The sequence below is a fragment of the Nelumbo nucifera genome, chromosome 3 (genome assembly GCF_055504915.1).
Source record: "Nelumbo nucifera cultivar China Antique chromosome 3, China Antique-T2T, whole genome shotgun sequence".
NCBI classification, from domain to species: Eukaryota; Viridiplantae; Streptophyta; class Magnoliopsida; order Proteales; family Nelumbonaceae; genus Nelumbo; species Nelumbo nucifera.
Genome location: NC_142651.1, coordinates 107,806,819 through 107,867,766, shown reverse-complemented (window position 1 = coordinate 107,867,766; position 60,948 = coordinate 107,806,819). Strand labels below are relative to the sequence as shown.

The 60,948-nt window shown below is 37.2% G+C and overlaps 3 protein-coding genes, 1 non-coding gene and 1 pseudogene across 8 annotated transcripts; 1 reads left to right on the top strand and 4 right to left on the bottom strand.

Moving 5' to 3' along the window:
* Nucleotides 1-11,268: 11,268 nt before the first annotated feature.
* LOC148801828 (3'-5' exonuclease-like) lies at nt 11,269-11,784 on the bottom strand. Its single transcript, XM_088900433.1, has one exon. It carries the CDS (start codon nt 11,782-11,784, stop codon nt 11,269-11,271), a length of 516 nt encoding a protein of 171 aa, XP_088756559.1.
* A 2,990-nt stretch (nt 11,785-14,774) lies between these two features.
* LOC104598735 (GPN-loop GTPase QQT2-like) lies at nt 14,775-38,860 on the bottom strand. Of its 3 annotated transcripts, none has more exons than XM_088901596.1 (7): nt 38,448-38,860; nt 37,376-37,499; nt 37,112-37,248; nt 36,766-36,988; nt 36,070-36,360; nt 15,323-15,528; nt 14,775-15,176 (listed from the first exon to the last, which is right to left on the bottom strand). In XM_088901596.1, exons 2-7 carry the CDS (start codon nt 37,469-37,471, stop codon nt 14,897-14,899), a joined length of 1,233 nt encoding a protein of 410 aa, XP_088757722.1. In that variant the 5' UTR covers nt 37,472-37,499; nt 38,448-38,860; the 3' UTR covers nt 14,775-14,896. The 3 variants fall into 3 exon arrangements, with proteins under 3 accessions (XP_088757722.1, XP_088757723.1, XP_088757724.1); XM_088901597.1 differs by having other exon boundaries at nt 38,597-38,860; XM_088901598.1 differs by lacking the exon at nt 38,448-38,860 and adding an exon at nt 37,748-38,437.
* Nucleotides 38,861-38,945: 85 nt separating this feature from the next.
* TRNAD-GUC (transfer RNA aspartic acid (anticodon GUC)) lies at nt 38,946-39,017 on the bottom strand. The gene has a single exon. It is a non-coding gene; the product is annotated as a tRNA-Asp (tRNA).
* Nucleotides 39,018-43,227: 4,210 nt separating this feature from the next.
* On the bottom strand, nt 43,228-52,597 carry LOC104598736 (uncharacterized; annotated as a pseudogene). The gene is made up of 7 exons (XR_016083572.1): nt 52,052-52,597; nt 51,463-51,796; nt 50,012-50,455; nt 49,845-49,850; nt 49,324-49,624; nt 43,925-44,291; nt 43,228-43,540 (listed from the first exon to the last, which is right to left on the bottom strand). The product of XR_016083572.1 is annotated as an uncharacterized LOC104598736 (transcript).
* Nucleotides 52,598-56,265: 3,668 nt separating this feature from the next.
* On the top strand, nt 56,266-58,488 carry LOC104598737 (GDSL esterase/lipase At4g16230-like). 2 transcript variants are annotated; one of them, XM_010260921.3, is made up of 5 exons: nt 56,266-57,037; nt 57,143-57,273; nt 57,416-57,661; nt 57,745-58,000; nt 58,091-58,488. In XM_010260921.3, exons 1-5 carry the CDS (start codon nt 56,782-56,784, stop codon nt 58,321-58,323), a joined length of 1,122 nt encoding a protein of 373 aa, XP_010259223.1. In that variant the 5' UTR covers nt 56,266-56,781; the 3' UTR covers nt 58,324-58,488. The 2 variants fall into 2 exon arrangements, with proteins under 2 accessions (XP_010259223.1, XP_010259224.1); XM_010260922.3 differs by having other exon boundaries at nt 56,281-57,037; nt 57,416-57,604.
* Nucleotides 58,489-60,948: the final 2,460 nt, after the last annotated feature.

Genomic DNA, 60,948 nt, shown 5'->3' with positions numbered 1-60,948 from the left:
TTTAAAAACCCAAGTCTAAGTTCAATAATTTTCCAATGTAGGACAATACTTAAAAGAAGAAAAACAAGTCAAAACAATGAGTTTTGGTGAGAACTTTGAAACCATTTTTCAAAGTGCATGTGTAGGTGCCTTTTATTATTATGTAATTAATCAATCAAACACCCAATGGATTTAATCTTTAATGAGACTAAAATCCAACATCCCTCACTTTGAATGGCATCCAAAGAGGCAGGATCAAGCCCACATGCAACCTTTGACAAGGGGACCCCTTGTCCCTATTCCTTTTCATTATCGTAGCCCAAGTTCACTCATCCTTCATCCATGAGGTGATTGAGGAAGGGACCTATAAATCATGAAAATTTGGAGGAAGACCCTAGCCCTCCCCATTTTTATTTTCAATAATGATAATTTACTCTTGTTAAATATGTCCATCTTCAAAAGCTCCTTCAACTTTTCTAAATCCAAAGTGCTCTTCAATATCAACTCCCCTTGTCGCTTTAAATGTTTAATGACTAGAATTTTGAGCGTCCCTGAAGCCAGAAGCCCTTCAAATCGCTTGATCTCAAACACTATCAAACAAAACAAAAGTAAGACTTTTGTAGCTATGGTCAAGAGAACCCTAGCTCAAATGGAAGGATAGAAGAGAGCCCTCATCTCTATGTGGAACGGGAAATCCTAATCAAAGTGGTAGTCGTTGAGATTCCTTCCTATCTCATGATCCATTTTAAGATTCCCAATTGAATCTATGAAAAAAAATCATAATAGAGTGACCACCTTTTTATGGGATTAAAAAGCGGAAGAAAGCATTATGCATTGGGTGAGATATCTTAGGTGATATTTAGCAATGATGATGATTCCTCTTTGTCAATTATATAGAGAATTGGTGAAAAAAATCACTAAAAATTTTTGTTTGGTATCATCTATGCCATATAAGTAGTTTGTTTGGTATTGATTCTTTTCTTAGAGACATGTCAGATGCCATGTCATCCTCTAAAGATAAGAATCACCTAAAAATCAAGGAATCACAAAAAATGGTGATCCCTTAAGATGGGACAATTTTAGGAATCATTTTTAGTTGATTTCCCAAAAATCATGAAAATCAACCAATCAAACAAATTGAAAATCACCAATTCTTCTTTATCCCATGTAGCTCCGATGTGGCCCCAATTTTTGGGACATTGGCATTGATGCCAAATATCACCTTAATATCTATGGAGCATGCTTAAGGGGATGTCTTTATGATCTTCTTCAACCAAGCCTTACTAGTTAAGTTGGCTTAGCTATTTTCCTTGTCAGCTCCATTTGGACTCAATTCCTCAACTCCATCTATTTTCCTTGTTGGCACTTCCTTCACTCCTCCTATGCAATGGAACCCATGCCAAGCTCCCCCTCCTCTTCATACCTCATGAAATTCAAGCTACTGATTCTATCCATCAAGTTGAGGTACCACCTAGATTAGGTGGAGCAAGCCAATGTTATTGCTAGAACACCAGATTCAATTGACCCTAACATATGAAAAAGCATTAAGTCCATCAAAGTGCGCCCAAAAGTCAAATTCTTCATTTTGGATATTATGCAGAGAACTTGTAGCTGCTAGGCAATTGTTGAGCAAGCACAACATAATTTCTTACTCTTTCAGATCTCACCCCTAACCCTCACCCATAGTGGGTTGGTGGGCCAATATGGGTAGGTCATATGTTGAACTGCTACTATGCTCACACCACCAAGCTTTATAACCCATGCAGATTGCAACCAGGAGACCCAATTTCAACATCTTTGCAAACTAGCTTATTGCTTGACTAGTGTGGACACTAGGAAAATACTCGACAATTCACTTCATGGCTGATTATATGGAGTTGCCACCCATCATAATAGACAACTGGGAGTAATGGGCCTCTTGAAATTGAATTTTGTAGAATATTTAGAGTTAATAATGACTTCACACCATCCAACTAGGACAAGGCAGACCAATCTGAGTAGGTAAAGAGGGAGAGGGGGAAGGGGTTAGGCACCCCTCTCTCTGGTTAGTGTGAATGCCGAAATTCCCTCTTTGTTTACATTTGAATTGGAGCTAAGAACCCATGTTTTCTGACAACAAGGAGGGATATGAAGAGCGCTCCCTTCTCCTCCAGTCCAGTCCCCTTTTGGACGTAGGGGCTTGAGCAAAAGGGTAGGAAACCTCTCCCCTTTTCTATCAAAACCCCCACCTTCAGACTCAATTGGCTGGTCTAAAGGGGCGAAGGAGTATATCAATCCCCGCAAATGCCCGAAAACACCATTGTTCTCGTACTTGTAGGAACAAGATCAGAAATAAAGGAAAGAACAAAAAGAAAAGAAGCTAACAAAATAAATTAAACTAAATCAATAGCTATTAAACAAGTATGTGATGCTCGAATCTAGATGATTGAATCAATAGCTATTGAGCCACCCCTTATGGTTAGGATAAGTGTGTTGCACTTTGATGGCATTAACATCATGATATGTTTGGCAACCAAAAAACAACAAGGTCTTCAAAGTCCTTTAGGAAAACCCCATGCAAATCACCTACCAAAGTCTTAGCCTTCTTTTCGAGCTTTTCCTTCACGCCCCACCCCCCATCTAATCATCTACTCTGCTCCTTGGAGTTGGACAATCATAAATAGTTAGAGATCTTCTATTCAAATGGCCCAAATCACAAGTTCATCCGAATCCAAATCCCATACATACATACATACATACATACATACATACATACATACATACATACATACATACATACATACATACATACATACATACATACATACATACATACATACGTACGTACGTACGTACGTACGTACGTACGTACATACACGTTATTTATTTAAAAATATATTTATATTGCATTTTTTGTATTTTTTATAAAAAGACATATATGTATTAATATATATGACGAAAATAGTTGAAAAATACTTGTATTTTTGTTTTTATTTATAGAAACTTTTATGTTCTTTCTGTCTTTTAATATTTGTTAATTTTTAGAAATTAAATATGATCATATCAAATTCAAAATTTAACATCCTTAACAGATGAAGATTCAAATTTCCATTTGTGAGATTTGACCGAATCTTCGTATTAGATTGGATCTATGATATGTATTATCATATTGGATTTGGATATACCTTGTTTTGAATATGATGTTGTGCTTCAAGCCATCTAACATAGCCTTAGCGAAGCCATCCACTTGAACATCTAGTTACGTCTATCACATAAATGTAATTTGAATAATAAATGTGTCCTCATTCAAATCCTTCTCATTAAATATTATATTTAATGTAATAACTCTTATTATCATTCATTGAGTCTTACTCTTGACTAGAATACCCCTAATTTTGAATTTGCTCCTCTAATTGTAAAGAAACAAAATGTAATTTGAAGTAGTACATTTCTCCTCATTCAATTCCCTCTCATTAAGTTTTATATTTAGGTATTAACTCCCATTATTCTCTCATTGAATCATATGTTTAAGTTATTTTTTTTCACCAATAAATTCTATTAGTTAAAACTATATCCAATATTTTTAATGATAAAAAGATACACTTTATAAAATTGACCCAAAAATGGAACCATTCTTCCATTCTTATGGAAAGTAATTAATTCAACCATTCGGGTCAAACAAGTCAATGTTATAACAAAATAAAAAAGGTTTAAAAATATAAATAAATACATAAATAAAAAAAATCAAAAAATTGGGCACATCTCTAATGTTTTATATTAATCATATTAAAGAAAAATAAGTGTGATAAATAATAATAATTATTATTGATGCTGGAATGAAATATAAATTTAAAACCAATTCTTGGTGGTAGGTCAACAATTTAACATTTTGAGTCAAATTAATGTTTCAACCATTGATATCATAATTAAAAAGATAAAAGGCACAAAAATATTATGTAATAATATATAAATTTGTAAAAAATATTTAGGCACTTATCTAATATTTTATATTGATCATATCAAATAAAAATAAGTGTGATAAATAATAGATGTTTCTATGTTGAAAAAACATACAATTTAGAACTGACCCAAAAATGAAATTGTTTTCTTGTTTGTTGATAGATGAACAATTCAACTTTTTAGGTCAAATGTGTCAAATCGTGACGTCATAATCAAATAATAAAATTAAAAAACATAAAAGCACAAAAATATATAAATTATGTAAAAAAACATTCAGGCATATCTCTAATATTTTATATTAACTAACGACATTAAAGAAAATATGTATGACAAAGAATTATTGTTTTTATTGATGATGAAAACAAAATATAAATATAAAACCAACCAAAAAATGGAGTTATTTTCTTATTTGGTGGTGATGTTCAACCTTTTAGGTCAAATGCGTTAATCCTTAATGTCATAATTAAACAATGAAAATTAAAAAAAAAAAGATGAAAACACACAAGTATTAAAAATACAAAAAAGTGTTAGAAAACATTTGGGCACATATTGAATATCATATCTTGATCACATTAAACAAAAATAAGGGTGACAAATAAGAATGATTTTTATTTGCATAAAAATATAAAACAATTATAAAAAATTTTAGAAACATATTATTTACTATCATCAGCATTATAAAAAATTACCATATACAAAACGCGTACACACTCAACGGAAAGGGAAAAAAAGAGAATGTATTTAAATTTTTTTCAATATTACCCAAAAAATGGCCCCTAAAAGAGTCATTTAATTAAAAAATTACCAACTTGATTAACTTACTGAAACCATCCAATTAGGATTTAATAAGATGAGACGAGTGAATGCGATTAGTGGTAAAGGAGGCTCTATGCATTTTGCCTGTAGGTTTGACGATTTGTTGTCTTCGATGGATCTGGGATTCTGGGCCCAATTTTGTGAAAACGGGGTATTCAGCTGAAACCCTAGACAAAACAATCACTTTATATTCTTTACACAAACAGATAAATTAATAAGATCGATAATATGAAGCCATGAAACGGACAGGTGTTATTGAATGGTGAGTCAGATAACAAGTTCCTTCATAAAGGACAGAACACTCTTTTGACAATGAACCCTGTCGATTGTCGAATGTGTAAAAGCGCGTGGAGCCAAAAAAAAAAAAAAAAAAATTATTGGATTTTATTTGTTGTTTTTTGTTGGACACTATTGCTTTTCATTAAGATTCCGTTCGATAAGAGAACAAAAATATAGATGTTGTCATTTTCGTGAAACTTGTACATTTGTATTTATGCTGGAGATATTTGTATATTTGTCATTTTCGTTGATTTGGATGGTCAAATCGTTTGGCCCGAGAACTGTTCAAATAATTGGTTTTATTTTATTTTCAACCCGGTCCTTAGTAAAAAATTGTTGATTTGTTTAGCATCCTATTGACCCGGGTGATTGAACTGTCGATTTGTTTAATGGTTTTGGCCATTTTTTTATTTTTTCAGTTGCAATAGATCATTCGTTCGAATCGGATGATCAAACCATCAATCCGTAAACTAATGGCTAGAACGGTTCCAGTTTTGAGTTGGTTTTTAAAACCTTGTTTTAGCTTAGGAATAGCTAAATCAAATGACTTATTACTTTGTTTTTAAATTTAAAAAACAATTAAATAATAATATTCAAGCATATAGTAGTATATCCAACTTGGTTTTCAGCCATATATTGAAGAATTTATAGCATCCTTAATAACTTATTCACTAAGGTTGTATTTGGTTGCAATGCAAAAAAATTTGCACTATTGCAAAACCATGTCAGTGCAAATGGTTTGAGCGTAAATTCTGACCTATTTTTATTTTAAAATTTAGCTTACTTTGTTTGATTGCAGTATAAATGAAATAAATTAAGACATGAAAATCTAAGATAAAATTAAACAAGAATTTGTATTTTTATATTTGCACTCCCATGCATTTGTACTAGTGCAAATAAATTTGCACTGCAACCAAACACAGCCAAAATGACAATAAGTCATTCAATTTAGGCGTCAGGGAAAATTCGTGGCCACACCGTTTCAGCCGCCTTTCTCCCAACCTTGTATTGGAAATATCTTCCCCATGAAATAAAGCACATAAACAAAGAGATATTTTCAATGCAAAGCTGTAAAGACTGTTTGAATGGGTTTTGCCCTGATTGGAACCCAATGACTCATTATTTAGCAAGATCATTTTCAATAAATCAACATTTTGCCAAATAAATGCCAATAGTTGCTTTGGTCTCAATGTCAATAGGACGATCATTCCAAAATTTTAGTCCTATCTCTCCCTCTCCCTCTTTTTATTCTTTTTTATTTTTCTCTCGCTTCATGGTGTTTGGTGGCAGCTGGATTTGATCTATTATTATTCAATTATCCTCATCCCCATCCTCTCTCCCCTCTTCTTGCATATATGATATATCATTCAATTAGTTTGTAAATAAATGCAATTTATGTAGTCCATTATTTGCTAATTTTGTCCAAATACTAGGCTTAGTTTGGCAGCATAGCTAATAGATAGCAATATATCCATATGGACACAAAAAAGGTTTTGCATCTTATGGCTCAATTTGGGAATAGTGCAAATATAAATATGTAATCATGTAGCGTAAATATAAGGTTTAGAAATATTATATTCAAGGTTTTGCTTTGAAGCTTGCTGACAAAAAAAAAAAAAGGTTTTCATTGTACATATTTGTATTTGCACTCTTCCCAAACGTAGCCATTTGGGAATAGTGTAATATGGGGAGTCCATTCCGATCCAGGAAAATGCAAAGTTAGTTTGTTTTTGCATCCATAAATTTAGTTTTGGCTGTGTTTGGAAATGATGCAAATATGTAGAGTATAAAACAGTTCATATAAATTACAAAGTTGTGTTAGTTTTGCATTGATAAATTTACCTTCTTACCAAACAGACTTTTAGCTATAATGAATGCAAATATGAATTGCATAAGCATATGTTTTTTTTTTTATCAAAAGCCCATTTAAATGCAAATCTACTTCTTTTTTATTGTTGTATAATTCTTATTATCAATGTAAATATGCATTGGTCTGTCATTTGTTAATGCAAAAATGTAGTGTTGTCAAACACAGCAAAAGTGAATTAGAGTGCAAATTTACCTTGAACTGGGATTTGCACTCCATTTGCATTGCTTCCAAACGCAGCCTTCTTGGCACACAATTTTTAATTGTAATGGGAGCAAATATGAATTACTAGATTGAAATCTAGTTTTTTTTTTTTTTTTTCATTTACCAACTTTGAGTGCAAAGTTTGCATCCAGTTTTTGATACAAACTTTGCTCTTATTTTGGATGAAAACATGCATTGAAATTTGTGAAAATGGTCACTTTTTGTACATAAATTCATTCTTACCAAACACAAGCAAAAGTACACTAAACCGGTACTTGCACTCTTCCCAAATGAGGCCATCGGAAAAAGATGATTATAGGTGGTCCATCTCACCTGTGTTCACATGGATAATCATAGTGTTTGTTTATTGGTTCTTTGGAAAAGTCAAAAAGATACTTTGTTCATTTCAAAGTTGTCAGATGATGGTTAATGTGTCTTACAATAATTTATAATAATCTGTGTACATAGTGCAAAACCTTTTATTTACACTGCACATATATATTTGTGCTTTGTATTTGTGCCCTTTTCAAATTGAACCTAGTTTTTTTTTGTACTATTTACAAGGGTTTTAATGGTTATAAAAATTTCATTTATATTATGACTGAATGGTACAATGGGGTTTTTTTTTTTTTTTTTTTTGAATTTTATTAAAGTTTGAATTCATGCACATTGGAAATGAGTTTTAATGGGAGATTGAAAATGATAGTTGATATCTCCATTTTAACTTGTATGATAAAAAAAAAATTCTTACCCATCTATTTAGATAAAGAATTTTATAATTGGACCGTTATTTCTTTTCCTACAAAGCCTTTGTTTACCACAACACAATGCTCACATCAAGGTGTTCCTACTTTAAAAAGACTGGGTAATCGTTGTTTCTTCTAAGGAAAAAAACATGTAAGATGCTTATGTGGCACCGTTTTATCAGAAAACAGTATCCATGCCAAACATCACCTAAGGTTGCATTTGGCATTCGTTATTTTAAAATATCTCAACTGCACTTATACTTTAGATATATAGTATTTGACAAATAATGAAATAGGAGGCAGCCCATATTGGTGACAGCATTAATTGCTTAAGCCGAATTTTTAAGTTTGAAATCCTTTCTACATTTTGTTTTCAGCATTTCAGCCCGAGCAAACAAAGCCAAACCATTAGGTAAGGTTCTTTTGTGCAGGATATATACCTCATACACGTAAACATGTGATGTCACGTGATTTTATCCACGTCTATAAAATGGTATAAGCACAGAGCATGTACGAGTACAACTTATCTCCATGCCAATGACAGAGAAGTCAGTATGGCGAGTTTTAAGAATAAAATAAATAAACATCTATCAGATATGGCGAGTTGGCCTCATGTTCGCCCTACTTCGTCTCCACCACTTTATGGCTAATAATGAATGGTCGTAGCTAACTCAGTTGTCATCAAATGGTTTATATATATATATATATATATATATATTGTTAATACTTATTTGCACACATGCATAATACATACTCTTATATTAGTAATTAATAACATCAAACTAATTTTGCATCAGTAATTTGTAGCCAATCTTGTAGGAAGCATAAGCATCAATGCAAGCATACTCAATCTGCGCATCGCTGAGGACCCTCACCTCCCAATTACTCATGCACACATGCATGTAGAGACCTGCAATTTCCCTAGCGAGATCCTTCAGAGTTCAGACCAGGCCTCCGGAAACGCCCAGGCCAACGTTGCTTGGCCAATGCACGAATGTCCGCAGAACTAGTGCAATTAAGCCCGGAGCTTTGCCACGTCGTCACTGACCTCCACCCCTAGAAAGGTTACGTTTGGATCTTCAAGGATTGGGGAATGTAGTCCACGTAAAAAAGCTGTAGGATGAGACACTTGTTGTCAATGCATAGCTGCAAGGTGGCAGTTTTGTTGCTCAATGATCTGATCGGGTGAGGCCTCCATTCGATGTCCAAGCCCACGAGGATGCGTCCTTCATTGTGTATAGAACGTATGCCGTTCACCCAATCTTCGGCGACAGAACCCTTGTCGGTGACCGAGGTCTCTATGTTCTTGCCGTCGAAGTAGACATTCTGTGTAGACATGACTTGCTAATGGCTTTTCTTCTTTGCCAATGGGTTGCTGCTGTGTGTTAGGTGTTAACCCACTATTTATAGACTCTTTCGAGTTCTAAAACCCTTCTTCGTGAATTAGAAATACAAAGCGTCTGAATTGAAAGATCGCCGCTCGATCGTCGGGTGTTTTGTATTCCAGTCGGTTGAAGGTATCTAGGTATTGAAACGGAACCACGCCCACAGAAACGGGTCGTTTCGTATACGATAGGCTGGATGGACTATGGGGTCTGGACCCACCTTCTCAGCCCAGGTCCATAATGCATCTATCTTTCCTTGGGTTGTTGGGTATGGGCCTACGGCCCTCGTATATCATGTTAGTCCAAATGCCCATTTTAAGCTGACAATAGATCGGCATATCTCAATATGAGCATAATGGACTAATGGAGCATATGAGTGAATCTCAATATGTATTTATTTTCATTCCAGTCCTTTGAACCGTGTGAATTTCCAAACCGACTGTTTAGGCATAGATCGGCAAATCCCCTTGTCTAGTTGTCTAACCCTGTACCAATGTCTTAAAACTTTTAACCCGGATGGTTGGATCGTTTGGCCCCAGAAATTGGTCAGGGTAGGGGTTGAATCCAGATCTCCTATCCACACCTCTCTACAGGACACTATACCTGTGCATTAAGAATAGTAACATGTACATATCCAAGATATTCTCAATGTATAGCTGTGGTGTCCTGTGGGTAGGTCTGGGTAGGATCCTTGTGGGCAGGAGATTTGAATTCGTTAGTAGAGCACTAAAGCCGATCTAGCCCCATGAAGCAAAGAAAAAACAGTTAAATTGGTTAGTGACCCACTGAAACAGGCGATCGAACTGTCAATCCATTCAATCAAAATAATGGTTTTTCGGCCATGTTTTTATCTTAATTACTTTAATTTTTCATTTTTTTTAATGTCACAGGCTGATCTACTCGGACAATGGTCAAACCGCAAACTCAGAAACTGGTGGTAAAGCAGTTTCAATTCCGGATTGATTTTTAAAACATTAACCTGTACAATTTATGGTCAAGGCCCATAAATATAAGTGTAATTTGTCAAGTCTTTTTTCAAAGATCTTTTGAAAGATCTAACAGTTAAAAGTCAATGTGAGTTTTTGCATAAAGATCTTGGTAGTCCACAGACCATTTGGTGAAGGCACGTCTTTCCGTGTGAAGACGAGGCAAAAAAAAAAAAAAAAAAAAAAAAAAACAAAAAACAAAAAAAAAAACAAAAAACTTCATTTGGGTCTTCTTGAAACGGGCTTTCCACTAATTTTCAGGACTGCATCTTTCAACGGCTAGATCTTTTTCCAACTAAACAAGAAAAACTGAAAAGACAAGTTGCCGGGCTTCTAAAAAGTCGACAACCCACACAAAAAGACGCCAAATGGAGCCATAGTATCAATTTTATCATTATATTGACCTATCAGGCCAGCTTGGATCTCATACCCATAAGTTCTTGAGATTGGATTCAATCCTCACAAGTAGGGCAGTAATTGGATCAGATTCAAGATCAGATGCAGTAAAAATCCGCATCCTCTCTGAATTCTAAGAAGCTACAGCCAAATCCAATCCAAAATTCAATCGGATTTAAATATTTGGATTCGAACTCGAACCCTAACAAACTCGGATTGGATTCGGATTTAATCTGACTCTATTTTAAATTCTCTAGTATGCCAGAAAATTTAAAAATTTATTTATTGTTTAACTTTTATATATAATAAATTAATATAAATATAATATACTAAATTTTACATATATAATTATATAAAATTTACATATTAAAATTAATAAATATTATAATATAATCGGATTCGGATTTTAATAAGATCGGGTGGGGCCAAATCCGATCTACTTATTAAATTGTAATATTCAAATCTAATCCGATTATATAAATACATCATATGAATCTGAGATAATCAGATTGGCCTCGAATTTTTGGGTATCATTAACAGGCCTATTCACAATATCATATCACAACCACTTGCAACCGTGTATTGAGAATATCTCTATACTCATAACACTGTGTTATTGTGGGTAGGAGATCAAGTAAAAGAACAAACCAACCAAAAGGAGTGTGTGCATATTATTTTACAAAGCGACACAGCTTACGTTGAAGTAAGGTGGTTGCGATGACATAAGAAACGTAAGCGCCAAAGGTTGCCGACTGGATCTGTTGTGGGGTGAGATGCTTTCCACTCCAGTCGCTCAAACTCGTGCTCGAAGGTTTATTAACCGAAACCCCGCTAACTGCATCGGCCAGATCCACCAAACCAAAAACACGGTACTTGTCATCAACCAAGGCCGAAGCAGCCATTGATCCCAGCTCAATCCCGTTTCTGCATTCCAGCCCATAGTCCCTCCGAAGTCTGGTGAGACTGTGTCCAATCCCGACCCCGGAGAATGAGAGATGGGGGCAAGAGAGAAAATTGGCAAGGGTGTTGGAGACAGATTCAAGGTGCAGAAGCTGTACGATGAGACAATGAGCTCCAGAGCAGAGTCTCAGTAAGGCCACCTTGTTTTCTATTCCATTTGCCGTCGACACAAACGCCCTCTCTGTGTCTAAGCCTACGGCCTTGAAGGATAGCTTGTTCATGATCATGTCCTAGAAGTGCAGAAGCTCCTTGTCCAACTCCGAGTTGGTACCGGTGACTTTTGTGTTCACTGATACACAACCCAATCTCACAACAGGCATCTCTCCTTGTCCTTAATTGGGATGGATCAGAAAAAAAATACACACACACACACCAGAAAGGATAGTTGTGATATGCCCCTTATTAGAATCTACAGAGCACCAAAGGATGGAACAAGGCAAGAATTCAATTACATGAACAATGAATTATGCTTGAGAGAAGACAATCAAATTTTGGGATACAAAAGCAAGAGCAAACATCTGTTGAAGGGTGAAGAAATAAACAGGGTATGCAATAATGATTTTGCTCAATTCTTAACTGACTAATTACAAGTATGCATGGCTTGGCCAAATTGATTTGTTAAACCACAAAACACCGATATCCATGAACAAAATCAAGTTAGGAAATAGGATCTCCAATTGAAAATACTGCAAAGTAAACACCAGACAGATACTTCTTATTGATGGAAGCTCCAATCATTCTAATTTGAATTTCTAAGCAAGACAAAAAGTTTCTACTGGTGCTAGTTCTCAGCAATCCTCACGATTCATACAATGTCTTTTGGCTGGCATATATATTGGTGAATTCTTTCTAGTGGGAAGAATCTGTTTTCTGTCCTAAATAGCAATGGGCGTGGTTTGCTGAAATCCTAAAGATGGCTAGTTACTAATTTAGTAGAAAGGAAGGAACTTGTCAATCCAGTGCCAGCCGTTAACCATTCTGTTAATCAGCCATTAAGTGACATTTGAAAAGACACAAATGCCCTTCAAGTGTCATCTAATTCTCTTTATCAACCATCCAAATGTTGATAAGAAATAAACAGTCCCAAATCCTTGTTTCTTCTATTCAAGAAAATTGGAATCACGTCTCAATTGGCATTTTGGTGACCCCAACTTTCTTGAATAGAAGCAAAGATTTAGGACTATTCATTTCTTATCAACGTTTGGATGGTTGATAAAGAGAATTAAATGACACTCGAAGGGCATTTGTATCTTTTCAAATGCCACTTAACGGCTGATTGACCGGCTAATTAACCGCAAGTACTGAATTGGCACATTTTAAAAGTTGGGTACTGCATTGTTGCATTTTAAAGTTTAGAGACCAAAATGACACTTGACCCAAAGTATAAGGTAGTAATCAGAAATTTTACCTAAAAAAAATACTTACTTTTGTTAACCTACCTCCCTTTTTCATTCTCTCTCTCCTCTTGTCCTTTAAATAGAGTGCCAATGTTGACTTCTAAGTGTCGAAGTGGAAGGAAAAAGGACGGAAATCACTTAGAGGTGATCAAAACCTCCAATACTTGGAGTCAACGGCCGCTTTTGCTCAATAAAGTTTCATACCATCATGTGTGTCCTGAAAGGATCACTTGATATCTTTGCTGGATGACCGTGGTTGTTTCAGCCAGTCAGAATTTTGATCAAAATGAGGATTCTGATTAACCATGAACTTATCATCCAATCTATCCAGCACCATAAATAGTTCAAATTTTAGAAAGGAACTAGGAGTGCTGGCTGCATATTCCCATTCCCCTGTTCAGATTTTCAGTCCAACAGCATGAAATCTCCAAGATAATAGCTAGTAGATTAGGGAAAATTCCAATTCACAGCCAAAAAAATCCTTTCCATCACCGATTGATTAAATGCGGAAGATATCGCGAGATGCCTAGATGCAGAAACGAAGAAAGGATTCTGGTTTCTTGCTAAGAGAGATGAGGAACAATGAAACAACCATGATAACGGAAATGCATCCCAATACTCCGCTACAACCAGCAGTGGACTTTACCAACTAGCCAGCTGGCAACTTTCTAACTCATTCTCTCGATAATTTACCTTGAGGGAAACGCAAGGAACCAACTCTGGGTTGATCAACCCTCTCAATGGCTCTTTGCCTCTTTCCACTATGTCAATTGTCTTTGATAAAGGTCCTGCTACTGCACTCGGCAGGAGACTTCAAGAACGAGCTTGATTACACCATCAGTCAATTAGCTATATCCTGACTTGTCAAGGACAATTTTAACCATTAAATTAATAAAATTATTATTAATTCTCTTCAATATTTTCTTTCCTTTAAGCGATTATTAATACATTAAATATCAGCTTTTTTATTAATATAATAATTATTGCTTCTCATAAATTTGTATTATAATTATATTCTCAATGCAAATGTAAATTGCAAATTAAATGGTATTATTTTTAATGTTTTCTAACCTATACTCTTTAGATTCTATAAATTTCACCCTTTTGTTTTACCCTTCATAATGGATACTTATGATTTAATACATATATATATTCTTAAAAAAAAAGATTATGAGGCCCTTGTATATAAGCATTGGTAAGGGTGTCAGTGGACCAGTTTTGGATTGGACCCCGCCCAGTCCAAAAATCAATTTGGACGAATTGAACGGACCAACAAGACATTGGATTGGACCAATCCGGTCCAAAATATTTATTAGACTGAATTGGACCTGATCCATTTATAACAAATTTATATGGATTCGGTTGGATTAAGCCAATTTCTGGTCCATTGATATAAGATAAGAATATATGTGTCAATGGACCGGGTTTGAGTTGAAACCAATCTAAATCAAAATGAATTTGAACAGATTGGACGATCCAGACATTGAATTGGACCGGTCCAAATTGGTCCAAAACATTCATAGGATTGGATTGGACCTAGTTCATTTATAATGGACTCACATTGGACTGGATCCGATTGGACCAAATCCAGTCCAACTGACACCCCTGCATTGGGGCATACTAAAATCCCTAATATTGTCCACTATAATGCTGTGTTTGCTTGATAGAAAAATAAGAGAAATAGAAAGTTGTCTAGGAATTTCACAACAATCATTAAGCACGTTCCCTCAAATTTCTGTTTCTCTCTTCTTATTTTCTATCAAACGAAACACAGCTAAGTGAACTATCAGGGGGACACATGGAAACCGACACAGAGAATATCCAATCCAACTATACGGGGCCAGATCACATGATTCTGACTCTTTGAAGCATAAACTACTATTTGGAAAGTTCCTTGTGTACAGGAGCTCTTCGGAGAAATCATGTCAAGGAAATAAGATGGTTAAAAGGAAAACCTGGCAACCTCTTCGTCTTCACCTTCGTCCATCTCATCTTCCACTTCCTCTGTGAACCTTTCATAATCATCTTCATCTTCTTCCTCTTCTTCCCCATCTTCATCCATCATTGATTTAATGCTAGCATCCTTGTCCTTCAAACCCGTACTCAGTACCATTCTTTGGCCATGGGACTTCTCCATATCCCTCCTTAGTTTATCCATGTTTTCTTGGCGACGCTCTTCCTCCAACCGCTGTTTCTCTGCCCATCTCTTGTCAAGATCAGCCCTGAAAACACAGGAACAGAAGCATATATTCATGAAACATACCCCACCCTCAGCTAAAAATAATAATTATAAAATTAAGTTATCTATTCTTCTTTTTTTCTAGAGTAAGGAGAAAACAAAATGAAGATGTCTTGCAGCAAGTAGTACTTGTAAGTTTCCATGAACTCGTTGGCACTTGATTCAATGACCTTAAAGAATTCTTCCATTCCAGCACCTGAAACTGCAGAAACTCCAACGGAGTGGAGATTCTTATAGAATTCGTCGAGTACAAGTGAAAGGCTCCTTGTTAGAGTTGATGTGTAGGAATTGTCAGACTCTAAGGCAGCATGGAATGCCTCAAAATCTTCCATCCACTGCTTCCACAACCAAATAAATTCAAAAAAAAAAAAAGAATGTGATAATGATAAAGTGAAAGCAAGAAATGAGAATTCTACTGCATAAGAAATCAAAAGGCACTACTAAATACAAACAAGTAATGTTACCAGTGCTGCAATCATAGAGACATGGAAGTTGGGACTCAAAGCATGTACAACAGTTTTGACTTAGCATGATTGGAAAAAAAATGGACCCCCAGGATATGTCTAAAAATGGTTTTTATTACTTAGAAATTTCTGTACCTTGTCAGTTCTATCCTTATATACCTATAGACGGCTGCACAAGTAAAATTAAAAATCTTTACTATTTAAAAACATGTGGTGGGAAAATATGGAATTCATTTATACAAATTAGAAGCTCATTCGTGTCAAACAAGAAAAGAGAGAGGGGAATCATATATAGAAGTGTGCCCTCAAGAATCCATGGAATGTTGGAATTCAGCATGTGTCTGACAAAGAAACTTCATCCATTTAGAGGATCCCATGTAATTCCATTATTATCATCAAGGTACTTTTTTTTTTTTTCTGAAGCATTACCCAACTCCAACCTAAACATTGTTTTTTTCAACTTCTACTTGGTGGAAATTATAGCTCATGTTACCAGAGCTTGTAATGGGTATATCTTCAAGATATCTTCAGTAGGTTTTTGTTGCAAATATTGTTAGTTTATTCAATAAGTTTGGAAAATCAAATATTTTGTAGATCCTAAAAGAACTTTTTTTTTTTTGTAGAAATACTCTAATTTTTCTAGTTCATTTGGAAGACTGAATGATGAAGAGTTTTTTCTACTAACTTGTTTAGTCCTGACTCTGAACTTTATGAAGATACTCATTCCATTTCTAGGTGCTGTCTCCTAAAGACATTTAATGGTTTTGAGCTCATTCTGATCCATCTCTAGTTTCTAGCAGGTACTCTGTTCTTTTTTGGGTTGAATATTACTTTACTATCTCTTTTATTATTTTCAGAATTGCTATTTCTATTGTTTTTCTCTACTGATGAATCATCCCCTACACTTATTTCTTTTCTTATTTTTCACTATCTTCTTTTAGTTGTTGGTTCTGTTATAAAGTTTCTACAGTCACTGAACACCATTGCCTAGAAGAGATCGGCTTTGGTCAGGGCATGCCCGTGCTCACACCCTGCGAACAGCCTCTTGCAACCTTGCATCGGGAATATCTCCCCATGAAATAAAGGACATAAGTACGGAGATATTCCCAATGCAAGGCTGTAAAGGCTGTCCGAAGGGGCATTGCCCTGACCGAAGCTGAACTATGCCTAGAATTGTTCCCCTTGTATTCTCTTAATTGTTGAGCATAATTTTCAAGGCACCAAAGGTGAGGCTAGGCGACAGGGGGGTGCCTTGGAGCTCAGTCACCTAGGCGGTGGATTTTTTTAAGTGAAAAATACATATCCTGGGTAGTTCCCTAGGTTCCATAACCATCTTTCCTTGATAACTATCCATAATTTTCATAAGAAAATTATAAACTTCATGTTTATGTCTAGAAAATAAACATATTTATGAGAAGAAAAATAAGAAAGAAAAGAATATTCAATAAATATGGGGACTGTACCCCTGTTTTTGTTATGGGAAAAGAAGAAAAGAAAAGGTGGAAGAAGAAGAATGTGTTGATTAGACAAAACTTTAAGTTTTTCCCTTACTTATTGGTACTGCTAGGCGACTGGGCGAGGCAAGACTCCAAGGGTGCCTTGTCGCCTAGGCATCACCTAGGCATCGCCTTGACAACTATGTTGTTGAGTACTTTTAATGGAGCAAAAAGTGCACCTTCATTTTTCTTAATAAAAAATATTTTTATTAAACTTCCTCCTACTTCCTCCTCATCCCCCCCTCCTCTTAAGGAGGCTTACGCCTCTTATGTTCTGAACTACGCCTCACACCTCTAGGTAGTTGAATGCCTCGCATCTCGCCTCAGCATTTTAAAACATTGATTAGTTTCTAGGAGTCCAAGTTAGTCTTGCGTTTAAGCAGTCCAGGGAATCCCTAGCCTCTGCAGAGTAGTGGATCAATCTCCAAGGTCCCCCTCCTTGTCCCTTAACCATTTTATAGTATTTTCTGAGTCACCTGCAATGATTTAAGTTCTGAATTCCCAGGTTTTTTTCTATTCTGATTCCTGTGAGAGTAGCCATCACTTGGGCGATTGTAGAGTCAGCCGATCCAATTGGACCACTGAAAGTCCAGCAGATGTTACCCTTCTTATCCCTTAAAATGCCTCCTATGCCAGCATCAACACCATCATGCACCTCAGGGTGTTTTGAGGGCGCCTCCAAGTGTACGCCTCGCCAGCCTTCTAAAGTATTGGTTTCGGTCATTATTTTCCACTGGGCTGGTCTCACATATGGTATTTTCTCCTACTCCAACTAGATTCTCAATAAATTTCTAATCAAAGGATATTGAAAGTACCAGATTACATTTCCAATAAACCAACCAATTGTCCTGGTATAAAAACCTGCTGAATCTACAACAGAAATTCAATGTCATTCAGACATGTATGATGAGCAAGGCTGGTGGAATTTTTTCCCCTAAAACAGAAGGTGAAGCACCCACTTTTCCTCTTTGAGTTGTTGTGAGCAATAGCATGATCTTCAGTATTGTAGAGAACACTGATGTGGGCCCCACAGCTGTGGTCCCACTTGTCCATAGGGTAGAATGTGCCCTAGTTATCCTACGGTTAGCTGATGGTCAATCTGCTATTCCAGGTGTTATTTATATTTCAGTTTTATATTGTTTTATATGTTATGTAAATACCAAGGGCAGATTTGTCCTTTCATGTAACTAGCATAACCTATAAATACTAAATAGAAGTGGCGGCGACAGAACATTCAGATTCTGTCATTCCTTTCAATTCTTGTGTTCTACTGCTCTCTCTCTACTCTTTCTCCTCTCTCCTCTATACCTTTTTCTCCTTTTTCGAACCTGAAATCTATTAGGGTTCAAGGCTGATGGCAGTTTTGAACATCTACTTGGTATCAGAGCAAGGTTAGGGTTTCTCATGTGAGTCTAGTCCAGCCGACCACATGAGAATCCCCTAGGGCTGGAAGCTGAGAAAGTGGAGTTCGTGGACTGATTCTTGGAGATTGCCAGAGGGTTTAGCAGCTGTTGAAGACTTGTCACGGTTGCAGAGTGTTGGTGATAAGGAAGAATCAAAGAAGACTAGGGTTCGGGTAACCTTGGAAGACAGCGAACAATTTTTTTCTTATTGGTCCTACACTGTTTTGATTGTGATTGGTAGTCCAAGTGCTGTTTTTGAGACTTGACTGAGATGGAGTTTAAAAATCAGGCAGAAGGCAGTTTTGGGAACAACAGTTATGGTAGTGTTTCTGAGACAGGTGGTCAGATTACAACCGTAAGGTTTGATGGATCAAACTATTTGGAATGGGCCCAATCAGCCGTGATGGCTATTGGGGGAAGAGGTAAATTAGGGTACCTCTTGGGAGATGTGAAAGAACCCCCCAAGGGAGACCCTACGTATACCAAGTGGATCCAAGAAAACTACTTGGTTATGACATGGCTGTGTAATTCTATGCAGCCTCATATTAGTCGAAATTACTTGTGGGCAAAGACAGCTAAGGAGATATGGGATGTTATGAAAGAAACTTATTCCCAACCCCTTAATGTTGCCAGAGTATATGAATTGAAATGTGAAGTGAAAAACCTTAAACAAGGAGAGAAACCGATTTCAGTATACTTCTCTACCTTGCAGTCTCTGTGGCGTGAGATTGATCACTTAGAGACTCTTGAGTGGGGGAGTCCCAAAGATGCACAGATATATAGAAAGAAGGTCGAGACAAACCGGGTGTTTGAGTTTTTGGCGGGCCTAAATTCAGAGTATGATATTGTGCGGCAACAAATTTTGACTAGAGACAGTGTGACTCCCTCTCAGGCATACTCCTTAGTACATAGTGAAGAGACCAGAAGGAAAGTTATGATGCAACCTCAGCCTCTCACACCAGCCTTTGTAGCTGTCAAACCCAAATCAGGGGGTGATTCAGAGAAGGACAGGAGGAAGGAAGACAAAAAATATGTGATATGTGAACATTGTAAGAAACCCAAACATACAAAAGAAACATGTTGGAAACTGCATCCTCACTTGGTTCCGGCAAAGTTGAGAAGCAAGAAGGGCAATGCTCATGTGGCCGTGAACACTGATTCAGCATCCTCATCTGGCACAAGAGGAACACCTTTAGAGACCTTAGCTACAGTTCGGGCTGCCCTAATACAGTTAGAAAAGGAAGTTGGAAGTTCAGCTCAGCCACCGCAGTCACCATCAGCTCCTGCCACATCTACCTTCGCACATTCAGGTACTCGAACTTCAGCCTACCATGCCTCAGCTCCAAGTACTACTGAACCTTGTTGGGTAATAGATTCAGGTGCATCCGACCACATGACTAGCTTGCCTTCACTGTTTACCACTTACCATTTGTCTTCGAGTAGGGATAAAGTATCTATTGCTGATGGCTCCCTGGTCCCTATTTCTGGGAAGGGTGACATCAAGTTATCAAATACTATCTCCTTGTCATCTGTTTTGCACGTTCCTAAGTTTGATACTAATCTTCTTTCAGTCAGTAGTATTACCAAGCATATGAACTGCTCAGTAACCTTCTTCCCTTACCAATGTGTTTTTCAGGACTTGGAGATGAAGAAGGTGATTGGGACTGGCCGTGAGACGAATGGGATCTATCTGCTCGGGGAGAGGTCTCGTCAGGAAGAGTCAGTAGAGAAGATGTCTTTTGTTTCTCAGAGTGTGAGTTCGGTTATGCCAAGCATAACCGATTGGGTCATTTGTCCTTTCGATCTCTAAAGAGTCTGTTTCCTGCTTTATTTGAGTCTATTGAGTTGTCTCAGTTGCAGTGTGAAAGTTGTGAGTTTGCTAAACATTGTAGAAAGTCTTATTTATTGAGTAATAAAAGGAGTAATAATTCTTTTGATATTGTGCATACTGATGTTTGGGGGCCCTATCACATCCCTTCCATGGGTGGGTACAGATATTTCTTGTTATTTGTTGATGACCATACCCGTTTTTCTTGGGTTTATCTCATGCGTTCACGAGATGAGGTTCCTACCCTGACCCAAAACTTTCACCAAATGATCCTAACCCAATTTGATGCCAAGATCAAAGTTCTTAGATCCGATAACGCAAAGGAATACTTTGCTAAACCATTGGCATCTTACCTTCTTAATCATGGGGTTATACACCAGAGCTCTTGCCCTCATACACCTCAGCAGAATGGAGTTGCAGAAAGGAAGAATAGGCACATCTTGGAGGTGGTTAGAAGTCTTATGTTTACCTCCAATGTCCCTAATCGCTTTTGGGGTGATGCTATCCTCATGGCGGTATATCTTATTAATCGGGTTCCTTCCCGAGTCCTTGATATGAGATCTCCTTTTTCCCCTCTATACCTAAGTGAGGAGTTGTTTTCTATTCCCCTTAAAACATTCGGTTGTACCTGCTTTGTTCAGCTTCTCGAACCCCATCACTCCAAGTTCGAACCCAAGGCCTCCAAATGCATTTTCCTTGGTTATGCACAAACTCAAAAGGGTTATTGCTGCTATGATCCTGTCTCAGGGAGGAAGTTTGTCTCCATGGATGTCACTTTCTTTGAGGAGACACCCTATTATCCTCGGGTTTCTCCTCAGGGGGAGAGTAGTGAGAGTGGGGGTTTGAGTCATTTTCTTCAGGGGGAGAGCAGTGAGAGTGGGAAATTGAGTCATTTTCTTCAGGGGGAGAGCAGTGAGAGTGGGGGTTTGAGTCATTTTCTTCAGGGGGAGAGCAGTGAGAGTGGGGCAGTTCCTTTACCTATTCCATTGGGCGATGAGAGCTACAATGGTGAGGGTGGTCAGAGGGATCAGGAGTTGAGGGTCTATCATAGGCGATGCAGGCAGGTTGATCCCGGTCATCAGCAGTCCAAGCCAGCTCCAATCTCATCTGCAGCTCCAAGTCCAGGTATTACAGTCCCAGGGCCCACAAAGACTTCCTCTATTATTGCCATTTCACCTCCTGCAGATGACCTTGACCTTCCGATTTCCATCCGTAAAGGGAAACGACATTGTACCACATCTACAGCCCACTGTATTTCCCAGTTTTTATCCTATGGTCGCCTATCTCCTACCTACAGGTCCTACCTTAGTTTTGTTGCCAATGTCCCTATTCCAAGAACAGTGCAAGAAGCCCTATCCGTCCCGGAATGGAAAGATGCAATGCAGGTTGAGATGGATGCCCTGTTGGAAAATAACACCTGGGAGCTAGTTGATCTGCCCAAAGGGAAGAAACTAGTTGGCTACAGATGGGTATTTACCGTGAAGCACAATGCAGATGGATCCATTGAGAGGTATAAAGCTCGGTTAGTTGCAAAAGGGTTCACCCAGACTTATGGTATAGATTACTTGGAGACCTTTGCCCCGGTAGCCAAGATGACCACCATTCGAGTCCTATTATCCCTTGCAGCAAGTCACACTTGGCCTTTATACCAAATGGACATGAAAAATGCTTTTCTGAATGAAGACCTGCAGGAAGAGGTTTACATGAGTTTGCCTCCTGGATTCTATGATGCAGAAACAGGTAAGAAGGTCTGCCGACTCAACAAGGCTTTGTATGGTTTGAAGCAGTCACCTAGGGCTTGGTTCGATAGATTCAGACTAGCCCTTGTGAAGTTCGGTTACGTACAGGCCCAGTCAGATCATACTCTATTCATCAAGAGGGTAGAGTCCTCCTTAACACTACTTGCAGTATATGTTGATGATATTGTGGTGACGGGGAATGATAGCCATGAGGTTGAGTCCCTTAAACAGCTCCATCAAGAATTTGAGGTGAAAGACCTTGGTGTACTTCGGTATTTTTTGGGTATTGAGGTTGCTAAATCCAAACAGGGGATCTTTATCTCTCAAAGGAAATATGTCCTAGATCTGTTGGCAGAAACTGGAAAGTTAGGTGTCAAGCCTGCTGATACACCCATTACAGAACCACAGGATTAGTGCAGAGAGTGGGGAGCCTCTTGAAGACAAGGTTATGTTCCAACGATTGGTAGGAAAGCTCCTATATCTCTGCCTCACTCGGCCAGATATTACTTATGTTGTTAGTGTTGTCAGCCAGTACATTTATTTTCCTAGAACTACACATCTTCTTGCGGCAGAAAGGATATTAGCATACTTGAAGAGATGCCCGGGTAGGGGTATACTGTTCAAGAACAATAACCACATGAAGGTGGAGGTCTATACAGATGTCGATTGGGCTGGGAGTGTTGATAACAGAAGGTCTACCTCAGGATATTGTGCTCTTGTGGGAGGTAATCTTGTCTCTTGGAGAAGTAAGAAACAAAGTATTGTCTCCTGATCTAGTGCTGAAGCAGAATACAGGTCAATGGCTAATGGAGTGGCTGAAATCCTATGGCTGAGATTTTTACTTGAGGAGTTGGGTATTGAGTATGAGAAGCTCCTGATGCTGTATTGTGATAATCAAGCAGCTATTAATATAGCACATAATCCAGTGCAGCATGACAGAACCAAACACATTGAAGTTGACCAACATTTTGTACGAGAGAGGGTCTCATCTCAAGAAGTATGCCTCCCTTACATCACATCCAGTATGCAACTAGCAGATATCCTCACTAAAGCCGTATCAAGAAAGAGGCTAGAGGCGGATCTATCCAAGTTGGGAATGATAAACATTTATTCCCAACTTGAGGGGGAGTGTAGAGAACACTGATGTGGGCCCCACAGCTGTGGTCCCACTCTATCCGTAGGGTAGAATGTGCCCTAGTCATCCTAGGGTTAGCTGATGGTCAATCTGTTATTCCAGGTGTTATTTATATTTCAGTTTTATATTGTTTTATGTGTTCTGTAAATACCAAGGGCAGATTTGTCCTTTCATGTAACTAGCATAACCTACAAATACTAAATAGAAGTGGCGGCGGTAGAACATTCAGATTCTGTCCTTCCTTTCAATTCTTGTGTTCTACTGTTCTCTCTCTACTCTTTCTCCTCTCTCCTCTATACTTTTTTCTCCTTTTTCGAACTTGAAATCTATTAGGGTTCAAGGCTGATAGCAACCTTGAACATCTACTCAAGTAACCTTGTCAACTCCAACCATATAAACAATGTCTCTTTCCTAAAAGCAAGAGTTGGTATCATTTTTGTACAATTAATTAGGAAGTCATTGTCCATTCCAGAAAACATATTCATCCATTTCTCCAATTATCCTCACAAATTCATTTTTCTTTCATATCCTCACAAATTCATTTTTCTTTCATACTATCCCCTCCAAATCATGATGGTGTGGCAACTAAACTCTTACTTAATTCCTAATGCCATTGTAAATTTGTAAGGTGTATATTTTTTCATTATATAAGTTACTAGAACCATGTAAAATCAAAAAGTTCAGGCACTTCCTTAGCCAATAGCCATGCCCTGAGGAACCAGATCATAAAGAATAATTATGATACACTATTCACAGAATAGAAAAATGAGGAATGGCTAGCAAGAAAAGCCAGAGTGCATACCTCACCTTCACCAGTGTTAAAGAACACACTAGAAAGTCAAGGAACGTTTCTTGGGCTCCACATGCCATTTTTCTATTCTAATGTGCCTTTCAGTGCATTGTAAAAGGGGGGGTGCACCCTTGTGTTACTTGCTCTCCTTCAACTACTGGTTATAACTTTCAATATTTCACATATATACTGTCTGGAAATAATGATAACTGCTTATAAGTATAATACCCAAGAAAAAAAAAACACTAAGGTTAATAGTGGGAGAATGGGTGTTGTAGGAGGAGGGCCTGTTTGAAAATTCTTTTGAGAAGGGGCCTACTTAGCAAAAAGGAAAAACATGTTTACAAAAGAAAACCTAATTTCTTTAGCTGCAAGAACTATTTCCTCTTTTCTCTTTTCAGACCTAAGAGAAGGTGAAGACAATCCACCATTGGAGAATCGAGGAGAGGTTTTATCTCAATGATTTTTGGCACCATACCACTCTTTAGGTAAGTCTTTTTCTCCCTTGGATTTTCGTTTTTTGTTTTCTTGTGTATTTAACTTAAAATTAGGATTTTTGCTGGATGATCATTTTCTGGCCAACCTCCGATAAGAAAAATAGTTTTAATAGAGACTTCTTGACATTAGAAACCCATTTTGAATTTGTGGAAGGAAAGCTAGGTTAAATTTCGGATTGAAACAGAGGGGATGTTAACCGACTTTAGGCAGCCAGAAACTGGCATTCCGGCAATGTTTTTGACTAGATTTTGGTTCTATGTTGTAGTTCTTGATGAGATATTCGAAACGGTACCTAGAACTACTCATTTGGATTTTTGTACTAAAAGTTATTAATTTTTAAAGTTGGTATCCTAAATCTGTTAAATCTGGGAATCTGAGAAACTGTTAGCGACCAGCCGAATTTAGGCCACTAGAAAGGGGCTGCCCGGTGATCTCTTTGGCCAGGAGTAAGGTTTAAATTGTAGCGGGTTATGAGACCTTCATGACATTATATCACAATTGTGAAACGGACCTTTAAGCCGGAAGTTATGAGTCTTAAAAGTTGGGTTCATGAATACAATCAATCTGGAAATTCTGGGAATGTTAGTTGACAACCCAAATTAGCATAAATCAATCGTTTTTTGTGGTGTTTCTGAACGGAAGTTGATTCTAAACTGTAATATATTGTGGGAATGATATGTTCGAAGAATAAATTCTCGTTTTAGGTGGCTGGAGTGTATGTTACAGGTGTCAAGATTTAGTCCTACTATAAACACTTAAACAAAAAAAATTAGAAATCTGGGAGTCTTAGAACCTAATCTAGTAAACTACTGGAGGTTTAAGTGGACTGATAAAATAAGTTGGAAGTTTTACTTCATAGTTTTATCAATATAAATTTTGAAATTAGTTGTAACAATTACTCATTTATTTATAGGCTTTTGGGATATACCATGACTCACTTATATTGGTACTTTGGACTCGATGTGTTGAGTAAGTGGCTTTTCATCTTTCAGTTATATATGTTTTTCTTTTCTTTTCTTTCTTTTTGTCAACTATCAATTAAATTAACAAATAAATTCTTGGTTATGTATATATATATATATATATATACATACATGTATTTGTTTTTGTTTATTTGAATTGGGATCCAAGCATGTGAATAATATGAATTCGGAATCTAGACGATTTTTTTTTGTTGATAATTGTGAATCACCGATATTGGATGCATTGTTATTCCTTAAAAAGAAACAATGACTTTTTTTGAAGTTGTTATTATTTATTTAGCTATGTTATTCTTATGATAAATTCCTTTGTGAGATTCATGTGTGGATATTGATGTATCTGTTATATTCTAATAATATAGGACTACACTCTGGGCCCTCTCATTGGGGAGGAATACAATGGCATCTTGGACTAGTCCATTTTGAATTTGGGCCCTCACCACAGGGCATATATGTGGTCCCTTATCATTGGGGTTAAAGTGGTCGTAGTTTAATATATGACTACGCCTTGGACATTGCCATTGGGGATGAATATGATGGCATCTTGGACTAGTCCATTTTGAATTTGGGCCCTCATCACAGGGCATATATGTGGTCCCTTGTTACTGGGGTTAAAGTGGTCATAGTTTAATATATGACTACGCTTTGGACCCTGCCATTGGGGATGAATATGGGGGCATCTTGGACTAATCCATTTTGAATTTGGGCCCTCACCACCAAGCATATATGTGGTCCCTTATAATTGGGGTGAACGTGGTTGTAGTCTACTCGTGTGAAATTGCTATGTGACTCTGATTTGAATTTGAATATATCGACATTAGTCCATGACATGTGTTCCTTTCAACTTGTTCTTATGGTTAAACTGTTAGAAAGTTTGATTTTTTTTTAGTATGTAAGCATTTGTTCTCTAAGATGGATTAAGTTGTTTAAAACTCATCTTTGAATATTATGAAGATTTTATGAATTATTTATTGTTATTAGTATCATTATTATTTTTTTGCATGTTTGGTCCAACTAGGGAGATGAAATGTTACTTACTGAGGGTTGTACTCATTATTGCCAGTTCTCTTCCTTTTCAGGTGATGAAGAAGAATAGCTACTATATGGGATTGCTTGAGAGAGAGAGAGAGAGAGCTAGCACAGATTTATTTACTTTTTTTTTGAGAAAATTTAACCAGAACTTATTAAGAAAAAAAGAGGGGGGGGGACAAGAGGAGATATACAAAGTAGGGGGGAACCCCTACAAGTTACAAAGGAGGAAGCTTGTCGCTATACAAATGCTCCAAATACACACCAAATTTAGCTAGGCCATTTGCAGTATGATTGTGTTCCCTAGGAATCCAAACTAAGTTAACATTCAAACCATCCAAAGAATCCCAAGCTTCAGTCAGATAGTGATACAGTCTCCAAGGGCCCCCTTTTTTGTCTCTTAACCATTTTATCATATTTGCTGAATCACCTGCAATGATCAAATTCTGAATTCCCAAATTCTTTATTATCCTAATTCCGGTGAGAGCAGCCATCACTTCAACCTTTGTGGAGTCGGCCCAACCGATTAGACCACTAAAAGTCCAGCAGATATTGCCCCTTTCGCCCCTTACTGTACCACCAATACCTGCATAGCCCGGATTGCCTAAGGCACAACTGTCAAAATTAAGGGTTATCACACCATCACTGATGGAAACAGGATGCCTCAAGGGAGTTTGCTAGGGATGAGGCAGAAACAAAAAGGGGTGATTATCTCTAGTAATATCATTGACTGAAAGTCCTTTAAACAGAGCTGAATTCACCGCCCAAATGATGCAACGATAGGTAATATCTGAGATCAACTCCTCCAAGGTTCTGCTTTTATTGTCAAAGATACGGATGTTTATTTCTTCCCAAACGCCCCACATTACTGCATGAGGCACTGATTGCCAAAAGACTTTACCCCTTCTGCTAAGCCTTATTCCTTGCCATTGATTCAAGTTGTCCGTGATGTGTTTTGGAAAAAACCAGCTGTACCCTGCCATATTCAAGAAGTGGGACCATATCCTTTGAGTGAAGCTGCAATGAAGAAGAATATGATCTGCTGATTCACCCTCACTGAGACATAAAATACAAACATGAGGAGAAATGGAGCGTCTTCCCAAAAGTTTTTTCTGTAGGAGATCACAAGTATTAACTTTTTGGAGACAGGCTTCCCATACAAAGAAGCAAATTCTTGAGGAGATGTGGCTGCACCAAAGAGGGATGCTGATCTTCAGCAATCAAAGCCCTGAACATAGACTTAGAAGAGAATTCGCCATTTGGGTGGAGGGTCCATATTCGGGTGTCAGAATGAGAGAGGGATATATATGTGAACTGAATTCAGATCTAGAAGAAAACAGATCTAGAGGTGTCAAGAATAGTCGACCCCCACCCCAAAGAGCCTATTTTTATGTAAAAGAGATAAAAAGAATGTACAGTTACAAGAATGCCCTTACAGGGCTGAAAGATAAAAAGAACAAATAAAATAATAACTATGATATTGCACAACAAGGACTACTCTAATAATGTACATCAAGATATATCTTCACACTCCCCCTCAAACTGATGCGTAGACATCAGCATCAGTTTGCCCATAAGAATGAGATGTCGACTCTTAGTCATGGCCTTGGTGAAGATGTCGGCAATTTGCATGTGAGAGGCAACATGAGGAAGAGATATAGAGCATGCAACAAGGAGGTCTCTAATAAAGTGACAATCCACCTCGATATGTTTAGTCCTCTCATGAAAGACTAGATTAGATGCAATCTTGATAGCACTGGTGTTTTCAGCATATAGAGGGATAGTAGTAGGAAGAGAAATCCCTAGATCAATGAAAAGTGACTGCAACCAAACAATCTCGCTACATGCAGAAGACATAGCTCTATAATCGGCTTCTGTGGAAGACTTGGAGACAGTTTGTTGTTTCTTGCACTTCCAGGAGACGAGTGAGTCACCCATGAAGACGGACCACCCAGTAGTGGATCGACGAGTGTCACGGCAACCAGCCCAATCAGCATCAGCATAAACCCTCAACTGTATGGGTGATGAGGAAGAGAAAAACAGTCCCTGAGAGGTAGTGTCTCGAACATAACGGATGATGCGGCGAACTGCAGTCATATGAGGTTGTCTTGGGGCAGAGACAAATTGACTAACAACCTGAACAACATGTGAAATATAAGGCCTGGTCATAGTAAGATAGATCAAAGATCCAACAAGCTGACGGTACAAGGTGGCATCAGGAAGGATGAGGCCTTCGGATTTAGATAGCTTGACATTCAACTCTAGGGGGGGTATCAAAATGTCTCTCATCATTGACTCCAGCAAGTTTGACGAGATCAGAGGCGTATTTTTGTTGACAAATAAAATACCCTCAATTGCTACGATGAACCTCCAAACCCAAGAAGTGAGAGGACCTAGGTTCTTCATGTGAAATGAGTTATGAAGTAAGGACTTCGGCTCACGAATGCTGTCATGGTCATCCCCCATTAGGAGCATGTCACCAACATATAATAGAAGGATAGTGATACCCTGGGGTCTTCTTTTAACAAAGAGGGAGTAACCAGAGGAACTCTGATTATACCCAGCTGCAACAACAACATCCCAGAAGCGCTCAAACCAAGCCCTAGGTGCTTGCTTCAAGCCATATAAGGACTTCTTCGGTTGACAGACATGTGAAGGATCACTGCAATATCCAGGTAGAGGTCTCATGTAGGCTGTCTCCTTTAATTCGCCATGAAGGAACACATTCTTCACATCTAATTGGTAAATAGTCCAGGAATGAACAACAGAAATGGCTATAAGAGTCCGAACTGTGGTGATCATAGCGACCGGGGCAAATGTTTCTTCATAATCAATCCCATATTCCTGACTGTATCCTTAGGCAACTAGTCGGGCCTTATATCGATCAAGAGAGCCATCTGATTTTAGTTTGATCGTATAGACCCAACGGCTTCCAACAATAGAAGCATCTGGAGGAGCTGGCACAAGATCCCAAGTGTCATTCTCATGGAGGGCTTGAATTTTGACATCCATAGCTTCTTTCCACTAAGAACTTTTAATGGCTTGCTGATAAAATCTAGGGATATCTGTGAAAGAAAGTACAACATAAAAGGAACTATGGTTTGAAGGAAAACCATAGCGGTCAGGAGGTCGAGAGATATGGGTAGAATGACGAAGTGGAATAACTGAACTACTATCAGAAATAGGAGGATCTTGGGTCAAGGTATCACTTACAGAAGATATCTAAGATGAATGCTCTAGATCGGGTGGAAGGGGGGTTGTAGGCGCAGGAGTCGGGACACATAGCCGCTTACGGGTGAAGACAAGAAGATCTCTCTCGATTGAGGAAGTGGTAGTGTCATTTGAATCAAAGTCCAACAAAACAAAGATGGAAAGAGCAGACAATCTAGCAACCCCAACAAAGAAGGAGATATGTTCAAGAAACACAACATTCCGAGAAATCCGAATACGACGAATAGTAGGATCATAACACAAAAATCCTTTGTGGTCAGGACTATATCCCACAAAGGCACACATAACAGACTGAACAATTATTTTAGATCGTTCACGAACAGGAAGATGAACAAAACAAGACATGAAGGCTAAAGAAATCTGGGGGATAACCAAAAAGTTTTTGGAAGGGAGAGGTGTTGCCTAGAACAGAGGATGGAAGAAAATTGATCAAATACACGGCTGTATTGGTTGCTTCTACCCAAAATGAAGTTGGAGTATGAGACTCCTATAGTAATGTCCGCACAACACTGAGAATGTGTCCGTTCTTCCGTTCAGCTACACCATTCTGTTGTGGAGTTTCTGGGCAGCTGCGCTGAGACTGAATTCCATGACTTCTCAAATATGCCAAGAAATCTCCATCTCTATATTCTCTCCTTGAATCTGAGCGGAGGATAGTCACACTACACTTGAATCGATTTTGCACCATAGTATGAAACAATTTAAATGCACAAAAGACTTCCGATTTGTGTCGCAGAAAATAAATCCAAGTATATCTGGTACAATCTGTACCCCAATCATGAAGTGATAGAAGCAAACCAAACATCACTATGTATTCTCAAAAAGGTTTAGTGGCATGTTTAGATTTATGAAGAAATGGTAAAACATGACTTACTCAAACAACACATAGTGCAAGAAATATCAAAAGTATCAACAGAGGGAATTTTATTCTTAATCAAACCAGAGTCAAACAAAAATTTTAATTTTTGGGAATATGGATGACCCAATTGTTTATGCCATAAATCCCATATATTATTTCTATAACTCAACATAGAATCAGACAAAGAAGAACTAAGTAAAGCTGAGGATGCCCCTGGTTGAGACTTCTCGAACTCCAACGCAAACAGACGGCCCAACCTACGCCCTTTCCCTTTCACCTTCCTAGTGTACCGGTCCTGTATCAAGCAACCATCATGAGAAAAAAGTGAGGACATTTCTTTCATCAACAAGTTGACCAACAGAAATCAGATTAGTAGTAAGGTTGGGTACTAAGAGGGTTTTGGAGAGAGGAAAGGACCTGGTTGGTGACAGTTGAAGGGACAGATCATTACTACCAATGATGTTTAACTTTTCACCATTAGCAATAATAATATGTTTATGGTGAGTTTTAGTGGAAGGGATTAGGTGGTTGAGGTAGGCTCCTGTCATATGGTTGGTGGCACCTGAGTCTATAATCCAAGCACGTGAAGGGGAAAAACAATATGCAGAGAACTTACCAGACAAGCCAATAGTAGAGAAAGCAGAGGAAATAGCAAAAGATACCAGTTGCCGAACCCTTTCTTCATCCATGACACTTGTTGATTCACCTTTCATTGAGGACTCACCCTTGGTAGATACAGTGTCTATTGCTGGTCCATTTGTTGCCTGATAGGCCCGGTGCCGAGTCTTTTTCTGAGAGCCCTTAGCTAGTCGGACTGGACAGTCTGGAATGATGTGACCATGTTGCTTGCAATAGGTACACACATTCTTCTTCTTACAGTGAGATGCTATATGTCCAAAACCCTTACACTTATAGCACTGGGTTTTGGAGAGGTCCTTGGAGGTTGGCTTCTTACCCCCATGAGCAACAAAGGTTGTTTCAGCCCCAACTTCAGCCACCTTCCCATCAAACCCGGTTGCAGTGAGAAGTCTAGTCTTTTTGCTCAGAAGTCCCCCTAAAACAGAATCCATATCTGGAAGTGTTCCCCTACTCAGAATGTTGGACCTGATTATCTCATATTCAGGTCTGAGTCTCATCAAGAACTGAATCACCTTTCTCTTCTCAAAGTGCTTCTAAAAATATTTTACACACTCCACTGGATCCGAGGGTTCAATGTGAATAATCTCATATTCAGCCCATAAATCAAGAAAACCAGAATAATACTCTTGTATCCTCCTATCTCCTTGACTGTAAGAGAATATTTCCGATTCTATCTGATATTGCTTAGATACGTTGGACTGTTGATAAACCTTTTTTAGATACATATACATCTCATGTGTTGTTTTCATTCTCCTCGTACGAACAGATATATGATAGTCAATAGAACTCAGAATCCAAGAAACAAGTTTACCATTGTCCAACTTCCATTGTTGTAAAGCTTTGGCCTCAATCTCAGCTGGTTTGGTGACCATTCCATTCAAATATCCTTCATAACCCTTTCCCTCAACATAAAAGTCGAAGTGAAACTTCCACATCCCATAGTTCTGTCCATTCATCTTTATAGGGATGATATCACCTCTATCTGAAGCCATTTCAGCAAGAAAATAACACAAATAGGGTTCGGCTGAAGTTTAAAGAAATTAATCTGAGGCAAAACTTAGATCCAAAGACAAGAGAAATAGGCTGTAATCAATCCAAGAGAGTCAAAAAACTGAAATAGAAACCCCTTACTTTCACCAGAGATTGTTCAAGATCCAAAACGAAGAGAGGCTGAACACACAGTCTAGAAAAGGAAAGTCTGGACGCATCAGCCATGAAGAAGAGTCCAGATCTCTCTCAAAACTTCATGGATCTCCGTAAAAATTTCAGAATATGTTGAGAAGGGTTGGGCGACAACTCCTTTCAATTCTTGTTGCAAACAGAGGTCAAACGAGAGAGATCCAATAAAATCTCTCTCTGGGTGCGCAGAAAACAAAAGAGGAGTTCCTGGATAGATTACCAGGACCACTCGGCAAAGATGTAGGTTTTCAATAGATCACGAATGCAATATGGATCAGAGAGAAGGAAGATCAAAGAGAAACCTGTTTTGATACCATGTGAACTGAATTCAGATCTAGAAGAAAACAGATCTAGGGGTGTCAAGAATAGTCGACCCCCACCCCAAAGAGCCTCTTTTTATATTAAAAAGATAAAAAGAATGTACAGTTACAAGAATGCCCTTACAGGGCTGAAAGATAAAAAGAACAAATAAAATAATAAGAACTATGATACTGTACAACAAGGACTACTCTAATAATGTACGTCAAGATATATCTTCACAATATAGGCATCTTTGAGGGTTTGGATTAAGGCTATTAAATCAGAAATCTCTGAGTCCCTTAGGGTCCTTCTGAGGTGGAGGTTTAAAGAATTCTCGGCAGACTGGTTTGGGAGGCAAGCAGAAATAGAGGCTTCTTGGTCAAGGATGACGTTAAACAGCCTAGGGAAAGAGGCTTCCAGGGTAGATTCCCCCCACCAAGGATCTTTCCAGAATTTAATTCTAGACCCATTTCCCACTTTATACCTTATGAAAGGAAAGAAAGAAGTATGAATGGAACATATACCTTTCCAAGGGTTGGTGGCCTTTATCCTGTTCAAATGGAGATTGCAATCCCACCCGTTTGTATTTTGTCCATATTTACTTGAGATGACAGCAGTCCAAAGAGCATTAGGTTCTTTTGGAAATCTCCAAAGCCATTTGCCTAGGAGAGAAGAATTTTTCTCTTTAAGCTGTCCAATACCCAACCCGCCTTCTTCTTTTGGTCTGCATACTTGTTTCCAACTAACTAAATGGTTTCTCTTGTCTCCACCACCTTCCCAAAGAAAATTCCTTTGAAGCTTCTCAATCTGATTTCTGACTTTAGTCGGAATTTGGAAAACAGAGAGAAAGTAGACCAACAAATTTGATAAGGAGGCCTTTAAGAGAGTAAGCCTACCCCCTTTGGAGAGATAACACTTTTTCCAAGTCGATAGTTTCTTCTCGCATTTCTCCATCACAGGACTCCAAAAGTTGAAGGATTTTGGATTCCCTCCCAGAGGCATCCCAAGGTAGGTAATGGGGAGATTCTCCACTTTGCACCCCAATAAAGATTTGCAATTTTCTAGAAGTTCCACTTCCACTGAGTTGATAACCACAATACTACTTTTGCAGAAATTAACTCTTAGACCAGTGAGAATCTCGAAACATTTGATTACCATTTTAGTGTTTGTGATGTTGGTTATGGAGGCATCCAAGAACAGGATTATGTCATCAGCAAACTGTAAGTGAGAGATGTGAAGTTTATCCCTACCCACTTCAAAACCTTTCACCAAGTTGAGAAAAATTGACTTGTCAAGGAGATAATTAAATATATCCATCACCAAAGTGAAAAGTAATGGGGAAAGAGGGCAACCTTGTCTTAGACCCCTGCTAGCCTTGAAATAACCTTTTGCATCACCATTTATCAATATTGAAAACCAAGGAGAGCCAATACAACCTTTAATCCACCTGATCCAATTTCTCCCAAAACCTCTTAGCCTTAAGCAATCAAGAATGCAGTCCCAATCCACTTTGTCATACGCCTTCTCAAGATCAAGTTTCACAAGGACCCCCGGGATCCCAGAGGATTTTTTGTCTTCCACACACTCATTTGCAATAAGAATGTTGTCCACAATTTGTCTTCCTTCTACAAAAACAAACCGATTTGGGGAAATCAGATCTTCAAGGACTTCTTTAAGTCTATTGGCCAAAACCTTCGCCAAAATTTTGTAAATGCTCCCAACCAAACTTAAAGGTCTAAAGTCTTTAACTTCCAAACTCCCCCTTTCTTAGGGATGAGGCAGAGAAAGGTAGAGTTAAGGCCCTTGTCAACAATGGCAGATGAATGGAAGTCTTTGAAAAACTCCATGAGATCTAACTTTACAATTTCCCAACACTTTTGGAAGAAAAGAACAGGGAAGCCATCCGGCCTTGGAGCCCTATCTCCATCCATGCTGAAAATAGTCTTCTTGACTTCTTCCTCTTCAAAGCTTCTTTCCAACCAATCCCTCTTTTTAGCTGATAGGGTAGTGCCATCCCAATTAAATATTGTCAACTGATTTTCACTATCCTTGGAGAAAAAGGTTTTTAAAGAAAGAAAAGAAAGCTTAAAAAATTTCCTCGGGATTCTCTACTTCTCTCTGATTAAAATTGAACTTAGAAATAAAATTCTTCCTACTTCTTCCCGAGGCATAGGTATGAAAAAATCTGGAATTATTGTCCCCTTCTTTCAACCATCTCACTCTTGATCTTTGTGTCCAATAAATCTCTTCCCTTCTAACTAGTTGATCCCATTCCTTTCTTAATTCTGCTCTTTTATTTCTGTTTAAGGCATTGAGGATTTATTTACATTAGAACTTGTAGTAGATTTATTAGTTGGATTTTAGATTTATTATTATTATTATTTTTTTTTTTGTAGACAGGAGTTTTCACTTAGGGAGTAGAAGTAGGGCTTGGGGAAAAATGGCCTGAGTGATCCATTGCATTCTGGGAATTGGAGGAGTGTTGGAGAGTGATCCTTTGCATTTTAGTTCAATTTTTCTTTTTTATCTTATTTTATTTTTTTGGGGCGGGAGGGGCAACAACCCACTTTATTACGTTTTTTACCAGCCTAAATGTAGTAACAATATAAATAATAGTTTTAACAAAAAGTTTTTTTTGGGGAGGGGGGGGCAAGGACCCCCCACCAATATACTTGGCTTTGCCCCTGGCTCTAGCCATAGAAACCATTCAACAGAACATTTTTGAAATTTAATCTGGTTAGTAAAATAGAAAAAAAAATAAAAATCATGTATTACAAAACAAACTTACAAACTTAGATATACATTCCCTAAGACATTAGTCCGAGATTTGAGTTGTTTTCAAGAATGAAAGTAAGTTGCATTGCAACGGGAATTGGTTCTCCATTTTCATTATTTTTCTTCTTTTTACTACTTTTTCTTATGCATGTTTTGTTGTTACTTGTTACTTGTTAGCATGGGTTTCATACTGAAGCACAAAAATTAGTAACTAACTAGCAAACATCATTAAAATCTGTTAATAAGTACCACTAAAAGGGTCGGTTGTAGAAATAAATTATGCATGTAATATGCTAAAAAGTCAATTTATGTTGCTTGTCACTAGGATCATACATAACTATTAGTTTTGCCTTTGAAAGAACACTGAAAGTTAATACCTTCTAATAGACTGCACTGCAGATAAATGATTATGGCAACAATTACTATCCATAAACATATAGGCGTAAGATTTTCTGCTGCCATAATTGGTGCTCAATAGAACAGCCGACATCCAACCACATAAAGAATATCAAATTATAGAGTAAGGCATACCTCCAGAGCAAACTGATGTTTGGCAACGTCTGTCTTGTTAAAGGCCAAAACCAGAGGCAACCGTGTTTTATAGAGTATGCTACATGCGTAGAGCATGTTACTCATGAATGTGACTGGGCTTGCTGAACGAGGGGTATCAACCACATATGTAATTACTGTAGGAAAGGTTGAAGCAAAAGCTTCAGCAATTATTGCTCCAGAAGCTGACCAGGTGAAAATCTCAATTTGACCAGGAGTATCTACAAGAACATAATCAAGCTGATCTGCTCGTTTCTCAATAACTGATATAACCTGAAATCAACAAAAAAAGGAATATGTATCAGGAATTTCAAACAGCTAGCTTCGCCCCAATCCAATGGTGTTTACAGATACTAGGATGTAGAGGGGTTAGGAACTTGGGAGTTAGGACCCAATACAGATGGATCTTTTGTTCCAAACATCTGTCAAAATCTAAAGATTCTGTTCCAAAGTACAAACATCTGTCAGAATCTTCCTTCTGTCCAAATAATGTGGTGGAATAAATTTTTGATGCAAGAGATCTTCTAAACAAGGACATACTCAACAGCCTCAATGCATAACCTCTCTAAAAGAGTGCTAAAAGTAAGGCATAATTGAGATGACTGTAGATCAGTCTTATATCAACCTAGTAAAACAAAGATTACAGAACGAAATAAATTTCACATTAAAAACGTGTACCTCATCAAACTTTGTAGAGAACAAGTTCAATGATGTGAGAATTCCCCCATTAGGACCAAGATTGAACTGTTTCATTACTTCCTTGTACTGAACAGTGTCTCTTATATCAATATTTGCGCCAAAAGGAAGTGTCATAACAGCTGGATCAAGGTTAATTACATATCCACAAATGTTTGAAGCTTGTGTATGGCAAACCAACCGGTGAAGAAAAGTTGTTTTTCCACTCCCTGTGGTAAACCCAAATCCTTCATCAATTATTTTAGAAAGAAAACGCTATGGATGTTTGACAAATCTAATCCCCATTACAAATTCAGAAGAGAAATTGAGAAGTAGCGATGCAAATGACGTGCCTGCCATTCCAACAACAATGACAATGACTGGTTTTCGTTTAAAGTTAGTTGATGAAGTGCCCACTTGACCAGAGGAAGATTCCTGAATTTGTAGTTTCTCCATCGACTTGGTAAGATCATCTTTTGATTTGCCCTTGAAATTCAAATAAAAGGAAAAGAAAGCAATCATGAACATTTAGAGCAAGTTCTGGCCAACACACAAAGATGAATTGATGCAGCAAATAGAAGTAAAGGTTTGATAAGGAAAATAAAATAGGTACTTTGCTGCTTGAAGGTTCCAGAGAATCCACTTGCATTAGCAAGCCTTCCTCTGCCATTTTCGAATCCAACTTGCAAGAATCACTATCAATGTCCATCTTTCAGCAATGAGGTGTCATTCCGGACCTTCAAAAATATCAGAAATCCTAAGAGTTCGCAAGGAAAGAAAACTTGATCGAATTCCTCTTAGACTTTTTATAGGAAGAATAGCAACAATATTTGGTTAATGAGAACAGCCTGTTAACCTCATATATCACCAAATAAGTTACTTAAAAATAACACGTATAGAAAGCAAGACAAATGATTGTAGTACTGAAATCTATTGATTCGAAAAGGCAAAGAAAATTCAGAGAATTTATTGGGGACTTACTCACATGTTCGAACAGTGAAGCGGGCTGTTAATAGCTCCACCGCACGATTACTTAATTCAAAAAAAGAAATGAAATATAAAAAAAAAAAGAACTAAGCTTGTTGATTTTATTTAAAACGAAAATCCTCTTGCTTGTTCAATGATCGATGCGATCTCTGCAACTTAAAACACCTAGACAACTCGATTCACAGAATACCAAGATGGAATACAAAATTATATATGGTAACAGGATCGTTGTAAGCCAAATTTAAACTCTAGAGATGGACACAAGAGAAGTGTGTCCACAGCAGGTGACATCATCCCAAAACCAGCAGTGAGTACATGAATTTTTCAGAGGCAAGCTTTGATGCAGCAGAAGTGACGGAACAGATGGAAAGATTTCCTTCAACTAGAGCAGCAATAAACTCTGATCATTCAGGCACATGTCGCAGAGCGAATTCTAAGGACGCCGAGAAAAATTAGGAGTGCAGCAGAAGAAGCATGGGAAGATAAGACAGCTAATTAGGCATATGACCGTGGAGTGCGCAAGAGATTGACAACCTAGGTGCTAGGACTTGAAGGAGAATGTGGTGGCTTCAGGAGGAGGGTGGACAACCACTAGCTCCGTCCTTGTCTTGTGGGTTCAAATGGTAGGCTTGTAGCAGACGACACACACAACAGTGGAGAGAGAGAGAGAGAGAGAGAGAGAGAGAGAGAGAGAGAACCTTTTATGCAGAATCCTTGTATGGTGGCTTTCCCGGCGAGAATATGTTGGTAACGAACACCGGCAGCGAAGCGATGAAGAGGGAAAAGAAGGGTTTTAGAGTTTTATAGCCAGGATTCTGATCTTTTAATGTTTTCTTCCTGATTTTACCTTTCTAAACACGCTGGTGAGGAAGAAAGAAACACTGTTCGGGGGGCATGGGGTGGGTAATTGGGTAACCCCATGAAACAACCTCGCACTCGGAAGCTTAGAGAGAGAGAGATGCGATTTTCAGATGGTACGAAAGAGTGAAGATCACCTCTGCAACAAAATAAGGTTAGGAGAAGTGCTTTTTTTTTCGTGTGTTTCTGCAAGGGAGGGAGAGGGAGGCTGGAGGTGGAGGGAATATAAGCAATTTATTAGTATTCAGTAGCCGTTTCGATCAAATGTCTTCTTATAACTTATTGAGGCAAATGCCCAGAATCATTCATTGAAAGTTAAAATCTAAAATATAATAAAACGCCGTTGCCGGGGATCGAACCCGGGTCACTCGCGTGACAGGCGGGAATACTCACCACTATACTACAACGACTTCGGTTGGCATAAATTTTCTATTATTCTATTTAACATAAATAATACATTAGTCCATGCCTATTTCTTGGGTAAATAAAACAATAAATATTTTATCTATAAAAAACTTATTATTTTAATTGTTCATAAATAACACATTAGCCCATGCCTATTTCTTAGGTAAATAAAACAATAAATATTTTATTTATAAAAAAATTATTATTAAAAAGAATAATTTTGTTCCATTTAAATGTTATCAACTTTTCCTGTGAAAAAGTTAATTAAATACCCAAGGAAAAGTTTAAACCCCAGAAAAAAGAATGCGGGTATTTTCCTCTCTCAAAAATACAAAAGATCAACGGGCCCATAGATATATTACCCACCTTGTGTATTATAATGTGGCAAAGAGAAAAACATTCTTTTTTAGGAATTGCACACAAGTTCGGATCAAGTAAGCATAGTAAATTAGCACACAATAAATATTCTACACCTGTATCAAAAAGTTTATTTAAATCTTTGGGATAGAGTAAGGTGGTGTTTGACACCATGTTCATCTCGTGAATAGGACCGGGATGAATACTCACTCTATGGGCTGTGGATGGGACCGGTTCACGCTATGTCATGGACCGGTCCCGTCCATACCCCAATTTCTCATCCACAGCAAAATCCCGTGGTTAGAGATCGTCCACACTTGATTTTTTATCCCCTACTTCACACTTTCCCTCAAAGGCCAAAACCCTATTATATGTTTCACATTTTAATATTTTGGTTAATAAAATATTAATTATTTTACTTAATTTTTTTATTCATTTTAAATTTTAATGTTTTATCAATAAAATAATATTTTAAATATATTTTTTTAAAATTTTAATTATTTTACTATTGTTTTATAAAAAAATAATATTTATTGGTTAATATTATTCATTGATGCATTTTTCAATATATTTATCATATAAAATGCAAAAATTAAATAATTATGATTAACTATGTAGATCAAGGTTTTCAAACCGCCGTTGACCCAGGCGATCAGACCGTTCAGCCCGAGAACCGTCTAGGCAAGCGGTTTTTGGCCAAAAACTCTTGAAAAAGTCAACAACCTGTTGACCCAAGTGGTCAAATCGTCGACCCGTTCAATGGTTTTTTACTATTTTTATTTTTTTTAATTTGTTTGTCAGAACGAGCTGTCCATTCGAACCTGACGACCAGACCATCAACCCAATAACCGGTGGCTAGAATGGTTCCGTTTTCGGGTCATTTTTTAAAATGTTGTTGTAGATCATTCATAAATGTATATGAGATACATGGAATCAAAAAGTGTGGTGTGACAGAACGCCACTGTGGGTGTGAATTGGTCCAGTCCACACAATTTGTCCACAATTCAGAATAGCTATGGATTGTGGTGTGGTGTGGATTAGCCCCTGCCATAGGGTGTGGTGTGGACCAGTCTACACCCACCAATTTCTCATCCACACTACAGAACACCCCCTAAGGGCATTTTAAGAGACAGGTGTAAAAAAACTTTAGTGCCTACTCAGACCTGCTCATAATGTGTACATACTGATATAGACTGATTAGATACTACACAATATAAAAGGATCAAAGGAGAGGACAACTAGGGGTGTCAATTGGACTGGATTTGGTCCAATCCGATCCAGTCCAATGTGAGTCCATTACAAATGCACCAGGTCCAATCCAATCCAATGAATAATTTGGACTATTTTGGACCGGTCCAATTCAATGTTCGGACCGTCTAATTTGTTCAAATTCATTTTAATTTATATTGGTTTAAACTTAAACCCGATCCATTGACACCTATATAAATTTAGATTGGCTTAATCCAACCAAATCCAATATAAATTTATTAGAGATAGACTAGGTCCAGTCCAATCTAATAAAGATTTTGGACCGGATTGGTCCAATCCACTATGTCTTTTTGGTCTGTCCAATCCGTGGGGTCCAATCCAAAACCGGTCCATTGACACCCTTAAGGACAACACCATTGATGTTGACGAACACACCTTTGCGTGTTAAGTGTGTTAGGTGTCTGTTTCTTGATCAACTGTGATCCTTTTGTGTATATATTAGTAAAAAAAATCAGTGAGGTGAGGTAGTAGCAACCAATCTATTTCTTTTCTTTTAGGCTATATTTGGTTTGAAGGAAAAAGTAGGGAAAGAAAAGGAAAGGCAAGAAAACCTTTAAAAACCTTGTATAGGTTTTAATACATTTTCTTTCAAACCAAACATAGCCTTAGTTTAAGATATTATAAATTAGAGGGAGATTAAGAGGTAGAGACAGCAGGGTGCACGTTAGGTCCATTAAAACATTTTCATAGATAGTTTGCATTTACATGAATTGGATCTCGCATCTCCAAGAATGCCAAGTGGCCATCTCAACTACGAGGTCATCAGTCCAGCTATAGGGTTGTATGTCCTATGTTCCTAGGTCAAACAGTTCGACCATCCAAGTCAATGATGGTTTTAAAACCATGTGTATGCAAGTTGCAATCACTAGAATTCAGCCCCAAAACACAGCCCAACTAACATGTTTACAAACACTTCACTAACATTTGCATTTCTCTTACCATGTTTTCCCAACCTAGTATCCCTGCCTTATGCTTCTTAGTTCTCATATACTTGGGACAAGGTTTAATTTTTTAGGTTCAGTTTGGAAGGAGTACAAATACAAATATATAGAGTGCAAAACCTTGTATTTTATAATATTTTGTATGTATTTGTATATATATTTGTATTTGTAGTCCTTCCAAACTAAATCTTAGGAAATTTTTGGCTAGGGCTGTCAACGGGTTGGGCTTATCCAACCAAACTGAAATGACCAAACTAATTATACCGGTTCTGATTCTGTGGTTTGTCCCAATAAATAATTAACTGGGTTGAGATCGGTTCATGTTGTTTCTGAATCGATTAAGGCTTGCACCAATTATATAGTTGTAAGTTGTTATTAGCATAGATAATTATAGATTATATTGGCAATTGGCGAAAATACGCTTAAATTTTAAACTTTAAACCCAGGAAAGTGTAACCACAAAGTATATTAGCTTCTTTTAACACTTCCACGATTAAAAATCATGTCCAACGATGTAAAATCCGTAAATATCAATTATATGGAATCAGTTACATGAATTCTGTTTCACATGGACACTGACTTTCTAGTAATACATTAGGCTTAGGAAAGAATGCAAATACAAATATGTGTGATACAAAAACAAGGTCTAGAAATATAAATATATAGAATGCAAAACCTTGTATTTATATTATTTTATATGTATTTGCACCATACATATTTGTACTCCTTCCTAAGTGAGCACGGACTGTTAATTGATCAGGACTATTCCCAGTTTAATTGGAGAGGGGCCATTCCATTCGATCTGTTAACAAATGAAATGACTGGACTGAATGACTTAAAGTTATACATGTTCACAATGCCCTTCTTCGATCTTTGGGTTCTTTTTAAATGTTCTTTGAGTCTGTTTGGTTTACAGTAAATATCAGAATCGGAATTGAAATCAGAACCAAAATGGTTTATTTCCATAATTTATTTGTTTCAAACAAGAATCGAAATGGAAATTGCAATCAGCTGAAATGATTTTTTTTTTCAATTCCAGGAGGGGGAGAGAATGGCCATTCCCTCAAATGGGAAATGCCATTCCACCAGGAATGGAAATGGGATTCAGATTCTATCCAATCAAACAATCGACCATTCCATTTCCAATTCCAAACCAAACGGGCCCTTTTTTTATTTTTTGTTTTTTGCTCTAACAAATGAATAAGCCATTACTTCATGCCAACGTGGACTGTCTTTTCTAGAGATGTTTGGATTTACAAAGCCTCTCGAAATGCTTCAAACTTTAATTTGTGAATTGGGTTGTTTCTGAAAAGAAAAGATATTCGTTTGATCATCTTCAACCTCTGGGCTCTGGTTATCAATGGATTTCGGCCCTTGGGCATCACGCTTTGTTGCAGCCAATGGGTGTTTCGACCCTATGGCCCCATTGTCAGTGTATTTCCCCGTGTATTTGTGCAAGAAGAATTAAATACGTTTATAAAGATTCATGATCAAACCGTAACCGTTGTTGGACATCAACCAAACTGCTCAGCGGGGACTCAACCCCTTATACGGGTTGATGGTCCATGACTAATACTAATACCACTGGTTGTTGGATCACATATTCACATTCAATACCCGAATATGGCTCTATTTTGCAAGAGCACCATGCAGAATAAAACTCATAAAATTTTATATCTAAGTCATGTTGCTTGCTCCACCAAAGCTAAAGAGGAAAAAAAAACTCCTATATAAACCAAAACCATAACTAGGGTTTTCTTTACAATCAAAGAAATCTATAATAAAGCAGAAGAATACTGAAACAAGTCAAGCAAAAAGAATGTACATACTCTCACCATCTGAAAGTCCAAGAAAATATCCTTAGTGTCGGAAATCGTAACTGGTGTGTTCACCCAGAGTCCAGCTTCCTCGTCTGAAATCTGAATCATCACCAATAGACATTTGAGCCCTGAAATTTAAAGCTGAAAGCAGAAAGAAAAAAAAATAATCATGTGATCACACTGACCTTCTTCTTCTGTAACCCCCTCCCAAAAAATAAGAAAAAATAAATAGAAAAGAAAGAAAATGGCCGTATTAAAAACCAACCAAACTCATTCCTAAGAATACAGGCTTCAGCCCGCAAACATTGTCTCAGCGTGGATCTAGAAATGCTGAAGGCATGATTCTCATCGTTTTCATCCATCTCAAAGACTGCATTATATCCTTTTTTTTTTGTGACTAACCACATTATATCTACTTCAACCAAAATATAAAATTGAAGGATTGTATGTTGTTAACTGGTGCTCTATAAGCGCAGAGCTAAGAGGGAACAAATTTAGATTTTAAAATTGGGTAAGATAACTCACCACACACTAGCCCTGCAATTTGATCTAGTGTCGGTGATATGCTTTCCCAAAATCCTCATGTCTCTGCCGCTGGAACTCCCCACAAGTATCATGAGCCTTGGTAGGATAATTTTCAAGAGCACACGGGTACCTGCCCCTAGAATCAATAGGCAAATTGTTCCCTGTATAAGCTGGATTGCTTGAGGTGTGATCATAGTCAGAAAAACCAGGGTGCTTGTACCCCCCACCAAAAGTGGGTGCTGACAAATGTTGACAGGCCTGTTGCCGCCTTTGGACATCAAATTGAAGGAATTCCCCCCACTGCTTAGCATGCATGCCCCTTAGGATAGCCAGTTTCTGCACATAGCTCTCTCCCAATTCTCTAACAGTCCATGAACAGAAAATGTCAGAAATCGCAAATAAAAGCGTCAGAAATTGCAAATAAAAGCAAAATGACACAACAGAATCTTTGAATGTAACAGTCATCAACATTTCCTTAGAACAGAAAAAGTATGAATGTTTCCTTGGCAAGGAAATATAAAATGCTAAGAGTAGAGCATTCTTCTTGTTTTCTCATCCTAGATTTTTTTCTGGCAAACCTTAAAAATTGAGACTCCACTTTCATTCATTTATTAGGTTATAAATTATTGTATTAATAACAAAACTGGTGTTTGTCAACAGTATACACATAATTCATGGTTAGAAGCTATTCTTTGTCAATTTCTTCAATTTTCATGCTTAATATATCAATTTTTAGTTTATCAAAGGTAACTTTATGCCATCCATTTTGGCCTTTTCCTCTCTTGTATGTATTAATTTTGTAACTTAGTTAGGGGTGGTAGTGGTACCCCAGCCTAAGCAGATTTTGGTTGGGCACTCAATCTAAAACCAATCCATTTGACAAGATTGAAACATCTAATAGTGGATTAGCAAACCAGATCAAAGAATTCCAGGAAGGTAGGTGAGTCATCTAGGTTGGGTTAAGTTTTGCCATCCATATTACTTAATATAACATAGCATGAACAAAAAACTGAAAGAGAGGAAATATTATCCCTTTACGTTCCCATGTAGGTCCACTCTTTCACCATTGTCTTGTAAGTGCAATAAATTAGGTTGCCTAAAGAGAACAATTCATATCATCTAAGCCTTTTCCCAACTATTTGGATCAGCCATGCATATCCTGCTACGCCATACCACTATATCTAAACCCTTATCATATGTTTTTCCTTTTCCATTTCTTTACCTCATTTTTTTCTTTTCTTTTTGTTTTTAACTGGTAAAACTGATAAGGGACATATACTCAGATAATAAGATCTCAAGTCCTCCCTTAATGATTCAAACCACATCCTTCTCATTCTTTCATCTTGTCATTTTCAACTTGTACAAAGGCACTCCTATGGTCGGTGGCCTTTCAATGCAAATGAATAAACCATGTCAATCAACATTTTCATATACCATACCCCAACTGAGGCCAACTCTTTTTTTTCACCCAAAGGAAAAAGGCTGGGGCTAATTCTAGGTACATGAGAATATTTTCCTTGAGTTTTTTAAAAAAGTAATTATATGCATTTATATGGAAAAAAGAAGTTTATATATCAGAGAATATACAAGCCTGCACAGAATATGAACAGGTGGACAAGCTATTTGAACTCATAAAGGTTAAGGCAGCCATTGGGCTGTAATTTGGGAGGAATTCAGAGGTGTTTCTCTCAATGATCTACTTAGGTGGTGGCAAGCGGCATATTGTGGCTGGCTTCCAAATTGACAGACCTCAAAGGGTGGAAGATTGGTCCCCTCCTGCAGATGGGAAGGTTAAACTCAACTTTGATAGATTCTGCCTGGGAAATCCAGGGTTTTCAGGTGTGAGGGCAGTGGTTATGGGTTCATTGTGGCAATCTAGTTCTAAGCTACTCAGGCTGGTTGGTAAGGGCAACTTTTTGAGAGCTGAGTTATTGGCTTTAATTCAAGGTCTAAAACTGCTGGCAATGGAGGGAATGGGGAATGTGGAAATGGAAGGTGATTGCCAAACCTATCATCCTATGGATGAAGGCACAAGATCAAATCCCTTGGTTATTCAGACATTGGGTGACGTTGGCTCACTCCCTAGGTGCTTCTTTGAACTCCTCATTAAATTGTGTGCCTAGGAGTGCTAATATGTTGGAAGTTGGCTAGAGATGGGGTTGGGAAAGAGGTTTTAGAATGAGTGCCCAGGGCCAGGCTGTAATTTGAAATGGTTGTATGTTATCCATCCTTTTCTGTTTTCTTATCTATCTTCTCATACTGTGTTAATCTCCTTAACCAAAGAGCTGAGATGTACTTTGTGGATTACTGCCCTTTCTTTGAGCAGTTTACTGGCCTTTTTAATGAAACTTTCTGTTATTTACCAAAAATAAAGAATATGGACAAGCAATCCTGATTCAACACGAGAATTCTTCTCAAATGATAAAAAAATCCAACCATGTATGGATTTAGGTCATGCACACCCTAAGAATTTTTTTAATGGGAATAGCAGAATATATGATTAGATAAACAAGCATCTGTCTGCTATAACAATTTCAAAAAATAATTTTTCCAAAAGTAAAACATTTAGATAGCTTAAAACAAATCAATATGTACCAATGCCTATTCCATCATTCTTTTTAAGTTTTATCATAGGCATCCAACATTTCATAATATTTCTGTATTTATCAGTTATCTTTAAAATGTTTCCATGAACCTCATAAACATACCCAACTTAATTAAACTCAGCCATAAACTGAAATATTTTGTCCCACCATTATGCTCTATCAGGAGCCATGTTTTCTGTCAATTGCAAGTCCTAAATTAATTTTTTACCACTTCAGACTACATTTTATTTGGTCTTGTCACTAGAACATGCTTTTTCTTTGATTGCCCAAGACTTTATCCCATGTAGCAATATTGGTATCATAACTGTTTTCTAGAATTTTCTTTTTAGTCTCATTGGTATATCTGGTTGGCATCATCCTGCTCTAATTCTATGGGCAACATCCTCTTTAACATGAATTGCTAATTGCAGTATTGCACCACCATTCTTATTAAATTTTTACTAAGATTACAATACATAGTTTCTTAGTTCAATTTATCTTAAAACCTTTCGATTCTAAAGCATCCATCCATCCATTGTTCTAGAATTGCATTCAGATCATCATTTTTAATCTTTTTTATGGATACATATTTTCAATCTTATGTAGTGCTATAAACTAGGACTCTTATTTTAATAAGATTCACTCAAGTGGACTGAAAGATCAGCAAACAGCTTGGCAGATGCTCAGACCAAGTGATTTAGAATCAATTGTATTGGCGGGGGAGGGGGTTGTACTCCAGGGGATGGACTGATATAAATGTAAATAAAAGGACCTATGGGTGGACAGCAAGTGCTGCCTTAAATCAGAGGGATTCTAGGCACATTTTCATTGTATTTATACAGATCCTTTTCATTCAGATTAATAAAATTCAACAGTTACTGATAAAGAAAAAAAGGACTTTTAATCCCTGTGTCCATATGTATTTGACATTGAACCAGGAAGGTTCTTAAAAAATCTTGTGAAATTCATGTACAAGTTGTCATTAACTCATTTATTGAACTAATTTGTAGTTTATTAGCTTATAATTAGTATTGATTACTGAATTTCTTTTTAATTTTTGTTACCTAAGCTGTGCTTATCTGTCATGTAGGCATTGACTCACCTTGCTGGACTAAAATGCATAGGAGTCTCTTGGCCACCTTTTTTTTTTGATAATTAATCTCTTTAGTCTCTTCACCCTTGGCCACCTTAACTACACTTATATTAGTAGAATTGTAGAAAAACCACTTTAAGAACAATCTTTTTTCGCCCACACAAATTCTCTAGATGAATGATCACCCAAGATAGGTACTAAGTAATTCCAAACAACATGGTCAAAATAGCACATAATTTGGCCTATAAATCTCCTTTATCTTTATGCCTTATTGCCCTCAGTATTTACTATGATTAACTGACATGCTAAATTCAAATTTCCACTCCAACTTGAAAGGGTATATTCATATTTCATGACTCATCTACATCCTCTTCTCTTTTTTGAATCAATTACCAATATCCTCTTCTGTCCACTTATAATTCCTAAATTGAACTTATTCTTTCTGTTCTTGAATATGGGATATGCAAAACATCTTTGACCATAATAATGTTCATGTTGTAGGAATGCCTTGCCAAAAGGAAAGGCATGGATTTTTACGCAGACTCCAAAGGAAAGAACAAGATTATCTATAACCTGAAGATAAACTCCTTAAGGTTGTCCACCACCTAGGGTCGTGGTTTTTTATTTGTCTTTTTTTTGTATTTACTTTATTTTTATAAATAATCCAGGAGAAGGATACTATTCTTTTCAATGGAATTTTGAATGCATCAATTCACTTAAAGTCTTTTACTGTAGCCATTTCTTATTCTTTTAGATTTAAAGATCACCATCTCTTTTTACTAATGCTCTTAATCAATAGCAACAACACTTTATTCTTAAAGTATGAATGAGGGGAGTATCTCCTGCAGACATCCACTATCTAATTCCAGATTGAAATCCAACAAAAACCAAAGCCCAGAAACTTGATCAACAAGATCAAGCAAAGAGATGGCCATTTGTATATGCCACAGGCTTGAGTTGACATGTGTAAGTAAATGATGGCCATTTATATCTAAAAAGAAAACAGAAAAAAGCCTAGGCATTTTAAATTATAACAACAGAAGTTAACTATTTGCAGCAATAGTTGGTAGAAGTAATGCGCAAAAAAATACATAAATGAAAGCCATCGCCATTAATCTTCTCAACCCATGGTTGGCCCAGCCAGTCAGACCAGTGACCTGGTGACCCAGTCATGATTTTAGTTCCAGTCAACCTCTAACCTGCCATTAAAAAAAAGCCATTTACCAACCCAGACGGTTGAACCATTTACCTGTTCTGTTCAACCCCTTCATCAGGCCATCGGTTTTATATTACTTTATTTTCTTTTCAAATTTTTATTGTTGTGATGTCACAGGTTGACCTGTTGACCCAGATGGTGGAATTGGAAAGCAGTTCCACCTCATATTTGGGTTTTAAAACAGCATTGCTATTTATGAGTGTTATCCCCTCCTACATTTTGAAGACCTGTAATAAATTTATGTCCAAATCCCTTCAGTTTATTTCAGCCATTTCCATGCTCTAGCAAGTTCTATTTATTTTACCATGTATGGCTATAATTACAAAATGGATCATTCTATGGTTATGAAACATTAGCATCTTAGATAAATGTTTGTAATACAACAAATAAAATCATTAAAAAGTTAAATTAAATTAAATTAACCTGAAGGTAGCAGTAAGTAAACTACAACCCCTTTTCATTAGTCACTTGAATTTAATTACTCTCTGATGAAGTAGATATACATACCTCACGATGCTTCAAATTCTCTTCATCTTCTTCCTTATCACGATTTTTTCCAAGTTCCATTGCTTCCCTCTTATATTCCAATTCTAACTCCTCTAATGTTTGTGGATAGCCAGAGTATTCAAACTTACAGATAGAATGTACCAGAGGCCCACGTCCCTCAGCATCCCAAGCACCAGTTTTATGGGCCCCAATGCTTTGGTTATGGCTATCATATGAATTATATGTTTCGCCGGTAAAATTGGGTCATGCTGGAGATTTTGAATGGCTTGAATGACCCCTAGATCCATTATTATCATAAGCTTCATGAAATGAAGAACATGTTAAGTGAAACCCCACTTCATTCCAGATGTCTAACATACATGGTAGCTATAATTACACATTCTATCTTATATTCAAATTGTGAAACCATCCAATGTAAACAAGGGCAGAAAAGTGTTCACTAAATGATATCCAGCCAGTTCAGGCCCATTCGCAAATTACTTCAGATTCGAACATATAATGCTTGCATTATGAACTTACCTCTTGCTGCAAAAAAAAAATGATAAGAAACAAGCAAACTTATTAGGTACTCAATATAAGACAAAAGGAAGGGAAAAAATTTGAGATGTCTAAAAGGCTGCAAATTGCAAAAAATAGGTATACCAGATTTATATGGATGCTGTAAACATATTCTTTCCTGTCCCTACCTTGTAGAGAACTTGAAAATTGTTTCAGATCCTCATGAAGACTGTCTTCCATAACCATGTCTTGCCTGCCAAACTTCCTTTTAAACTGTGATCCATTTTGTGGACTAGGAAGAGACCTTTGTGATTCAGAATGCTTCATCCTCAAGTTAACAGGGCTACCCTCGGGTGACCTAGATCTGGTCCTGTGGGAACTAGAAGAACCCTTTTGCTACCCTCTTCCTTAATCACTTTGTGCACAGCATCCACACCTTTTACCAAGCATAACTTATCTTTGCCACTAACAATAACAAACTTCTCCTCCATCTTAATTCTGCAGCCAACATCATTTTCAATCTTCTGGATCACCTTATCTGTGAAGAGTGCTTTGATATGCCTTTCTCTTGCAGGCACTGTTTCAAAGAAATATTGGGATTTGCGATTTGCTCCAAGAGTGGATGGACATCCCTGTAAACATGTGATCCATGTTGGGCAAAAGAAAAGTAAACCATTTAGTAAAAAACTATAGGAAAGAAAAAAATGAAAACAAAATTCTCAATTTTCTCAATTCTTTATCAATCCAAAAAAAAAAAAAAGTAATGAACATGCAACAAAAGACAAGATTATAACTTAAGTTTTATTATTGAAAAAAGTTTTATTTACTTTACATGAGAATTAATGAATATGCATTTTTTCCTTTTAATAAATTAACCCCCTTGATCAGACACACAAGGTATATGGTAGGATGAATGCAAGTATTTGGTGAAAGAAGGCCGAATAGTTACAAAAGAAAAATACGATAAGCCCAATATAGTATAGTGGCTAACATGCTATTTCAAGCAAATAGCTATGCCACTTAAATGTCTAGATTGCTCAATGTAACAAATTTTCTAAATCAACAACAATTTAACTTGTTCCCACTAAAAAAAATCCCCCAAACACTTTTTTGTAATTAATCATATCAATAAACAATACTGCAAAGTGCCCAATTGAAAATTCCCTACAGGAAAGAGAGGTTTCTAGAAATCAAGAAAGGGACTAATAGACATGTTACACTAGACAAGTCTTGAGATTAAGAAAACTAAAAAAAGGAATTAACACAACTAAGATAAAGAAAATTAATAGTGGCACTGAGGTCAGATCGTCTTCTTTTCTTAAAGTATTTCAAGATACTTTGCTTTTTACCTTAAAATGATACTTTAAGTATAAATCAGCTATCCTAGTACCATGCCATTGACAAGAAAGACGTTAGAAGAACCTTTCGAGCTAATGTTATAGGTGATATTGCTCAGTTTTAGCGAAGTATTAGGACATTGTCCTATTGTCAATTTGGAGCACAAGAGCAAAGGTAGACTGGAAATTCTTGAATAGAATATAAATAAATAGAAGAATAAATTATAAAAGAGAAAAGAAGGAAATACACAAACTACGAGGCTATAATACAACTTTGATTAACAAAAACCAATCCACCATACTTGAGTAAAGTGACCTGATTCTCCACATATTTTGCGGATCATCTCTTCTTCCTTCCTTTTCTTCCAGTTCCTTTCAGCGGCCTTAGATTTAACATCCCACACCTTAGCTTCTCGGCTAGAGAAATCAGTTGGGACAGTATTTGGATCACGAGGCTCCTCTTCCTCATCAGGACTTGCATGAGACTTTTTGTTTCCTTTTGTCTTCTCTTTCTTACTGGTGGCATTTGACCCAGATGGACTAGTGTACTCTTTATAAATGTCATTGAAGTCATCATCCATATCTGGTGTGGGAATTCTCTTGTCATTTCCGAAAAATCTCGCAAGCAACTCACACCTGCATCACCTTCAAATAATAAACTATCAAGAAAACTCAGGTATGGTCTTCATATGTCGAACATCAATCTGGTAAGAACTTCCTTAGTGAAGAAATTACAAGATAAACTATCAAGAAAATGGAACAGGGTAACTCCTCCCAGAGAGTGGGGAAGAAGAATGGCTGGAGATGGAATTTAAGTTTTAACTGGAATATAGATTTGTAACGCGGAGCACAACTTGCAAGAGAAGGCTGCAATTCAACTAAGCAACTTACCAGAATATGTATTCCAAATCAACAAGGCTAGATAACTTTTCAGAACTGCACATTCAAATCTTGGGACACATGCATGACCAATACGGAGTTGAAAGATGCTATTCTTCGGGATAACACCAAACGCAATCCCTGTACCTGTTGATGAATTAAAGAAAAACACCGATGAACCGGATGAAACTTGAGTGCGAAGGCACTGGCAAAGCATTTGAATGAATGGTTAATGTAATTTCTATCTGAATTTAACGGAATGTGATATATTATTTATCAAAAAAAATGAATGGTTAATCTACAAAAGGACAGGTTCCTGGTTCCAGTCACAGTAAGAATTCCAACGACCAAATGTTGATAACACAATTTAGAAACATACAGGCATACAAAGGGAACATCTGCATAGAAATGCATAAGCACAAGACCAGTAGCAAAGAAACAACAATGAATTTAGAACAAGTTATTGAAACAAATTCTTTGCAGCGAAGAATCAATCATAACCGGAAGAAAAACTGATATTCTTACAGTACTGGGACAATCACTTTTCAAGAACACAGATTAAAATACTGTGGAAAAATAAAGGACAATTTCATATAAAACAATAAAAATACAGTGAGAAGACGTACGTACGAATCCTCCAAAATTAGGGGTGAGTAAAAAAAATCGAAAAATCGAATTGATCGAAATCGAACCGATCGATTGGGTTTTGGTTGGATGTTTTCAAAAAACCAAAGTATTAGTTCGATTTTGATTAACTAATACAAAAATCTGGTGATTAATCGAACCGATCGGTATACATATATTTTTATATATTTTATATATATTTATGTATATTATATATTATAAATTAATAAATATATATAATATATGATATATTATTTATTATTTAAAATATAATATTTTATATATATTTATAATTTTTTTATATATTTATATTTTTTATAATATATATTGTAAAAATAAAAAAACTGAAAAATCAACAAATTGAACCGACAGTCAACCGATTAACTGATAGATTTTGATTTTGATTACCAGTTTTCCAAAAATCAGTACTACCGATTCGGTTACAAAATAAACCCCACGGTTCGGTTCCGTGAGCACCCCTATCCAAAATGTCTAAAAAATAGAAAATTAAAAGAAAATATATAAACAAAGCGAACTGAATTAACATTTTGGTTCTGCTGCGGTTGCCCTTATTAGTTCTGTTTCTTTCGCCCCTTTTTATTAAAAAAGTTATCTAGTGCAATTACTTTTCTATTTTGATTTTTTTTTATTCTCCTTTTCTCGAAAAAGTTGATTCAAATTGCCAAGCACTAATTTTTAGCCAAACAGCATATTAAAAAGGAAGAAAAAGAAATTCAGCCAAACAGGCATCAACTCATCAACTTGGGATTTATGCCAAACACATGGGTGGTGTTTGGAACGAACGTTGTTTCCGGAGAGGCATTTTTTTTCATAAAATGGTGATGCATTGGCATACCGTTTTATTAGAATTTATTTTTTCTTTTCTGTTGGATACTATTGTTGTTGCTGCGATATATGCATTTTTTAAAGTAATGTCAACAAAACAGTAAAAAACGAAAAAAAAAAACAAAATGGGTGTTTTCTCAAACTACACTTTTCCAGATTTCAAAAGTGTGATTTGAAAAAATGTTTTTTTTTTTAGAAATTCCCGATCAGTACCTTTTATTTTGGCTCGAGTGACAATTTGATCCCCAAACTTTAAAATGCAATAATTTAGTATTCGAACTTTTGAAATGTGACAATCTAGTACCCAAACTTTCAAAATGTGACAATTCAGTACCTGTTGTTAACCAGTCCATTAATCAGCCGTTAAGTGACATTTGAAAAGTCAAAAATGCCTTAAGAATGTCATTTAATTCTCTTTATCAATCATCCAAACATTGGTAATAAAATGAACAGTACCAAATTCTATACTCTTTTAAACAGTCACCAACTTTTTTGAATAGAAGAGAATAGGATTTGGGATTGTTTAGTTTTTTGTCAATGCTTGGATGGTTGATAAAGAGAATTAGATGGCATTCAAAAGATATTTTTAACTTTTCAAATGTCACTTAACGGTTGATTAACGGACTAGTTAACGGTAGGTACTAGATTGTCACATTTTAAAAGTTTGGGTATTAATTGGATTGTTGCATTTGAAAGTTTTGAGACCAAACTGTCACTTGAACCAAAGTACATGGTACTGATCGGGAATTTTCCCTTTTTTTTTTGAAAAAAAAAACACATAATCAAACATCAGGCATTTCAGAGAAAAAATGGATTTCAAACGAGGTGCTAATGTGGGTGCCATTTTTTCGAAGAAACGACATTGGTTCCATACACCAACAAAGAGGATGTTTGGTTTCGAAACCATTTTTCAAACACACACACACAAGCAATGCCATGTCAAATACAACTAGGTGTTTCCAGTTTTTACTACAAAATTGAATGTTTGGTTTAGGTGTTTTTTTGAAAATGGGCTAAGAAACATAATGGCTTCCTAAAAGTTGTGATTGGTACTATTGCCATTTTTACTTGCAACATTTTGTGTTGGTCAATACAAAATTTTTGAGAAATTCTGTTACATCACATAAGATAACCACTTTTAGGCATTGGATTTAGTATTGTCATTTGTAGTAGAATCACTAAATTTTAGGTTTCATTGAGAAGCAACAATGGTACTCAATGTTGTATTAATAACTCAAAGCATTTGTGGTAGAAAAAAAAATATTTTCATAAAATTTGTATTGACAAATCTAAAATGTTGCAAATAGAAGTGGCTAGGGGTGACCAAGAAAATCGTAAAATCGACCGAAACTGAACTTATAAAAATATCAGTCAATTCGATATTTTAAAAGTACGATGATACCGATTCGGTTTCAGTTAACCAATATAAGAAACCAAAGGTTAACTGAATCGAACAATATACATATATTTCTATATGTTTTATGTATATTATACATTATATATTTTCTATATATTATAAATTAATAAATTTGTATTATACATAAAATATATTTATAATATATTATTTATTATCTAAAATATAATATTTTTATAGTATACATTATAAATATAAAAAAACCATAAAACTGCCAAACCGAAATAGCAATGATATCAAACACAACCTAAATTGGCCTACCATGCTCCCAATGGCTCAACTACGTGGAGTCAAAGTGTATCCTATGTGGTTGTTGATGTGTAATGAATCTAAATGTCCCGGTGCTTCTTGGTGCACCGATTCATTCTGTGCAAACATTATTGTTTTAATGGTGATTGGTGAATTAGACATACCGTGCTTTCTTCTTCGCTGCCAAGACCCCTCACTACTGCAATTCATCGTCATTCGGTTGTTGCCGGTAAGTGTGCATATGGTTTTTTAAGGTTTTATCATTTTCGCTTTGTTCATGAAAACTCATTTTCTCCTCATTCAAGGTTTCTAGATCTAGAACAAGCTCGCTGTAAAAGTGAACCAGAGTACAAATTTTTCCTGAACCAGGACTTACACACTATTTGCATCATTTCTAAACGCAACCTTAGTTTTTTTTTCTGCAATGCCTTAATAATAACCTGATGTAAAGATGGGTACAAACAGCCCTCAAATTAAAAGCAGCCTCTTACAACTTTGTATTAAGAATCTCTCTCCATGAAATAAAACACGTAATTAGGGAGATATTCTCAATGCAAGGCTGTTAGCTAACATTGATAGGGAAGCCAAGTCAACGCGTGAGAGATACTCAAAAATGTTAAATCAATAATTTAAGTATCGACAAAAAATGAGTTGTCGAACTCACTATTCAATACTCTCTCCATCACTTCACCTTAAAAATCGACTTCAGTGGCACAGCATTTTATACCTTGTGTGCTTCAGAAATGGAGTTAGTTTTAGGGCATGAACACAGGCCATATCTGGAGTAGATCCAGAAATGGGTTTAAATGCAGCTTCAAAACCTTGTTGGATATGCCATGAGATACAATGTTTAAGCACTCGGTTTGGATTATGGATCGAATTGTGAAGTTAATATACACATTACATAGATGACAGGATCCATGTCAAAGTCCAGATTGTACTCAGTTTTTATATATAACAGTGGTCTTTCTTATTGTTTGTATTATATGATCTTCGTCGGGATCTCTTTATTTGTTTTTTATGAGCATATTTTAGGGAAAATTATGGATACCCATGTGGATAAATAGTTGGAACATCTTTTAATTCAGTTGATACCTCAGAGCTGAGTGGAACCTGGACCAGAATGTTTTGTCATTATAGAATTTTTATCCACCCATCTTGAATTATTTTTTCGTTATTTCCCTGAAAGTTGAATTCCTCATCTTCTCAAGAAAATGGTACTCTGTTATTTTTTCGCTTCATTGCTGCCTGGGATTTCAACTGGCTTCTTTGCTGTCTGCTGCTGTATTTTTTCTGCCCTGTTTTACAGCGACAGTGTTGAAATACAGAAATAGTCTAGTTAGACATCAGTCACATTTACATGGTTAAGAAAAGAAATTTGGAGCCTTTACTTGTTTATTTCTCTGCACAATCTTGACACCCTACACCCTTTTCTTTGAAATCCATATAACTGTCTGATACTCTCAGGATTTCTTAATTTCCTCTCAGTTGGGTGGTTTCCACCTTCTGTTTTTCTTCAGGTTGGAATGTTTAAAAATTAAAATCATTTCCCCAAACGTCCAAGGAATCGTTGTAGAGAAGCTTCAAAGCTTTTTTGTTTTGTTTTTTTATGATGGGCATCTTATCAAATAATCGTTTCATCGTTGAGATTTTAACTACAATCATCAGGGCGATATTCTTCTTCTGGGGCTCCTGCTCAGCATCTGATGTTCCTGCGTCATTCATTTTTGGGGATTCCTTGGTCGATGCTGGAAACAACAACTACATCTTTTCTCTGTCAAGAGCGAATTACTATCCCAATGGGATAGATTTTGGGCAGCCTACAGGTCGTTACACCAATGGAAGGACGATGGCTGATATTATAGGCAAGTATTGCTGTTAGCTCTATGGAGTGGATTCATTCTTATTTGTTATTTCCTCTGCTGTTTGTTGAGAAAATTGGCATCTGTTGACAACTTTTGATTGAGCAGGGCAGGAACTAGGTATGAAGACTTTTGCTCCTCCTTACTTGGCTCCAACCACAGCCGGTCCCGTGGTTCTGAAGGGAGTCAATTATGCGTCTGGTGGAGGTGGAATTCTTGGCAACACCGGACAGATCTTCGTAAGCCTATCTTCACTCAAGTCGGATTAATCTTGGTTTCTCGTTATACCCAGTTTCAGTTAGTCGATTACTTAACGAGAAAGCCGAGTTCTCTTTCTGAATTCCTATCTATGCTCGTATCTGAGATGGTGGCGTTGTTTAGGTTGGGCGAATCGACATGGACGCCCAGCTCGACAATTTCGAGAACACAAGGCAAGAGATAATCTCAGACATCGGCGTTGCTGCGGCTATGAAACTGTTGAGCGAGTCTCTGTTCTCGGTTGCGATGGGATCAAATGATTTCATCAACAATTATCTTCTCCCCGTATTATCAATTCCCGAACGCGCGCTGGTATCTCCTCAAAACTTTGTGGACTCCATGATCTCAAAATACAGGCTTCAGCTAACAGTACGGATTCTTTACTATTCACTAGTCATCAATCGATCGATTTAATTTTTTTTTTTTTGAACATTTTGTTTCTTCTGGTGCAGAGAATGTATCGTTTGGGTGCCAGAAAGATTGTGGTGATCAACGTGGGTCCGATTGGGTGCATCCCTAATCAGAGGGAGTTTCATCTATCGGCCGGAGACGACTGCTCCGCCTTCCCGAATCAGCTAGCTAAGCTATTCAACGACAGGCTGAGGCACCTGGTCAAGGAGATAAGCTCAAATCTCAACGGCTCCATATTTGTATACGCAGATGTTTATCGGATTGTAGGAGATATAGTTGAAAACTACACATCGTATGGTGCGTCTGTGTTGTTGCTAAGTTCGGTATCATGAGTTGGTTTAAACTCTAAACGCAGCTTGTGTTTGTGTGTCGTCGTAATTTCATCAGGTTTCGAGAACGCTGATTCGGCGTGCTGTAATTTCGCCGGTCGGTTTGGGGGTTTAGTGCCGTGTGGACCCTTATCTCGAGTCTGTCCAGATCGATCCAAGTATATATTCTGGGACTTGTTCCACCCGTCGGATGCTGCCAACGTTCTCATAGCGCAGCGGCTGATGGACGGTGATTGCAGCGACATCTTCCCCATTAATATTCGACAACTCGCCCGAGCTAGATTGCCTTGATTTTATGCCTTTCTCACGGGTTGTCTGAATTCTTATTTTATTTCTTAACGAGGAAAACGTTTTTCTTTCTTTTCCGATTTATTTCTTTCCCTGCAAAAAACATGAAATTACATGTTCAGTGTTAAATGGGTGACAATTAATAGAGAAAATTTAGTATCCAATTAAGTCGAGTGCCGATTTATTATCCAAACTTTAAAATACGACAATCTAGTATTCTTTTTATTCTACGACAATATAGTATCCCGCGTTAACCAGCCGTTAAGCAGCATACAAAAAGACAAAAATGCCCTTCAAAAAGCTATACTCTCCAATCCTATGAGCCATCCTCGCATTAATGATTTTTTTGCTTAGATTCGGAATCTGGCACAAAATGGAAGTGGGATTGAAACCATCCATCCTAATTTTGTTGTGGAATCATGATTTTGCACGAGGGAGGCCCCTTCTTTCAAGAGCTTCAGTAAAGGGGGAACCCCACCTTCTTCGACAAAAATTTTCTTGTTGCAGTCATTGTCACGGGTGAGTGAGGCTATTTCATTGGCACTCTCCACTTGTTTGGGAAGAGGATCCATTTGAATAGTGGCGACGAAGGACCAGACGTAGAGAGGATAGGGTCATTGCTAGCGATGGGGGGGGAGGGTACCGCCATCGGAGCCGTAGGAGTCCAAGATGTTGAAGAGCCACTTCATGTCGCTGATGGAGGCGTGAGGAGGTTGAAGAGTTTGTGGAAATCGGTGGTGCTAGTGATGGTGACGACTCTGTAGAGGACGCCGTTGCGCTTGCACTTATGGACGAGAGCCAAGGCACGTTCAAGATTCTTGGAGACTTTGGCGATGATACGACGGACAGGGCGTTCGTAGAAGGAAGGGTTGGAGTTGCTTATCTACTTCAGAGTAGTCGAGCTTGAAGAGCATATCAAGTTCACTTTTCTTGGCTCTGCACCTTCTCATAATCAACGAATGAAACCGCACTGTGTTGGAATGATTTCATCCTTACTTGGAAAAGGTACAAATATAGTGTAGAACCCTCAACAATGTCAGATGCAACTGAGATATTCTGCCTACACATTATTGAACCTATACAGCCACAACTACAACATTATCAATCCAAGATTTGAGAATATGGGTTCATCCAGTAAGCATAACCAAGCCCCAAATTTCAATTACACCAATAACAACCATGTTGGATTTCCGATGATGGATGCCGAAGAGTTGCAAGTTGGATTGGGTCAGATGATTCGTTTCAGTGGTAGACCATCAAATGGTATCAGTGGTAGCTACACCTCGATGGATAAGGCGCGTAAGGGCAAGGAAACACTAACAGTGACGAGGAAATGTTTTGCATTTCTGGAGTTGATGAGCTCATTCCTTCTTGGTTTTGCTCCTCAATCATTGGCTTCTTCCCGTAGAAGGTTTCAAGGTGCAAACCATTTCCCGATCACGTTCCCCGATGTGATTCAACAACCACCGCCATTCGCCAATAATGTGGTTCAACAACAACCTCCATTGCCGTCTGCACTGCCTCAACAACAAGAAGAAAATGGAAGTGGGATTGAAAGTGAACTTGATATCCTCCTTGAGCTTTCTGTACTCTTTCAGCGAGTAGGATTGGAGAGCATAGCTCATCTTCAATGCTTTTCTCTTCTGCCATCGTTTATGAATGGGTAGATTCCTTTCCTCTTTTCCTTCTCCTTTTCTTTTTTTTTTGATCAATACATCTACCCTTACTTACATTTGTATGTCCTCCGCTTCTTAGCAGAAGCAGTAAATGCGTTTGATTCAACCAGGAAACCTGAGCAAAATTGATCTGACCATCGTCTCTATTTCTTCTTCTTCCTACACCCCCAAGCAAAGTATTAAAGTAGCGTCTTTTCTTTTCTTTTTTTAATATATAGATTTTTTTTCCGAGGGAGAAGTAGTGGTCCTACTCTCCAACATTCCACTCTTTGGGTACCCAGAACTTGATCTTCATTTTCTTGAGATAGAAGAAGATGAATAGTGTGTTTGGGCTTTGCTTCTTTTTCTTGAGAAAGAAGATGATAAATAGTATTCAAGGGTAATTTTGACATTTTTAAAAGTCTTAAATCGCACATGAGGTCATGTGATATTCATAACTGACGGTCTATTAACGGTAGGTACTCGATTGTCCTAAAATGAAAGTTTGGGTACTAGATTGTCGCATTTTAAAGTTTGGGTACTAAATTGGCACTTAGCCTAAAGTACAGGATACCTATCGGGAATTTACGAAAAAGTACAGACAGATCCAATGCAGATTTCTGATTTTCAATACAGAGCTATAAATATTCAAAATGTCAACAACCCACACTCTATGCATCAACGACCGCCTGTAAATTGACATCAATTCCGAGCTGATACCTACCCTAACAGTACTTTGGGCCTACAAATTCTGACCCTAGGTACTTTACACTTAAAAGTCAAATTTTCATTTGAGCTGGTACCCTTTAGGCTGGGTTTGGTTGCAATGCAAATAAATCCGCAATGATGAAAAACTATGATGGTGCAAATGATTTGAGTGTAGATTCCGACCTATTTTTATTCATAAAAGAAATCCTAATCTATTTTTGTTCCAAATTTTAACTTATTTTGTTTGATTGCATTACAAACGAAG

Bases quoted from the DNA above. Each gene is read 5' to 3' on its own strand.
- LOC148801828 (XM_088900433.1), bottom strand. From the start codon at position 11,784: ATGATCATGAACAAGCTATCCTTCAAGGCCGTAGGCTTAGACACAGAG.
- LOC104598737 (XM_010260921.3), top strand. From the start codon at position 56,782: ATGATGGGCATCTTATCAAATAATCGTTTCATCGTTGAGATTTTAACT. The intron at 57,038-57,142 runs GCAAGTATTGCT...TTGATTGAGCAG, and splicing joins GACGATGGCTGATATTATAG to GGCAGGAACTAGGTATGAAG. The intron at 57,274-57,415 runs GTAAGCCTATCT...GGCGTTGTTTAG, and splicing joins GCAACACCGGACAGATCTTC to GTTGGGCGAATCGACATGGA.
- LOC104598735 (XM_088901596.1), bottom strand. From the start codon at position 37,471: ATGGACATTGATAGTGATTCTTGCAAGTTGGATTCGAAAATGGCAGAG. The intron at 36,989-37,111 runs GTCATTTGCATC...TACCACAGGGAG, and splicing joins GTTGTTGGAATGGCAGGCAC to TGGAAAAACAACTTTTCTTC. The intron at 36,361-36,765 runs GTACACGTTTTT...TGTTGATTTCAG, and splicing joins TCTCTACAAAGTTTGATGAG to GTTATATCAGTTATTGAGAA.